General features: G+C 43.2%; 4 protein-coding genes across 7 annotated transcripts in view; 3 read left to right on the top strand and 1 right to left on the bottom strand.

Moving 5' to 3' along the window:
* Window positions 1-10,978: 10,978 nt before the first annotated feature.
* On the top strand, window positions 10,979-24,624 carry col1a2 (collagen, type I, alpha 2). The gene is made up of 48 exons (XM_080515996.1): window positions 10,979-11,128; window positions 11,569-11,652; window positions 12,266-12,322; window positions 12,505-12,549; window positions 12,663-12,716; window positions 12,864-12,917; window positions 13,010-13,063; window positions 13,191-13,244; window positions 13,757-13,810; window positions 13,929-13,973; window positions 14,119-14,217; window positions 14,463-14,516; window positions 14,727-14,825; window positions 15,009-15,053; window positions 15,237-15,335; window positions 15,488-15,541; window positions 15,630-15,737; window positions 15,830-15,883; window positions 15,976-16,074; window positions 16,229-16,282; window positions 16,398-16,496; window positions 16,618-16,671; window positions 16,780-16,833; window positions 16,968-17,021; window positions 17,362-17,415; window positions 17,503-17,547; window positions 17,748-17,846; window positions 18,065-18,172; window positions 18,291-18,344; window positions 18,460-18,513; window positions 19,882-19,935; window positions 20,030-20,083; window positions 20,178-20,285; window positions 20,473-20,526; window positions 20,906-20,959; window positions 21,043-21,204; window positions 21,316-21,423; window positions 21,524-21,631; window positions 21,783-21,836; window positions 21,920-22,027; window positions 22,128-22,181; window positions 22,299-22,406; window positions 22,556-22,609; window positions 22,893-23,000; window positions 23,139-23,382; window positions 23,495-23,679; window positions 23,783-24,028; window positions 24,184-24,624. The coding sequence occupies exons 3-48, from the start codon at window positions 12,320-12,322 to the stop codon at window positions 24,328-24,330; spliced, it is 3,813 nt and encodes a 1,270-aa protein (XP_080372122.1). The 5' UTR covers window positions 10,979-11,128; window positions 11,569-11,652; window positions 12,266-12,319; the 3' UTR covers window positions 24,331-24,624.
* A 3,516-nt stretch (window positions 24,625-28,140) lies between these two features.
* Window positions 28,141-39,580, top strand: casd1 (CAS1 domain containing 1). The gene is made up of 18 exons (XM_080515722.1): window positions 28,141-28,312; window positions 29,429-29,525; window positions 29,740-29,860; window positions 30,298-30,342; window positions 30,441-30,503; window positions 30,626-30,670; window positions 30,772-30,895; window positions 32,694-32,908; window positions 33,140-33,559; window positions 33,683-33,772; window positions 33,852-33,971; window positions 34,159-34,315; window positions 35,177-35,256; window positions 35,392-35,493; window positions 35,613-35,753; window positions 36,012-36,089; window positions 36,640-36,732; window positions 36,816-39,580. The coding sequence occupies exons 1-18, from the start codon at window positions 28,180-28,182 to the stop codon at window positions 37,083-37,085; spliced, it is 2,394 nt and encodes a 797-aa protein (XP_080371848.1). The 5' UTR covers window positions 28,141-28,179; the 3' UTR covers window positions 37,086-39,580.
* On the bottom strand, window positions 39,093-50,514 carry sgce (sarcoglycan, epsilon). 4 transcript variants are annotated; one of them, XM_080515727.1, is made up of 11 exons: window positions 50,363-50,514; window positions 45,327-45,449; window positions 44,916-45,073; window positions 44,436-44,508; window positions 43,073-43,271; window positions 42,321-42,483; window positions 42,010-42,224; window positions 41,516-41,542; window positions 40,930-41,118; window positions 40,553-40,596; window positions 39,093-39,517 (listed from the first exon to the last, which is right to left on the bottom strand). In XM_080515727.1, exons 1-11 carry the CDS (start codon window positions 50,406-50,408, stop codon window positions 39,501-39,503), a joined length of 1,254 nt encoding a protein of 417 aa, XP_080371853.1. In that variant the 5' UTR covers window positions 50,409-50,514; the 3' UTR covers window positions 39,093-39,500. The 4 variants fall into 4 exon arrangements, with proteins under 4 accessions (XP_080371853.1, XP_080371851.1, XP_080371850.1 ...); XM_080515724.1 differs by lacking the exon at window positions 39,093-39,517 and adding an exon at window positions 39,548-39,829; XM_080515725.1 differs by lacking the exons at window positions 39,093-39,517; window positions 41,516-41,542 and adding an exon at window positions 39,545-39,829.
* Window positions 50,515-55,076: 4,562 nt separating this feature from the next.
* ppp1r9a (protein phosphatase 1, regulatory subunit 9A) overlaps window positions 55,077-70,051 on the top strand; it is a gene marked incomplete at both ends in the record, with an annotated part of 42,763 nt that continues 27,788 nt past the window's right edge. The window contains 3 exons of the mRNA XM_080515532.1: window positions 55,077-56,465; window positions 68,132-68,264; window positions 68,885-69,005. Coding sequence (XP_080371658.1) covers window positions 55,077-56,465; window positions 68,132-68,264; window positions 68,885-69,005 — 1,643 coding nt within the window. The remainder of the gene's footprint in view (window positions 56,466-68,131; window positions 68,265-68,884; window positions 69,006-70,051) is intronic.

Below are 70,051 nucleotides of genomic sequence, written 5' to 3'. Positions count from 1 at the left end.
ATTAATTATTAAGGGGATAAAGTTGTGAAAAGCTGCTTTGTTTTTGGGATTCCCTCTTAAAGCTTCCTGTGCTTTTCACCAGACATGGTAGATTTGAGGTCCGGTATGAGGAGACTGACATATGTGGCTGAGGACCTTTTTTTTTTTTTCCCCAACTTTGACCTCACCGCCATAACTCTTGTTTGCCACCTATGCTTTTATCCCATCTCTTTTGTGTTTACATATCTCAAAACAAAGATTTAAAAAAAAAAAAAAAAGGCTGAAAAGAAAAGAAAAAGATTCAAGGAAACCAGGACCACTTTCAGAAAAGGCAGCAGAGTGTGAGGATGCAGCTCTTCAGGCTGAGCTGAAGTCATGGAAGCAGTATTATTGTGGCATGTGGGCTTTGCACTGGGGGGAAACTGCACTTTCCAGACTGGAAAAAAAAAAAAGGACTTGCAAAGATTCTTCCCTCTTGAAAGCTCAGCCAGTCGACAGCCATCACACCAAAATAAAACTCCACAAACCAGAGCAATTCGAAAGAGGCGGAGAAATATGGTTATGGGAGGAACTAAGAAAAGTCAACGGTCTCAGATTTCCATTGGTGTTCATACTGCAGTCATCTCAGTTTGTCTTCGGTTAGTACTCTAAATGTATGAAGAGATGCTTTTTCCTATTAGTATATAGGTGTTTTAGGATGTATAAAGTGTTATTCAGCGTTCAATAGTTTGTCTTGGTTCGTTTTTCAGCCTAGTTTTACACAGAGGATGGTCACGGATGGAGCGCATTGTCTCTCCTCTGTGGCGTGTCATCCGGGGCTCTGAGTGCATTTTCCCAGATGTGTAATGATATACGGCTGTGTTGAACTTGCTTCAAACCAGCCAGAGAGCGAGAGAGATAGAGAGAGAGAGAGAGAGAGAGAGAGAGAGAGAGAGAGAGAGAGAGAGAGAAAGAGACTCCAGACAGCTGAACTCACTTAAATGTGTTCCTCATGTGTGCTGTAATATGGAAACGATTTCAGCTCGCTCCCTTCTACTCACCAAACCAAACCAAGGGTTCAGCTTAACCCTTTAATCACCGGCACACGCTGGCCTCACAGACCAGGGCTCAGACTGCTTTCTGTAGCCACCATGCAAAATAAATCCCATTTCATTTGGACTTTTTGGGGAAAGCATTCATCAGCAAACAAAGGAAGTGAAAGACTCAACACAGCTTCTGTATCGATGCCAACAGTAAGCACCACTGACACAGAGCAACCGATGAATTCCAAATGTTGTAAATCTAGAAAACGTACAAATAAAAAGTATTGACTGCAGAGAGGTTTTAGTGCTATTTTGGAAAGCTGAAATGCTCTCAGAAGTCAGAAGTGGTGCATTCATTTATTGGAAGGCGCCACATGGAGCTGTGAGATATCGGTTCTTCTCCATTCGACTCGATACAAACACATTTTGTTATGTTACATGGTTTTGTTGCACCACCGAACATGCGAAGCATCAGTTCTTCTATTTCTTTGCGTGTGTTATTTGAAAATGTAAGGATTGAAATCATACCTTTCATCAATAAAGTAAAACAAAGTAATAGTTGAACATAAAGTACATAGAAAGAGGAAGCCCCAAAAAAGCATTGCAGTTGAATTGCATGTTTTATATAAATATAATTTTTATTTAATTTATAATTGGGATGGATGGATGGATGGATGGATGGATGGATGGATGGATGTGGACATCATCACCATAACCTGTCATGAATTCAACTTCATAACTCCACCCCTTCACATATTTGTGCAGCTTTTCAAAAGAGAGAAAGAGTGAGAGAGAGAGAGAGAGAGAGAGAGAGAGAGAGAGAGGGGACAAAATCTACATTCAGTTTACAATCACTTGCTTCAATTTTTGAGTTGGACCTGTGTGTTTTTTTTTCCTTTTCTCAAACCACGACGCAGCTCCATCTAGCAATTAGCTGCGTGCCGTGGACTCTGCTGACATTGTGTGGGGATATTTCTGTCACGTTTATTATGCCTTTGCTGACCAGACTGTGAGTCATGTGGACATGCAGGCAAACTAACCATGTGGTGATCCCAGCCAAGGGAGGTGCCCTGCTTTGATTTCCATCCTTCTTCCTTCTTGTTTTTTTTTTTTTTTGTGTGATTCTCACGTTTCCTCTTCTCGTCTCTTGAACTGACTGAAGTTTATTGAGGGAAATGAGTTTTGCTCGATTCAAGTCAATAAATACTTTTTTCCCCCTTAAGTTTATCATTATTGCAGAAGAATAATTCTAAACACTTATGTTTCCTGACACATATTTATACTCTCACCCCTACCCCTGCACCCCCACCCCCACCCCATCCCCGTGCCCCCGAACTGACTGTAGAGCAGCTCCTCAATAACCCCGCCTCTCCGCAGCTCAAGCCGAAATACTTCAGAAATATATTCCAGTGGAAACAGCCTGCAGACGTGATAACCAGAGACAGTAGAGCCTGAGAGGGAGGAAGAGTCCCAAAGATAAGAATGGTGGCAAGGGCAGAGGGAGACACTGAAGTAACATGAGGGGAGAGAGGGGAAAGCAGCGTTACATATGCAGAGACACGTCACACACTTAGGCAGCCTGTCATAGCATTTAAAACACTTAAAGTAAATGAGGACTTGAAAATCTGGGCTCGTCTTTTCCTGTTTTCTTCCTCTCCGGGTGCTACACCATCAGGCAGCAATGCCAGTGGCCTCAGCATGCTGATATTCGCCGAGGCCTGTCGAGTCAGCGAGGGAGCTAAATTCTTTGACCCAGCCTGCTTGTTTCATCGTACTTCAAGACTTGTGCAAGGGCCTGCAGCTTCTTCACAGCAGCATAGAGGAGCACGCAGCTCCAGATGAACTCGGCCTCTTTTTTCTTTTTTTTAACAGCTGAACTTGAATTCAAGCATTAAACCTGCTATTGCTTTGAAAAGCGCTCACCAGAGTTTGAAATCAGCCGAAAACAACCTGCGATTTTGTTAATGAGTTGGAAATGATGGCATCTTGTGCAACAAAGCATAGTGAAAGTGTTATTTCATTGGGGTTATGGGTATATCTAGCTAACTTAATCAGAAATGTGATTTATCAGAAATAAGTGTCACAAGAACAATGTTTGGATGTGACAATGTAAACAAAAGCTATTTGGATGCAAAATAAGAATTTAGAAAATATTGTTTCTCCCATTAAGTGACAGTTGTCCTGAAATGAATCATTGTAAACAGATACACAATAAGTAGTTAAAGGCGAGTTGCCACTTATTTCTGCAAGTCATAACATTGACTTAAGGCTGCACATAAACTAAATAACTTTGTGAGGATTTAAAATTACTTTTAAATGCATTGAAGCTCAACTTGTATTGACAACCAGCCTGAGCCTTTGATTCTGCAGAAACTGTCCAACTGCAAATTCAGAAAGACCATAGATGGATTTCATTTGTGATTTTTTTTATATTGTGCCACTAAATAGAAGTGAAAAGAATGAAAATGAACAAAATCTACTTTTTAGCAGAGTTGAGTTTGTGCTACTGAAAGTAGTGATGTTGTTGTACAAAGTACTATCAAATTAAGAAATAAATAGATTATATGTTCCCGCTTTAGAAGTAACGAAGGTGTTTTAATTTCTTTCTATCATGAAATGAAACCAGCAATTTGAGGAAAGTAACTTTCGTCTTACTTTTAAGTGCCGGCTTGTCAATGTGCATGTCGCTCTGTTGTTCTGCTGACACTGTCACATTTTTGATGGGCAGCTCAAGTTTGAAATTATTTTTTGGAAGATACTTCATAATCAGGGTGACTGTATCATAATGAAGAGTAGTTTCAACAAAAGAGCAAACTAAGATTTATTGTGAGACTGAGAATTGGCCATATTGGATAGTGGATACAGATTAATTTGAATGCTAATATTCATTGTTGGATATCGTTCTAATTACTGTCAGAGGGACAGAAACAAGCCAAGTATTATTCACAATAAACAGGAGTTTGGTGAACTATTAAATGATTCTATTTCAACAAAAAGAAATTGGTCTGAGGCTCAAATTCTGAAGATCACGGAGGCTTTTACAAATCCATATTTGGTTGTTGAGGGTTGGAAAAAAGACTTTTATTCTATTAGAAGCCAATAAAAAAGCTCAAAAAAATGATGTAGCTGATGAGTCTCTTTACAATTAAGTAACGACTTCAAAAGACACGGTTTTGTTTGTCCAATTTCCCAAAACTAACCTCAATCAGACAGTTGGTAAAAGTGTCATCGTGTTCAGTTTCTCCTCCAGAGTTCAGTTGCTGTGTGGAAAGTAAGTTGCGAGTCTTCAGCGCATAAAAAGAGAAGAACTGCCTGGAATATGGGCTGTAATTTAAAAACCTCAACCGCCCCTGCATGTCTGCTGGTGTGTGTGTGTGTGTGTGTGTGTGTGTGTGTGTGTGTGTGTGTGTGTGTGTGTGTGTGTGTGTGTGTGTGTGTGTGTGTGTGTGTGATGCATTTAATTAGTGCCTCCACCGCTTTGTGTCTCTCACAGAGGGCTGTACGTCTGAACTCTCCATTTCATCCTTCTCTTTTCCATCTCTCTCTACTTCAGTCAGGATTGTGTCACCCTGATATGTGATGTGTGTATTTACTGCTTCTATTTAATCACAAAAGCTGTCTTTTTATTTCTGCTTCCTCACTGAATTTCACCTACAGATCCCTGTGAGTGTGTGAGTGCCAGTGCCACATCGTCATGCTTTCATTTGTCTCAAGAAAAATATGTTTGGAAATGCAAATTAAGGCAGACGTCATCTCTTAAAATCATTTCAAAAAACACATCAGATTTGAACCTGAGGAAAAAGTTTGGGAAAACTTAAAGCTGTTTTCTCTCTGTGAGGTATAGGTCTCTGAGTATTGAAGACTGGATCCATCTTCATCCACTCCCAGACTTCTCGACTACTGACTTCTTGACTTGACAATTTTAATTTCCTGTTATCAAAATGCCCAAGTAACTGTTTAAGAAGTGAGAGAGTGGTGACATTAACTAGTAGGAGAGAGCTCATCACTCCACTGTCAGCTTCCATTCATCAACTTCCTGTGAAATCCACAATAGAATTAACGAGCAGGCTCCCTCATATCTTAAGTCCCGTATTACCCCAGTAGAACACCATTTTCACAATGCTGCTCACTGGAGGATCTTAGATTTTCTAAAAGTAGAATGAGAAGCTTTCAGGCTCCTGTCATGTGGAACCAATTGAGGCTGACGCTGTCTCTACTTTTTAAGGTTGGATTTAAAGGTTCAGGCCACCCTGGATCGTTTCCTCATAAAGCTGCTATAGGTTTGGACTACTGGGAGGCCGTTACTGCAGTGAGCTTCTTTCCTTTGTCACTCTGTACAGTGATGCTCCACAATTACATGTTACTTACATTCTGTCTACTGAACCAGAGGCTCATCACCGGAGCCTCCTGCTCCATCAAGTCCACAGCGAGTGGATTAGATTGATTTCTGATGATGTTTGGTTCTCTCTCTCTCTTTCTCTCTCTCTCTCTCTCTCTCTCTCTCTCTCTCTTTCTCTTTCTCTTTCTCTTTCTCTCTCTCTCTGTAAAAATGTAGCGTTTATTTCCACTGTTGCCTGTGCTTTATTCATCTGGAGTAGTTACGTTTCTGTCTGTTACAATAGACAGTTTCTGTCTGTTGCTGCAGTGGTGCTAAAATAGTTGCATATGAATTGAATTGAATTGAATGGATGGATGGATGGATGGATGGATGGATGGATAGATGGATGGATGAGTGGATGGAAATATAATCTAATCACCAGGGCTGACTTCAGAGCCCCTCCCAGTGATATGTCAGGTGACCAAGCGATGAAGATAAATCACTGAGGCAAAAGTGTTTTCTGTAAACTAAATAATTAGTTAGTGTAATCTTTATATTTCCCCTACAAGATCATTTGTGTTTAAAACATAATCAATAAGCCCTGAAGACTGGGAAATGTGCTCAACCTGATCAAAAGTTGACCTCTTGAATTGCCATCGTACAACTGCAGAAGCAGATTTTTTATTTTCTCACATGGACACTGGCACTTCTTGCCAGATGTTAAACCTACATAAGATAATTTTTTCTATTTCATCTTTTTAAAAACATATTTCCTTTCTATAATACTGATTTGTCTGCCTTCATGATTATATTAATGTATTTATTTATAGGCTATCAACGAGTGCCTTTAAAGTGTATATATTCTTTAAGAGGGAGAAAAGGGATGATGATGTGGAGCTTTGCCGCCATCTTTGATTCCCTCCCTCTGTCTGGTCGCTCAGGGCCTCGGCTCTGCAGCTTACATGAGAACGTAGCAGTGAGCAGGAGCTCTGCCATTGTTAAAATAACACATTTCATCTCTCTTGCTCCACCTCTTTTTTTTCTCTCTTTCCCTCTATCTCTCCAGTTTAACTCAGGGAAGAATGGAGGTTAAGCTTTCGGGAGTGAACATCACTTAGGTTTTTGTTTTTTTTCTTCCTCTTCACAGAGGAGGGGTTTCTACTTTGGACGGGGAGAGGAAAGAAGACCTGTTAATGTTTCAGTGGTAATTCTGAAAGGCCTGATCACGACTGAGAGGGAACTTTCTGACAGTTTCTCACAGAGAAAGAGCTATTCAATAAAACAATTTGATTCATGCAGCAGGTTCACATTGTATAAATAATATAAATGTCAATTATAGTGTGCTACCAAGCTCAAAGCAATTGATGCCCCAGCATGTTAGCACAAATCTTCCCTCTTGGCCTTTCAACTGATAGATTTGTTTTTCTCTGCATCAATAAATGTTCTATAGAAAACCAGCATGAAGTTTTATAAAGTAGAGGTTCATTTTGCTCACTGAAATTAATTGTGAGTTTGCAATATATGGAGGTATGGAGGCCATGCTCAGTGTTGTAGTAGTGGAAGAGATGACATGTCTGGTCATGTGGACAGGTAAGAGCTGCTGGGAGAGAGAGAAAGAGAAGGAGATACACTGAAACAGGATCTTTACGTCTTTTGTGTCTGAAGCTATTTGGACATTTCATGTGTGCTAGTGCATTTCACTCATGGACCTTTAGTAAATTCTTGAAACAGTTTTCATGTGTTGAAAAAGGTTTTGCAAATCTAACAGATCAGAAAGTTTCACCCATTAGTTACATTTCAGATGTAGAAAAAAAAAGAAAAAAAAGAACAGGTTTTATTTTATAAAAGTTGAAAATGTTGAGGCAATGCTCGGTAAATATAGTCTGCTTTTGTGTGTGTGTGTGTGTGTGTGGGGGGGGGGGGGATATGACACAAAATGTGCTTAAAGGTGTGACTAATATCGGTAACAACCACAAATAACGCAAAAGTGAAGGTTGGCGCAACGCGAAGAAGAAAAAAGTCACTGCTCAAACATTGTGCGTTTGAAACAAATCCAAGTTGTTCGAGAAGCCCGCTCCAAATAAACTGAGAAGTTACATTGAAAGCAATTTACAAAGTCAATCCTAGCTCACTTTCCTCACAGTTTCCCAAATCAATCCGTCGCAGAAGGGAAAATGTGAAGAAAGAAAAAAAACCCTATAGACGCGCTTTAAACCGGGACACATTTTACGCACGGAGCCAAACTGCGCGCAAGGATGAGCACCCGTTGCCCGTGTGTCAGCGCCGGTACAGACACTGCGGATCCACTGCAAGCCGTGAAAAGGGGAAAACACGTAGGCCTTCTTCTTCCCTTTTAAACCTCGACGCTGTCCACGTCCTCAAAAAGAATGGATCTAATTAAAACGTTGCACTCGTCATCATCGCCAGAGCTTTGCCAAACAGTCTCTGGTGCAGAGGAGGCAGGGAGATGCAGGACCACATGACTGACTCCGAGCTGCAGAGGGATGGGAGTCAGATTGGGTTTCTCTGCTCCCATTGGCCGGTGGGCTGACTTTTGACACGCAGACGAGGGACCCTCCTGCCGTATAAATAGGCCTGATAGAACTTTATTATTCTAGCATCACGGCAGCCGGTTTCTGCTAAGTTTGGAGTTACTCGTGTTACCACAACTGTATGCCCGCTTGAAGGTGGTATAAAAACAGGGGCACAGCAGCACAAGGAGTCTGCATGTCTGTTTAGACATGCTCAGCTTTGTGGATACCCGGATTCTGTTGCTGCTTGCAGTAACTTCATTCCTAGCAACATGTCAATGTAAGTTTGAACTATCTGCTCTTTTTTTTTCTCTCTGTGATGGATATTTTTTCGGGTCCCACTGCTTGAGGATCTTGCGCTTGGCTCTTTGATTGGGAATTACGTGAAGGTCATCCCGAAGACAGCTCTAAGCACTGCTGAATAAAACTCAACGGATCAGAGGATTCTTCACTTTTTCCGAGGATACAAAAATGAGTTCATTAGTTTCCGAGAGGGAGAAGTTGCTCTGCTGAAAAAAAAAGTTTTCTCACTTTGAAAAAGGCATTTAAGTTGTCGACGTAGTGTCTTTTTAAAACTTTTAATGCATGTGGAGTTATGAAAATAGGCCAAATGTGGATTTTCTTTGATAGATAGGATGAAAAGCTTTGTGGGGCGTTGTACACATTGTTCCATCCAGACGCTCAGGGAATGAAGCTTTATTATAGGAAACTGCAATGTCACCCCCTGGTGGCCAGTAGGGCAAACAATTACCTGGCATCGTTTTGATTTTTTCCTGACAAATTAATGTTCCTTTAAACTAAAGTATACGTTTTAATATGTACAGTTTAACATAGTCCACTATTTTTGTTAACTTTATCTTGTACTTTATCTGTAGCAAATTTAAAATCCAGTTAAATGTTATTTAAATCATAAAATAATTTGAAATAACAATACATGCATCAGAGCTGAAACCTCATAACGTTTTAATCATCAGCAAAAATAAAATAATCACGCAAAATTAAGTCTTACGCGACTTTGAATGTCCAGGTGCGCCACCATGTGGTCCGGCTTGGACATAACAGGGAAGGTTCACTGGGAGGACTCAGTCATGGTTCAAACCCACAGGGCAGCTTTATCTGTAACACAGAGTAGATAACAGATGTACACATCAATGAGAGATCAGTCTCATTAGATATACTGAAATCCATTTTTTTTTTTTTTTTTTAGACACGGCTCTCGCAAAATACAACTTTGTCTCAGTGACACGTGATAAATACCAATCACGAATAATGTTGCTCGTGCCTTGTCTGCTGTGGCAAGAAAAAATATTTCTGTCCCAAGGGCACAAAGTACCTGCTCAGGCCTGTTGGCAGCTGCCGGAGTCTTGATATCTGGAATGCTCGCGCATTCATTGATTCACATTCAATAGAGTTCACAGGTGTTTGCTTTCATTCTCAAACTGTGTAGACGTGGCCTTCAGATATAAACTTTGGGACCAGACGGAAGACAAAACCTTCAGCCACTCAACAAGTGAACAAAACCCTAATTGTTTTTGACATGACAGTGGATAATAGTTAACATTTTCTGTGATCTAACACTTGACTCAGATTAAGGTTGTACACAGCAGGACACTGAGACAGCTCAGCTCTGTATTTCACATGAACAAATCTTTGCAGCTTGTTTTGGATGTGAAAATGCAGCCTTAAGTCAAGTCTTTACCGTTCTGATTCCTGCAGATGGCAGCTGCCCAGCAACAACATATGTTTTAGCTTTTTTCTTTTCTGTCACAAAGGGAACAATACGACTTTTCCAAAAGAGGCTGAACCATTGAATGAGAATATAGATGAATGAAAATGACTAAAAGTGTTTTTTTTTAATGTTCTAATTGAGTATTCCTCTCTCTCCCCCGTCTCCCTCTTCTGCCTCTTCCTCCTCCTCACCTCTCCAATGCCACAGACACGGTTAGTACACACGCATGCTCTCATGAAAACACCAGTATGCTGAAGATTGCTTTACCTTTTCATTTTGCCTTGTATTCCTCCCGTGAAAGAGCGTGCTGGATGTTCTTGATCACTTGAGCAATCTCGACGATGTCAGAGTGGTTCACTCAGGAAATCTCTACCTCTGAACCAAGTTATTTCTCGCAGGTTTCTCCCTTCCTGTCCATGTGTAGGTGAGGGTCCTATTGGCTAAAGTTTGTGTCAATGAAAGCTAAAACCGCAGTGCTGAGGCACCCACGGGGCCTGGCACAAAGGATCCTTTCTGAGGACAGCGGAGAGGGGCCAGTAAGATATTTGCCCCCCTGACAGCTGGCTCAGGATCAGTTTGGAGCCTTCAACTGCTCCCTGATTTGAATTTCATTTAGCAACTGAACCTTATCTCAGACCAGTGGACCCAGGCTGATCTCTAACACTTTGATAGAAGCTCAAGTGATGAGTTTTACTCTGATTTTATCATTCTGTTCATCGTTGAGATTGATTTCAACTGAGCACCAGTCAACGTGGTATCTGTAGTTTCAGCATTAACATTTTGTGACGAGCTTTTATTACTGCAAAAAGACTGTTGAATCTGGTTTGAGAACCTTTAACAATGTTGCCTGTCAGCATCTTTTAGCAAATGCTGATAATTTACATCACACACATATCACTCAGCTCTGATCTCCTCTTCAGTGCTGCAGCTGCACAAGCATGTGTTATGCATCAACTTAGACAATATTTTTGCATGCAATTTATATTTTAAATTTTATTTTATGTGCAAGAAACTGATTTCTAATGCTTAATGCTTGAAATGCACACACAATAATGATATAAAACTGTGAAAAGACTGAATAAATAAATCTTACATTTATTTATCCTCTTTTCTATTCAGGGTAGAGCCAAGGTGAACACATAATTATCTTTATGTGTGGTTTAGCACCGAGGTTGTGGCCTATCGGATGTATGCATGCGGAATTTAGATTAGAAGAGCCTCTCAATGGTATTTGCTCTGATCATTGAAATGTGTTTTAACTTGCTTGTCCTCACATTGAAAGGCCAAGTGGGTTTCTTCACACATTTCATTGACAACAACAAATGTCAGACGATCTGAATGCAATTCAAAACTGGTTTCGAGTTGCTCTCAGTTGCATTTAGTGCAATCCGTTTAGATTAGCAGCAGCAGCCTGCTTTGTTGGACGGATGGTTTTGAAGCTGACGTGTTGCTAAACCAATAAACGGAGCCATCTGCTCTGTTTCGGTCTGACCGAGTGATTTTTGTGCCGCAGGGGCCCAGAGGAGACAAAGGACCTCGAGGTGACAGGGTAAGATGAAGTGAAACTCTACTGCCTTTATCAAACATGAAATAATGTAGCTGAAGTATTTTCTATCATAGATACTTGAGAAACTTATTTGGCCAAAAAAAAAAAAAAAAAAAAATTTGTTGATGTCATGTGACCTTCTAACCCCACTTAGCCACACCCCTTTGTTTACATGACCCACAGCCCTAGATTCTTGCTAAATTAATAATTTAAACCGATATGAAGGGCTATATTTAAGACTTTGATTTAGTCTGTTGCTACATATTCCTGCTATTGATACATTTTCTAATCTATCTTCTAAAGTTGTTTTTTTTAATGGGAGATTGAGAGATTTTCATGAGAGATTGAATAAAATGAGAATTTAGATCATGAGACATTCACGCTGCATCCTCAAATATCAGCAGCTCATCGATTAAAACTGTATTTATTTTCTTATGTTGCAGGGTCCCCAGGGCCCAAATGGAAAAGATGGCACACCCGGACTCCCTGGACCCGCTGGCCCCCCTGGTCCCCCTGGACTTGGAGGAGTAAGTTTGATGTTTAAACTCTTGGGGGGTGGAGGCAACGTGCTTTGATACAGGTTTATTGTGAACTTGGGCCAGAACATTGAGTAATGTCATCAGTTGCTGTGAAATTATTTGACTTATTATAAAAAAAACTGTGAAATACAAAACTGCAAAAAATTAGTCTTGAGTCGGCATGACTTTTGAAATCAAAATGCACACTGCATGTACAAGCAAATGACATCTTTGACCTCTGTTGGCCTCATGGCCTCATTTCATAATGATCACATGATCTTTCACCTTCTGCACTTTACCTATTTGACCCTAAGGCCTGAAACGACACGTGCACAAGCCTTTCAAAATGACAAGATGCAGTTTGTTTCTAATTAACCTTTAACGGGGAAATCAAGTCTGAGTTGCCTTCGTAAAAATGTTATTGGTAAAGCTTGCTCTGCTTGGCCATCGCACATTCAATTATTTTGCATTCTAAATCTACAACTGTCACCTTGACCAATACAAATCAGCTAATTTATGTGACTGCTTCATTTTGTTCATAGTCATAACAACTCATTTTGAAGTAGCTTTATAGGGATTAATGCAGGTAAATAATTGCTTCCTTGTTTTTCACTTTTCACAGAACTTTGCTGCTCAGTATGAAGGTGCAAAGGCTCCCGACCCTGGCCCTGGACCCATGGTGAGGCTTCCTGCGTCAATGTATTCAACACTGCAACCCACGTTTCAGGGCGACTCGACGGCTCCTGTGTAGAAAACAGATGTTATTGTAGAAAGAAATGATAATAAACGGCATGCCGGTGCATGATGGATTCCTATATCACCTTAAAACTGACATCTAAACTTATTTGTTCTTTATTCCAGGGCATGATGGGACCCAGAGGACCTCCCGGACCTTCTGGACCCCCTGTAAGTGCAAAGTCTCACTAGGATTTATCCTTCAAATGAATACCTCACAATGCGTCACATTTTATTCTGCATTTGCATCATAACTGATTGAATTACCTTTCCTCTTTCTAAAGGGATCTCAGGGACACACAGGACATGCTGGTGAGCCCGGAGAGCCTGGACAGACCGTAAGTGTTTCCTTCAAAATATGACACATTTCTTCATTGCGTGTGTTATCATCGCAGGTTTCACAACACTTGTTTGTAGACTTACTCAGGTGATGCCACCTTAATAGTCTTGAGTATGAAGTACCAATCTCTGCCGTTGTTTTCCAGGGCCCAGTTGGTGCCCGCGGACCCCCTGGACCTCCCGGCAAATCTGGAGAGGACGTACGTAAACATTTGTGTTTCCACAAGCATTTGGTGTAATGTAAGCAATAGCTTCAGACGCTGATGGTAAAATGTTTCTGGGTAACATACAGGGTAACAACGGTAGACCTGGCAAACCTGGCGACAGAGGTGTCGCCGGACCTCAGGTAAGAATCTCTTTTCCAAAACGTGGAAATCAACCTACACACTGTCAACGCAAACATACGTGCCTTGCAGTATGTGCCCTATGCAACAGCGTGCAAAGCTAATGGGTTCGTTGCCTGTGAATTGCAGGGTGCTCGTGGATTCCCCGGAACTCCCGGACTTCCAGGAATGAAGGGACACAGAGTGAGTGTCCATCTTTCATTGGCATCTAACTGAGCACTCCTGCTCCTCCCTGCACAGCAGGAAGTGGACCTATTAAACCTTCTAAATGAGCATCACTGGGAAGGACTGAGGGACTTGCTTCTCCAGCCAAACGTGATGATGGCTCCTAATTGAAGCTGTCAACTTTTAGTTTGTTTGTTTGTTAAAAAAAAAAAAAAAAAAAATGGCTGACCAGCCTGGAATGAGCTGGTTCTACTCCAGAGAGCTCTTCTCATGGTTGGTACTACAAGTGTCTTCCGTGTCCAGATCAGAAGGTTTTGAAGGTCCACTTTTGTCCACATATTATTACACTTGAAACCCACAATTATTGGTGATAATGTGGATCATTTTCTACTTGCATTGTGACACATTTTCTTTATCCCTTTATGGTATATGAAATACTGAACCACCGTTTTTTAAATTTTTTTTATATTATACTACTGCTGCTCTGAAAGTGATACCTCGTCCATCAACACTGGGCTTCTGTGTTTTAGGGTTACACTGGTCTGGATGGACGTAAGGGAGAGCCCGGTACCGCCGGCGCCAAGGTAAGGCATCAGCAAAAGCTTTTTCTTCGGATGTACGGTTAATTTTAGAAGATAATATTTGGAAACCTTTAACGTTTCAAGAAGTCTCATCAAACTAATTCCCCGACTCTACCTGTAGGGAGAGAATGGTGCTCCTGGATCTTCTGGAAGTCCTGGACTGGCTGTAAGTTCTGATTTAAGCTTCATTATTTATGTGTAAAAACCTTTGGGGAAAAAAATTAAAAGAAAAGAAACAACAACATTGCATTGATCAGAGTCACGGTGGATGAGTTTTACTTGAAGAAGTGTAACGAGTGTCAAACCTTCAGGGATCTCGTGGTCTGGCTGGTGAGAGAGGTCGCCCTGGCTCTGCTGGCCCTGCTGGTTCTCGTGGTGCTGATGGCAATGTTGGCCCCGCCGGCCCCGCTGTGAGTATTTCATCATTGGACTTACTTTACATTTATACTTTAGAAAAGAAAAAAAAATACGAAGTGAAGATGTCAGTTAAATATATTTTCTGACTGAACATTAAGTTATCTTCAGGGAGAAACCTGTTATGTCCAGTGCTATTGTAGAACCACTGGTCTCGCTCACACGTTTAGTTTCAAACTTTAGCCTTCAAGTAAACTTTGACAAGTTAATTGACATCGTGTCTCGTTCTGCTTTTATCCAGGGTCCCCTCGGTGCTGCTGGACCCCCTGGCTTCCCCGGTGGCCCCGGCCCCAAGGTGTGTGTGTGTGATGCCTCATCCTATTACACAACAAGTTCATGTTGAAACCATCCAAACAGCTTCTCACACATTGTAGGAAGCAGTCACATACACAACAGCTTCACAGGCTGGACTTCTGTTCATTTCTATGATTGTTCTGCTCCAGTATAAACATTAACAAATTGGACAATTGTTGACGTGGCTTTTTTATTTTTTCATCATTTAAAGGGAGAGATGGGACCTGCTGGAGCTAGTGGCCCATCTGGACCTCAGGGATCTCGAGGAGAGCCTGGACCCAATGGTGCTGTCGGCCCTGTTGGACCCCTTGTAAGTTTAACAAGATTGTCTTTTTTTAAAGTGATTTTGAAGTTTTTCCTCCTTGGATAAATCCACTCTGACATACTAATAGGAAAATATCATAACAGTTCTTTAGAAATATATTGCCATTCTGTTAAAAGATGATCAAATCAAGAGTAGTGACACACGTGATTTCTTGTACTTTCCCTTCAGGGTAACCCTGGTGCCAACGGTCTGAATGGAGCTAAGGGAGCAGCTGTAAGTATTCAACTTGTACCAGACATGAACATGTGTGTCAAAGGTCATCTAGGGTCACACTGACAGTAGTACTGGGTCAAACACAACATGGACAGTACTGCACAACACATATACAGGAAATACTGAAATACTTAAACAGAGTTTCCTGATTCTGCTGTGATGACGTTGATGACTTGTTTTTAGGGTACCCCCGGTGTTTCTGGAGCTCCTGGATTCCCTGGACCTAGAGGAGGACCTGGACCCCAGGGACCTCAGGGTGCTGCTGGACCAAGAGGCCTGGCTGTAAGTACACAAACAATACAAAATATATATATATATTTTTGTTTTAACAAAACCAAAACCTATGAAGCATGTAGGCATTGGCATATAGGGTATAGGATCGGTCCTGTAGTATTCAATGGTTCTTTTGATTCATGTTTTTGGTTGTATTCTAGGGAGATCCTGGTGTTCAGGGTGTTAAGGGAGACGGTGGACCCAAAGGAGAGCCTGTAAGTCCAACTTCTTCACCACTTCACCACAATACATTTGAAAACCCTCTACACGCACAGTTCTTGATCCTTCTGTCGCCATCTGCAGGGTAACTCTGGACCTCAGGGAGCCCCTGGACCTCAGGGCGAGGAGGGCAAGAGAGGACCCAATGGTGAGGTTGGAGCCACCGGATCTGCTGGTCTCCGTGGAGCAAGAGTGAGTATTAGACCATCGCCGTGTGACACCACTACTGCATTAGGAGCTCATAGTTCTTGAACAACCTGTTAATGCCTGTGCGACTTGTGTAGGGTGCTCCTGGCAGCCGTGGCATGCCTGGTACTGAGGGAAGAACTGGACCTATTGTAAGTACACAACATGCAAACCCCATCAAAAAAATGTTTGCTATGTCATGAACTATTAACCTCACAATACATCTCTACTGTCCTCCCTATAGGGTATGCCCGGTGCTCGTGGTGCTACTGGTGCAGGTGGACCCCGTGGACCTCCCGGAGATGCTGGTCGTGGTGGCGAGCCCGGAGCAGCTGGTGCCAGAGTGAGTCTTTGCCTCGGAACTCATGTTTAGCCTTGTCGGGCTCAAGCGTGGCATTCAGACCTCGAAGATGTACTTCCCAGTGTGATCTAACTTGTTGAAGGTGGCAGCTAACAGGACGGGTGTACTGATGACTGACCAATGTTTGATTTCACAGGGTCTGCCAGGCAGCCCCGGAAGTGGTGGACCCCCAGGAAAGGAAGGACCTGCTGTAAGTAAACCAGCATTTTACTGTAACGTACAACTTTCAGACCTTTTCTTTAAGGTCGTATTTGCTCCCATCATTACCTCAATGAAATCATAACTGACCCTGTTTATTTCTCCAGGGTCCCGCTGGACAAGATGGCCGTGGTGGACCTCCTGGCCCAACTGGACCTAGAGGCCAGCCTGGAAACATCGGATTCCCCGGACCCAAAGGACCTGGTGTAAGTATTTTTCCAAGAGAAGGGAATCAAAAATCATAGCAATGCCAAAGGAGAGCTGTATCCTTTATTGATTGTTTTACTAGTTAATTCCAATGTGTGCTGCACCTGTCTTTCACCTCAGGGCGAGGCTGGCAAGCCTGGAGATAAGGGAGCCTCTGGCCCCACTGGACTGAGAGTACGTCAACACACACTTTATTTGAAAACAGAGAATGTCACCATCTGCAATTATACAACCGAGAAACTACTGTCAGCTCACGGCAGCATGTTTTGACCCTTCCTTTAGGGAGCCCCTGGACCCGATGGCAACAATGGAGCAACTGGTCCCGGTGGATTGTCTGTGAGTGTCCTTATTTGCCATACTTGAGAAAACTCTGATGAGATTATATATCAGTTCAGTACGTTTGTCATCCAATAGTGATGACTCAGCTATTTCTAACACCAATAACCTTTTCTGTCTCTGTCGTGCTGTAGGGTGGTCCTGGTGAGAAGGGAGAGCAAGGACCTTCAGGAGCTCCTGGTTTCCAGGTTTGAACCCATTATTATTGTCGTTATTATTATTACTATTATTGTATGATTCAGAAAATAAATATGTTACTTCAGTCTTACCCTTGTGGTTTCTTGCCACCATAAAAATGTGGGGGAAATCATACACATCTCAACAAAGCATGGTTTGTGGAAAGAATGACCTTGCACTAAACTTGCTCTAAAAATTGGAAAGTAAAGCTGACGCACACACGCACACACACACACACACACACACACACACACACACACAGACACACACACTGCGATCAATTCCCACTCATGAATTCCCACTTGTCCATACTTCCTTGCTGCAACTAAATTTGCGATCTAACTTTTCCAGGGCCTGCCTGGACCCGCTGGAGCTGCTGGAGAGGCTGGCAAGCCCGGAGACAGAGTAAGCACACAGATGCACACGATATAGACATGTTGATAACAGCATTCGTGTTGTAGATCTCTGACACGGCTTGTCTTCTCTCTGTAGGGAATCCCAGGAGACCATGGAGCATCTGGACCTGCTGGTGCCAAGGTGAGCACACCCGTCCAGACCACCGGCAGCACTGCTGACAGAGTCATTGATAATTCAGATAGCAACAGCTTACTAAAAAAAAATAAATAAACAAAATGAATAGAAATTGTTGTCGGGGGGGGGGGGGACACAAAAGCTCAGAAGAACATCTCCCTGTTTTTGTGTAACGATTGACAACATATCTATGTGTTTCCCTCCAGGGAGAGCGTGGTAACTCCGGTGCTGCTGGATCTTCTGGACCTCAGGGACCAATTGGAACCCGTGGACCTGCTGGAGCCCCTGGTACTGATGGTGGCAAGGTAAAACAACACAACACATTTCAATTTTGACGCACATGAGCTGTGGTCTTATTTCTTCGGCATGTGCAGATTGTATGCATTTGCTGTTGTTAAGTGTAGTTCTGATAAGTGGGGAAATGGTTCCTTTAATACAATGCAAATACGTTTGTTTTTTCTTTAAAAAAAACTAAATACCTGTATTATACAGCAATGTAACAGTTTCTCCTGTCTGTTTGCAGGGAGAGCCTGGTGTTGTTGGAGCTGCTGGTGGTCCCGGACCTCAGGGACCTGGTGGTATGCCTGGTGAGCGTGGAGCTGCTGGTACTCCTGGATCCAAGGGAGAGAAGGTACTTTTTTTAATCATTGTTATTATTAATAATAATAAATAAAAATCAACCACTTCCAGTTAATTTTCCAATGAGAATGTATTGGTTCTGCTTACACCATCCTCCCTCTGTCCCGCAGGGAGAGAACGGACACAGAGGCCCCGACGGTAACGCCGGCAGAGGTGGAGCTCGCGTAAGTTCCCACTCTACTTTTATGCGCTTCATGTGAAATTTATGCCCATTGATTTCCTTTGTCACACAGTTTAGATCACAGTTCTCTTCTCAGTGTCTTCTCTATCTCTTTCTAGGGTATGGCTGGATCTCCTGGACCCCCCGGACCCACTGGAGCCAATGGTGATAAGGTAAGTCATTGCAATATTTATTCTTTTAAAAACAAATAACTGACAGAAATCACTGCCAATTAGAATTTGTATTTTTCTTAATGTCAGGTAATACTAAAATCACACGTATACTGGAATTTAATGTGTCCAGTTTAGAAATGGCGGCCACCAGTCAAGATGGCGGACAGTATCAAAAAATGACCTCCAGTCACACGAGTCGCTCGCCGAGTCGCCTGTCATTGTAGAAGTGTGAAAACATCGCTAATCAATAATTCCCGATCAGTTTCCTGATAGGCGTTCTACTTTTTAGTGATGGCAATCAAAACAACATACCCCCCATACCCCTCAGAGTCACCTCTGAACCTCAATCTCAACACTGCCCCCCACTGGCCAATTTTGAGAACTGCAGAAATTATTCACTTAATTCAAGTAATACTTGAGGTTTAGGTTAGGATTTTACATTTATTTGGAGGTTTTTTGTAATCTTATTATTTTTTGTGTATTTTTGTTTTTCTTTTTGTAACTTTATTATTATTATTTTTAATCTGCAAGAGTGTTGAATAATAACTCAACAAAATGCATTTAGAGAACACATAAACTGCCATCCATCACTCCAATGAATCTGCTTCCAAGTTAAATTCTCTCATCAGCATAATGGAGCAGGGGTCCAGCAGCAGTAACTGCAGCTGGATAACATTACAGTGGTTGACAAGTCATATCTGACATCATGAAGTTAATAAGGGAATGAATTAGACACGAAGAGCACACATTTTTTCGATACAACACAACTGGGGAATTCTGTGTCACCTGGAGCAAATGAAAGAGGTTTTCTCTGAAATTTCCATTAGTTTACTTCAGTTTTGAAAGCATAAACTTTGTTTTCAGTTTATTTCAGTAACAAAATGCTTTTTCAATTGTAGTTTTGTTTTCAGGTTTTCTTTTTGCTTGTTTTTGTTATCGATAATAATCAACCTAACAGACATGGAATATCAATATCTACTTGCAGTTCAAATTAAATGCTTCTTTTTTCCATTCTTTATAAACTGGTGTCACTTTTGTTGAATGTTTTTTTACTGCAGCAATAGAGGCAGGAAACCAACAAAACCAAATAGAAATAAGAAAAAGGCTATTTAGATGTGTGCCATTCTTTACAGTGAATCAGGATTTTAAACTTTTGGTTTTTAGTTTTTACTGTCGGCCAAAATGGTTCCCTAGTTTGAATCCCACTTGCAACATGAAGGGCATCCGGCATTTAACCTCGTCGAGTCTTTGGTGCAAGTTGCAAAAAATGTACATACACTTTTTGATTCAGGCTGAGTTGGCCAAGAACAGTTGTTCTATGAATGGATCGAACCGAGTAAAGAAACCTTTTATTTTTCTCTCCTCCAGGGAGAGAGCGGTGGCTTTGGACCTTCTGGCCCAGCTGGACCTCGTGGAGGCTCTGTAAGTACATGGGCTTGACTTCAGAGAAATTATCAATACACACAAATCCTTTATGTTGCACTAAGAGTCTCACGCCGCTTCTTGTTGTGTGCAGGGTGAGCGTGGAGAGGTTGGCCCTGCTGGAGCCCCCGGATTTGCTGGACCCCCTGTAAGTACACAGCGAGTAACATAGAAATACTCAATACATTGTGCACACACATACATAAAGAGGTTAATCCATCGTGTCCTACATCTACCTACAGGGTTCTGATGGTCAGCCTGGAGCAAGAGGAGAGCGCGGACCTTCCGGAGGAAAGGGAGAAGTTGGACCCTCTGGCCCTGCTGGACCCGCTGGACAGTCTGGACCTTCTGTTAGTACCAGTCATAGCATACACACACATACATGACCAAAAATGGAATTTCATATGGTCCACAGATCAGCAAAAAGTCAATCAGACCTGATTATACTATGGTATAAGGGTCATGTTTATGTATCATGATGAGATATGAGAACACTGACATAGAACTGTGTCCAATTGTCTTTTTTTTAATGTCTAGGGTCCCTCTGGTGCTGCTGGACCTGCTGGTGCTCGTGGAGACAATGGTCCATCTGTGAGTACTGAAACACATATATACACACACGTAGTCACTGTCACACAACCCAAACCAACAGCTTTTCACATGAAGCAGGAGTTACGGATGCTGGGAGTGCATGAAGACTGAATAGATAGCATTGAAAATATACTGAAGATATAACAACAACAAAAAATAGGATACAGTTCATTTGATTAACTTTTAAAAGAACTGTAATAGAAAGTGTGGCAATACCTCATGTTACCTATTAGTTTAAAGCACAAAGAAATACTATTTTTTACTGTGTTCTGTTAATTTAATCATGTCGTTTAGTAGATGAAATCTTGTGATATTAACTCTTGAAACCCCTCACTTAACATATACCAATGATGACCTCTGTATAATTGTTTCCACTCAGGGTCTGACTGGTTTCCCTGGTGCCGCTGGTAGAGTTGGCCCTGGTGGTCCTGCTGTGAGCATTGATTTTATATCCACCATCGTTATAAACTCAAACACACAGCACGTTATCCCGCTCATCGTCTCTTCACCTCTCAGGGTATTGGTGGACCTCCTGGTCCTTCCGGATCCGCTGGCAAAGACGGACCTCGTGGTGCCCGTGGTGAGTCTGGTCCCGCTGGACCTTCTGGAGAACAGGGAATGGTTGGCCCACCTGGTCCATCTGGAGAGAAGGGACCTTCTGGAGAGTCTGGTCCTCCTGTAAGTTGTAACCAAACTAGAGGAATATCAACCTGTTAGTTCTATGTAGACGTAAAGGCATCAACATCTCGACACTGACTGGCTGGTGAATAATTTTGTCTTGATGTGTAGGGTCAACCTGGAGTTCCTGGAACTTCTGGTCCTCTTGGACTTCAAGGATTCGTTGGTCTTCCTGGTGCCAGAGGTGATCGTGGTTCTCCTGGTGGTGCTGGTACAGTGGTGAGTGGCCGTTATTATTGACTGCGTCATCACAAATCAAGTCCATGTTGAATTAGCGTGTGACAGACTTGATACTAATTTTCTGTGTATCATATCACAGGGAGAGGGTGGTAGAATTGGACCTCCTGGTCCCTCTGGAGCTCGTGGACCCGCTGGCAACATTGGTCTGCCTGGTATGACTGGACCTCAGGGAGAGGCTGGACGTGAGGTAAACGTTTAAATTTTGTATCAATGGTAATAACAGTCATAGCATTTTTTTGTTCATATATATGAAGAGGGGAGTACTAAATGTCCCCTCTCAAACGGATGGTTGCTTCTTCAATCAGTAAAACCTGATTATTTTTCTTCGCCACCCACAGGGTAGCCCTGGTAATGATGGACCTCCTGGTCGTCCTGGAGCCCCTGGATTCAAGGTAGGGTTCAATTGTCGAGGTCCACACAGCTACAAATGCTCTGTGCTTTGGCCTGTGAGTTCATATAATGTGTATGTTTCTAGGGAGACCGTGGTGAGCCTGGATCTCCTGGTTCCATGGGACTTGCTGGTGCCCCTGGACCTGCTGGACCCACCGGAGGTGCTGGCAGACCAGGAAACCGTGGAGAGAGTGTAAGTCTTATCATGAATGCACTACCATTTTCAAGAATCACCATACATGTCATTGTCACATTTCACGCATCCTTTTAACCTGGTCTTTCCTCATATTTAGGGCCCAGGAGGTGCTTCCGGACCTGCTGGCCCCGCTGGAGCTAGAGGCGCTGCTGTATGTACCATTAGCAACTAGTCATGGAAGAAACACGCAAAATTGTGCTCCCGAAAAAGGTCTCACGCTCTGGAAACCTGATGCTCATGCCGTTGTCCTTGTGTGTGTTTGTTTTAGGGACCTGCTGGAACTCGTGGTGAGAAGGGAGGTGCCGGAGACAAGGGAGAGAGAGGCATGAAGGGACTGCGTGGACATCCTGGTCTGCAGGGAATGCCTGGACCTTCTGTGAGTGACCGCTCAAATCACATAGTGTCCAAACAATAAACAAATATACAGTGATATGGACAGGTTCAGCAACATGGATGAAAAATTGGAAATTGCAACATTTTGTAAACACATGTACAGAAGAAAAACAAAGTCTTTCTGTCATTCAGGGACCATCTGGAGACAGTGGACCTGCTGGATCAACCGGACCTGCTGGACCCCGAGTGAGTGCCTACACATACAAAATATAGATGTTTTTTGTTTTGTTTTTTGCAGCCATTGTGAGTCATATTGAAAACATTAGCATAACTGGAAAACCCATTTCATAACAGGATAGTGCATTCATGTACTAACAGAAAAGAAGGGATATTCCATTGTAACAAGTTGAAGGAGGCTCATAATTATACAGCATATATTCAACATCAGCACCAAATTCAAGATGTACACATTTAAAGCTGTGTGTAATGCAGAACATTTGATCTTCTAACGTAATGTTCTCCTCTTCAGGGACCTTCTGGACCCCACGGGCCCCCTGGTAAGGATGGTAGAGCTGGCGGCCATGGTACGCTGGGCTCTCCTGGTGCTCGTGGACCCCCTGGATTCTCTGGACCTGCTGTAAGCTCACCTTCACACTAACAATTTCTCCAGCTATTTGGCCACTACATTTAAGTTTAATCTGATGTGGATCAAAGCATTCCCTGCAAAGGTTTCACTGTTATGCAAAGGTCAATTTTATTGTCTTTTTCACCTTAGGGTCCTTCTGGACCCCCTGGACCCCCTGGTCCTCCTGGCCCCTCTGGTGGCGGATACGATGTCTCCGGATATGATGAGTACAGAGCTGACCAGCCTTCTCTGAGAGCCAAGGACTACGAGGTTGATGCCACCATCAAGTCACTCAACACTCAGATCGACAACCTGCTGACTCCTGAGGGATCCAGAAAGAATCCTGCCCGCACCTGCCGCGACATCCAGCTCGGCCACTCTGACTGGAGCAGCGGTAAGCTTGACGTCATCTGGTATTGCCATGATGCAAATGCAGTCCAACAAGTCCAAACCCAGGAAGGAAAAACAATGCACCTTCTCATGAACTATGTCTTTCTCCCATCCAGGATTCTACTGGATTGACCCCAACCAGGGCTGCATCAACGACGCCATCAAGGTCTTCTGTGACTTCACCACCCGCGAGACCTGCATCCATGCCCACCCCGAGAGCATCGCCCGCAAGAACTGGTTCAGAAGCACCGAGGGCAAGAAGCACGTGTGGTTCGGAGAGACCATCAATGGCGGTACTGAGGTGAGAGACACAACAAAGCAAAAGCTAAAAACTACCAAAAAAAAAAAAAGGATCAGAAGGACAGCCCAAGTAACATCGTCTTCATGTCCCTTGTTTGTTGCAGTTTACCTACAACGACGACGAGACCGTCAGCCACCAGAGCATGGCCACTCAGCTGGCCTTCATGCGCCTGCTGTCCAACCAGGCTAGCCAGAACATCACCTACCACTGCAAGAACAGCGTTGCCTACATGGACGGTGAGAGCGGCAGCCTGAAGAGCGCCGTGGTGCTGCAGGGCTCCAACGATGTTGAGCTCAGAGCTGAGGGCAACAGCCGCTTCACCTTCTCCGTGCTGGAGGACGGCTGCACTGTGAGTCACTTTCTGCTACCTAAGTTGCATCGCACTCATAAATGAGACATAATTCACAGTTGAAGATGCAGTTAAAGCTTTGACGTTTTTTGTTGCTCAGCCTAATTGTGTTATTCTGATCTCTAATCCTTCTTGTTGGTTCTTCATTCCTGCAGACACACACTGGTGAATGGAGCAAGACAGTCATTGAGTACAGAACGAATAAACCATCTCGCCTGCCCATCCTCGACATTGCACCTTTGGACATTGGTGGAGCTGATCAGGAGTTTGGTTTGGACATTGGCCCAGTCTGTTTCAAATAAATAGACTCATGATAAATTAACACCGAAAAGAGAGAAAGAACGAAAAAAAAACAAAAAAATCTCTGCCCTTCTTTCTGTGTTTTTTTTTTATACTGAAATGCTGATTTCTCCCTGCACATCCACTTGCTTAAGATGGGCAACTATCGGAGAGGACTGAACGGACTGAAAGGAGCGTTTGTGCAATGCAAATTAATACAGAAACCCAAAGGGACGCGGGAAAACACCTTGTTGTGGGACAACATGTCATCATTTTGTAAAAAATAAAAGAAGTGTAATAAAAACGCTGAAAGTATGCATCACTTTGTGGTCTTTGTATATCTTCCAAAGAGGAGGTTTAAAACCACAATTTCCATGAAAAAAGGTTTAAACTACCTCATGCCTGTACTTAAAGAAAATACTATTGACGAAACCTGGGTCCACAACCAAGATGTTCAGACTTCTAATGCTTCAATCTATGTCCCGTATCGGAAGGTGCTCATTTACTTGAAGCAGAGATCTATGGTGCTAATGCAGCTGTGGAGCAAACCACTCTTTTACTGTATTACTTTGTATTGAACTTTGAGGAGTCATGCATTCATTCCCTGATAACTCCCCATTTTAAGCAGGTGGAATGTCTCTCAATCTGATGTCTGTTTTTTTTTTTTTTTTGGTTTGTTTTTTCTAGTTGTTTTTTTTCAATTTCATTTTTGTTTTTTTTGTTTTTTTTGTTTAGGCTTTTTCACTCTTTTAATCCCATCCCTAGTGTTCATTCTGACAGCACAAACTTCACCCACTTCTGAATGGTTTTTAGGCGGCCTCTCTCTTTCAAAAAAAAAGAAAAGAAAATGACACCACAAAGTCTATTGTACCTATTTTGTATATGTGAGATGTTTAAATAAATTGTGAAAAGTTCTGAAATAAAGCATGTCCAATGTTCCAAAACACATACTGCAGTGACTTAAGTGCTTTTATGTTTCAGTTGACACCAATCAAGGTGTGTCACTGTATTTTGGTTTAAGTTTGGCTAATAATTTCAACACCATCATTGACATGAAACACAGACATATCAAAATTTACCTCCCCCCTTTATCTTGCTCCTCAACGGTACATCCAGTTTCAATGTACAGTATTTTTTGTTTTCCACTGTCAATGCCAATGTGTGATTACTAACGTGCATTGTGTTTTGTAAATATGCATCCTATCATGTTGCTTTGTTTCCTGCATAATACAGCTTTTGCATCCAAATAAATTTCTGTGATTTGGATCAAGGGTTGAATTGCGGTGCTGAGTGAATATAGCCATTCAGTGAGAGAACAGAGCAGTTTTAGTAACATTATTTCTCAGCTCACTTTAAAAAAGAAAGAAAGAAAATAGATAATACTCAGTTTGAATACACTGTGGTAAAGTGTGACCATGGAGTTGGGGTATGAAGAGTCCCTGTAAACAATAATCTGATGGCGCCTTCACATGTAGAAACAGTTTTGTTGAGGAAAGTTGATCTTGAAACTTGTCATGCCGCTTGCAGTCCAATTCACCACCACTTGGTAGCAGTGTTGTATGTTCTTCTAATGCAAGAGATCTCAGGCTTTAAAAATACATGTCTGCCAGTTCTTTCAAGTTTATTAGGCGTTACAGTCATAAGCAGCATATATGGGTTTACTATGTATGTTATGTTTAATACTGCAGTTTGCACTTAGCCTTAATTAGTGCACAGATCAGGTTATAAAAACATACTATACTTTTCAAGACAGCTAAAATCACAATTAGTGATTTTGAAGCAGCAATAACACATGGCAAGTGTATTTATTTAGAGTTAACAAACTATATTTACTGTCATACCGTATTGAGATACGGTACATTTATCCTACACCAGGGGTGTCAAACTCAGATCCTCGAGGGCCGAAGCTCTGCACGTTTTCCACGTCTCCCTCCACTGAATGTCCTGATGCTTCATCACCAAGTTCAGCACAAAGCCAGATAAAGAGCTGTTCATTGCAATCAGCCCTCGAGGACCGGTGTTCGACATGTGTGTCCTCAGGGCCGCCCCTGGCCAAGTGGGGGCCCTAAGCAGGATTTTATTTTGGGGCCCCCCTTCCTTTACATTACATTATAATAATAATTATTATTATTATTACTATTATTGTATTGACGTTTGGAAGCCATCTCTCTCTCTCTCTACTCTCTACCTGTAAACAACTGCCTGCCGGCCCATCTGACCGCTGATTGGTCAGATGGTGATGCTTCGCGCTTTCGTCTCTTTTTTTTTTCTCTCTCTCCTGCCTCATGCTGACTTGGTGGCGGTGCCCTACGCGCCTCTCGGCAAAATGCACGCGCATCGTTTGCGCATTTGCAGATTATGATGATACTTTATTGATCCCGAGGGAAATTCAATTCACTTGCGCAAAATGGGGCCCCCCATGGATCGCGGGGCCCTACGCACAGCGCGTGTTCTGCGTCTAGGGAGGGGCGGGCCTGTGTGTCCTACACTATAACTTTGGCTGACCATATATTAACAGATTGTATTATACTTCCTTACATTTTTTTTAAAGAAATTTTATTGACCTTTTGGAAGTATTTCGTCTATTTTCATTTGAATTTGAAATACATATACTAGAAACAGTGTGCTGCAATGCAGTGCAATTTCCACTGAGCAGTTGGACAATCTCAAACCCAAAGAAATAAAACTAGATTAAACAGTCAGGGCATGTTTGATCATGTGTAAAACTAGGCTATTTTTATTTATTTCTATTTGTGCATAATGAATGAATCTCACTCTTTCGCTGTAATAAAGTTGCTGGTCTGCATGCAGTTCTTGTCTTCACCATTTAAGGGTGGGGGCGCTAGTCTTAAACGTCGCTTTAAATCAGACAACCGCTCAATTTCAAACCTCGTAAAGTTCTTATTTCCCAAGAAAAATAAGCAACCGGAAGCTGATTGGTTGATTGATTGATTGATTGATAAAAAGGGTGGGCCTCCTAATATATCACAGGAAAATTGCTAAAATAGTGTAGCATCTCTGCCTTTGTGTTCTTGTTGCAATGTTCAGGTTTATTGATTATGTTTGTTAATTCCAATTGTTTGGAGTCACCTGAACCTGGCTGAAACTGGAGAAGGGGGCGGGTCAAGTGAGTTTGCGGTCCGTAAACTGCCTGTATGTGTGTGTGTACACCAGTTTTGGGTCAGTTTGGGAGACAAGTTGGCTTGTATAATGAAAAATAAAAGCCGTGGTATCGTTCGCACGCTGCCTGAGGTGTTTCCCTGATGAGCTGGTCTGGCTTGTTCCTTTTCTGAACCTGTTGACAAATCAGACCCTCTGAGCTTTGCCTGCCAGAAATGAAGCTGTCAAGTTATTTGTCGAAGTAACAATGGCAAAAACAACACACAGGATAAATGCGTCTTCCCTGAGGGAATGACAGCAGGTTCTGGTAGGCTCCACCTTCTTTAACGATCTAACTGTTATGCTATGTTTGTTTCACAGAGATCTTTGCACTTTACTTCCGTCTCTTGTATCTGTCTAACCAGTTTCGCACATTTTTAATTTTAGGTGTAAACTTTGTTTTACTCTGGACTTTCATGAAATCCTGCGTCTATTCGCTAATCTAAACAAACACAATTAAAAAAAAAAGAGGCTCCTAAAAGTTGTGAACTAATTTTTAACCCATCGCAAAGGAGGTTTGCGCCTGCTTGTTGGCAGCGATGGTGAGTCAGCAGGGGGAGGCGGTGGGCCGGCCGGAGCAGCCGCAGCAGCCAAAGCAGACGGAGTGGGGGGAGGGCGCGTCGCAGCCGGACCAGCCGGGGTTCGCAGATGGCGCAGAGAGCCGAGCGCCGCCGACAGACTGCACAGCTGCTTGTTGTCATGGAGGAGCAAAGATGGCGGTCCTGGCCTATAGCCTGGGCAAACGCGAAATAAATCAACATTTCACAGTGAGAAACGCCAAACTGATATCGCTGGTGCTCGTTGTTTTCCTCCTGGTGTTCCACGCGGCTTCGAGGTATTATGGAGGTGAGTGCTCTTCCGTTCGTTGAACTTCGCGAGGACGCAGCCTCCAAACACTTGACACACGCCTGTGCTAACGACGGCTAGCTCGCAGTTTGGATCTGCGGGGATTTTCTTGTTTGTGTGTTCACAGTGCTGGTTTTTTTCTCACATTGCAAGTTTTATTTACAGAGGGGGTGTCCAGGTTGGAAACCCTGGTGCAGATTAAGACTGGAGCATGTCGGGACGGTCGACTTTGTCCGTGCGGCTAGCTGCAGGAAGCTAACTGTTGGCTGTGTTTACATGCTGTCAGAGCAGCACGCCGTCGCCGCGGTCACACTCCTCACGCACTTTGCGTTGTTTATAGTGTACAGCGGCATTGTTTACTTCTATGAATTTGATGATGTTAGTCACCGAGTTACTAATTTCTCTCCTTATTGACCGCTGCAGTTATTTAGCATGCCACAGCGGTGAGTAACTGGACTCGGTCGTGTTTCTTAACTGGTCCACCAGGTCCTGTTGTCTTCATTTAATCTCCTTTGAATCACAATATGCATAGATTCAATGTCCCCATTACTTAAACCCCACCACCTCCAGTGGCTGTCTGCTCTCTGCCAAATGTGCATTTCCTCATTGGGAAGACTTCGTGGCACAATGGACTGGACCACTTACAGTCGTAAACACTTGGACATGTATTGTTATGACGACACTGAAACCTATCTACAGGAGATATACTTTATATCTGCCAGTTGTGCTGCAATGAGTGGACTTTGCCCATGGCATGAAAACTGGGACCTTTGTGTGCACGCTGAGCAGCTGCTTTGGCCGAGGATGACACTACATGCACAGCCTTCACACACGCCTGTTTCTATGGGTAGTTTCTGTTGCAGATGGCTCCATTCAATTTGTGCACAAATGAATAGCTGGGGAGATTTCTGCTCAGACTAAGTTGCTGATGGCTTAATTTTGTACTGTGGCCCCAAGCGGAGGCACGCATTGAATGGTTCTTTTGACAGTGCTGAATGAAAAGCCAGAGTACTATTGAGACGGCAGGTTTCCCTCATGGGCTGAAAACAAGAACTGAGCGAACGCACGATAAGGGTTTGTTTTGTTTGGCCTTACTGGGGATTTCTCTGTCTCCAGGCGGAGACTCATGTGAATGGCTGCTGTCTCGAGGACGCTTCTTGGGGGAGAACGTATGGCAGCCTTATGGCTGCATGATGCACAAATACAAAAGCGAGTGAGTGACCCGAACCACAGAGATTCGTCATGCAGCATGAATTCCAGTCTGTAGCAGAGATGTATATACATGTGTGAGAGTGGCTGAGATTAAGAAGAAACTCCAAACCTTAGATTCTTTACATAATGATTATTTTAAAACAAGATCCCTGTTTGTAAAATACTATGATTCTTAATCATCTACCTCCTGTCCTCACCACTTGTTTCCTTTACAGTGAAGCCAAAACCTGCCTCGCTGAAAAGCGAGTGACCTTTGTTGGTGATTCACGAATCCGGCAGCTTTTTTACGCCTTCATTCAAATTATTGACCCTGGGCAAAGCCCGGATGGAAATCAGGTAATTTTCAAAAAGAGCTCTGTTCAATTAATTTTTTTAAATTAATAGCACACATAAAGGTTTTCTGTCTCAGTCTTAAACATTTAGGTTGGATTGTTATTTTACTTTAAGAGTGTGTTCTCAGGTGATTATAGAAAATGTACAATTTCACCTTAACTTGTTTGTAATTTGGGCAAATAACAAGTCCCTCTTTTCCCCCCCAGACACCTTTGAAATTTAATTGTGTTCATTTATATGAAGGCATAATGTTGACGATACTGAAACATGTTGAAACAAAAATAAAAGACTAAATGGTTGCTCTGAAGGACATGGAAAACTGAGAAATTGGGAGACAACAAAAGAATGCAGCAGTGTCTATTTTGGTTTTAATGTCAAGTGGGAATAAATAGTAACACTGACTAACTGAATTTCTTTTTGTCTGCATGCTATGTCTGAAGCAAAAGGACATTTACTTTAAAGAAAAGAGTCACACAGTTAATGTGGTGAGCTATTTCTGGATTACTTCTTGTCTTGGGTCATCATTTACTGAAAACATACTTTGATCGAAGTGTAAAGCAGTAAACAATCTTATTTTCCTCAGGACTTTTTGTGGCATCCAGAAGCCAACAATTCAATGAAGGAGCGCCTGATATCACTGTCCCAGGTGAATAAATATACCAGATTCTGTTAATAATGAGGGCGCTGCACTGGTAATTACAGTCACGTCCTGTTTGTTGAGGTTTGTTTAACGTTCTCTTCAGTGACCGTTGTTTTAATGCCCTACAGGAAGCTTCCACCGAACCTGATGTTGTCGTCCTTGGATCTGCCACAGTAAGTTCTATGTTTCTGTTTACAGTAGACAAATGCATGCTGGTGGCTGAAATATGTCATTCTTAATCTTTGTTTTCATTCAATTAATCTGCTTACCACAGTGGTCGATCAAGTTGAACAGTGGCAGCAACAAAGCCCTCCAGCAGTACAAAGTCAACCTGTCAAGCATCGCTGTGTATCTGGAGAAGCTTGCGGAGTACGGAGAGGTCTACTGGGCCCTGCAAGGTGAACTCAAGCTTCCCAAACCAGCCTCGATTTGTATGATCTGCTATCTCGCTGCAGCAATTCATATGTCATGCAGTGACATCACTGAAGTTAACCACACAAGGATTTACACAGGACATTGTGTCTGCTTATCGACAGGATTATCTTTTTAATATACAGTTGCAAGAAAAAGTATGTGAGCCCTTTGGGATTACTTGTATTTCTACCTAACATAACATGTAACCATTCATATTGCGGTGTGGAAAAAGCATGTGAACCCCCTCGGCTAATGACTTGTCCAAGAGCTAATTGGAGCCAGGAATCCAACAACCTGGAGTTCAATCAATGTGGCGAGATTAGAGGTGTTGGTTACAGCTGCCCTGCCCTACAAAAAAATGCACAGATGTTCTGAGCGGGCTGTGCCCAAGAAGCATTGCCTCATGTGATCTATGCCTCGCACAAAAGAGCTCACAGAAGATCTACGATAAAGAATTGTTAACTTGCATGAAAGGATGCAGACAGACTGTCTACAAATGGAGAAAGCTCAGCAGTGTTGCTACTTTGCCTCGGCGTGGTCATCTTGTAAAAATGACTGTGAGAGCACAGTGCAGAATGCTCAGTGAGGTGAAGAAGAATCCTACTGTGTTGGCTAAAGACTTCCAGAAAACTCTGGCACATGCTGACATTATTGTTGACAAATCTACAATATGTAAAACATGAAACAAGAATGGAGTTCATGGGAGGACACCATGGAGGAAGCCACTGCTGTCCAAAAGAAAACATTGCTGCACTTTTGAAGTTTGCAAAAGAGCACCTGGATGTTCCACAGCACTACTGGCAAACTATTCTGTGGATAGATGGAAACTAAAATTTAGTTGTTTGGAAGGAACACACAACGCTATGTGTAGAGAAGAAGAGGCACAGCACACCAACATCAAAACCTCATCCCAATGGTGAAATATGGTGGAGGTGGAGTCATGGTTTGGGGCTGCTTTGCTGCCTCGGGGCCTGGACGGATTGCTGTCATCGATGGATAAATGAATTCCCAAGTTTATCAAGACATTTTGCAGGAAAACGTAAGACCATCTGTCTGCCAGCTGAAGCTCAACAGAGGATGGGTAAGGTAACAGGACAACCACCCCAAGCATAAAAGTAAATCAACAACAGAAGAAAATCCACCTTCTGGACTGGCCCAGCCAAAGTCCTGACCTCAACCCGATGGAGATGCTGTGGCAGGACCTCAAGAGAGCGATTCACGCCAGACAGCCCAGGAATATTGCTGCACTGAAACACTTTTGTAAAGAGGAATGTCCAAAATTCCTCCTGACGGTCTGATCTGCAACTGCAGATCAGATCACTGCAGATTTGGTTGAGGTTATTGCTGCCAAAAGAGGGTCAACCAGTTATTAAATCCAATGGTTCATATACTTTTTCCACCCTGCGCTGTGAATGTTTACATGTTGTGTTCAATAAAAAGATTTTGTGGCATTTGTTTAAGCAGACTGTCTAATGTTGTGACTTCGATGAAGATCAGAACACATTTTATGACCAATTTATGCTGAAATCCAAGTAATCCCAAAGGGTTCACATACTTTTTCTTGCAACTAACTCAACATTCAATCAAGACAACAAAGAAACATATTGCTGGTTTTGCGTTGGAGAGTGTTATTGACACTGCTATAAATTCCAAATGTCCCATTAAAACTCAACAATAAAATGTCGGCACGGTCACACGTCCAGTAAAGACCGTTTTTTTTAATTTTTTTTCCCCATACGTGCCCATTTCTGTTGTTTAAACTCCATCATGACTATTGTGCAGACCCTGTAAATGAGGACGCGTTAAGTGAGGCCAGGAAGGCGATCACCAACCAGCAGCTGCAGCTGTACAATGAGGCGGCAGCGGACGTGCTCAATGGCAGCAAGCGTAATGGCCGATCTGGGGTCAAGGTCCTGGCCGCATGCCGGCAGGCCGCGCTGGAGACAATCCGCCAGTCAGAAGATGGTTTGCACCTGCCTCAGGGCACTCGGGATGTGGTGAGGACTTCTACTGGTCTCGATATGTGACAACCCCCCCTTTTTACTGGCTCAAATTTGGAAAGAGACACTGTTTGCAGACCAAATCCTTTCATTTGGATTTCCTGGAATGAAGTTGTAGAAAATTGCATTGAACTGAAATCTTTTCAGATGATTCCGAGTTCCATTCAGTTTTTAGATGCAACCTCGCATCCTTGTCACTGTGCTCATTCTTGCTTATCTTGTGGTCAGGGAGCGATGATCCTCATGAACTCTGTGTGTAACAAGCTACTGAGGCCCATCGATGGCTCCTGCTGTCAGACGTTGCCGCCTCCCAACGTCCTCCAGAAGCTGGCGGCGTGCTTCTTCCTGAGCGCGGCTGTAATCTTCCTGGCCCTCCACGTCTTGGGCAACAACCGTCACCGCCGCCATGTGCCCCCCGACGTGGAGAACCTGGAGGAGAAGAAGCCAGCGAGCGCCGCTGTCCCCCTCGGCCTGAAGGCCTCCTTTCAGGCCCTCTGCAGGATGGGCATCATCATGGGCTATTTTTACCTTTGTGACCGAGCAGATGTGTTCATGAAGGAGCAGAAGTTCTACACGCATTCCACCTTCTTTATCCCGCTCATCTATATGTTTGTTCTGGGAGTATTTTACAACGAGAATACAAAAGAGGTAAGGAATTACAGTTCATTAAAACGGACTTATCTGAAGAGGAAATTAAATCAGACTTGTGCATTAATTGCAAAACATTTTTTTTAATATATTTTTCACCTGTTATTTTTTCTCTCTTTATAGACCAAACTACTCAACCGAGAGCAAACGGATGAGTGGAAAGGCTGGATGCAGCTGGTCATTCTCATCTATCACATGTCTGGAGCCAGTGCAGTGAGTCCTGGACACGTCTCCTCATCAGGGCCGTGTGCAGTGACATTTTAAATCCTAATGACTGTTCCGTGTCTTTCAGTTCATTCCAGTGTACATGCATGTGCGCGTGCTGGTGGCAGCGTACTTGTTTCAGACCGGCTATGGACACTTTTCCTTTTTCTGGCTCAAAGGAGATTTTGGACTTTATAGAGTTTGTCAGGTAACTGTGCAGTCAGTTATACCGTTAATCTTTTAGTAATCATTGGCTAGAAACATTTACCAATCCCACAATTACTATTATTGCTATTTCATTGTTTCTCACCACATCTCGACAACCAATAATTAAGGAGGCTTTCTCAGTGGCAGGAGAGATGAGAGTATTAGCTGTATTTGGTCTTCTTTCACAGGTGCTTTTTCGTCTCAACTTCCTGGTGCTGGTGCTTTGCGTGGTGATGGACCGACCATACCAGTTCTATTACTTTGTCCCTTTGGTTACCTTCTGGTTTGTCATCATCTACGCCACAATGGCTATTTGGCCTCAGATCCTCCAGAAGAAGGCAAACAGTAGGTGTTACATTTCTGCTTTTGACTTTGATTATTCAAATAAAACACCAACTGCAACACTCGTTTAACTTATTTGCATTATAATAAGACATGGCGGATCTTTCATTCAGCACCAATCACACACAGTGGTTCACAGGGAAATGAAGGAAATGCATTGAAAAAGTGATGAAGGCATACAAATAAGTCAAATCTATTGTTTAATGGTGAAGCTGAGCAAATACGTGTTTTTAGTCCTGATTTAAAAGCAGCAAGTGTGTCAGCAGTCCTTGGGTGTTCAGGAAGTTTGGTCCACAAGTGAAGAGCACATGTGGTAAAAGCTGCTTCACCTTGCTTCTGCCAACTTGAGAACATTTAGTAAACCTCTCCCTGAGGCGTCTGAATGTTTTATATTCTACAAGTAGGTCGGAGGTGTTTTTAGGTCCAAGACAATGCGAAGCTTCCAGCGCAGAGATGTAATCAAACAGGTCTGTCCCGCTCCACCCTCTTAAGAAATACCAGATGACGCACCGTCCCGTAAACTGAGGATAATTAATCAAGCTAATGTTTGGTATTTGAGCGATGCCGGTGTTTGCGTTGTGTCGCCTTTAACCAGTATCAGGCATGTCAGATGTATTTGGCAACTTGTAAGGGGACAAACGCACAGAAAGATTGCCAGAGCCCACATGGGGCAGCCCCTATGCTGCGCCCCCCCCCCCCTCCCGGGCCCAGTTGGTTAGAAGTCCACACCAATCTCGGCGAACCAAAGTGCAGAGAAATTTAATTGTTCTGGAAAAAGCTCAGATTTGATTGTCCAGTATGGAAATACCCCTCAAAAACAACTTGGTTAAGATTTTCAATGTCTTTTTTTTTTGTTCTCACCAGACAGCGGCATGTGGCACCTGGGGATCCTGGCAAAATTACTGGTCCTCCTGCTGTTCATCTGCGTCTTTGCCCTGTCACAGGTGGGTGAATGACATGTCAATTCCATCACTGGTATTTCCGAACATAGGATTGTTTGAAAATGACATCATTGTCATATTGATTGTTTGATTAAATTTTTCATATGGCGTGCACAACTTTTCCTACTGTGCCTGCAGGTTGTTTTCGACAGCATCTTCTCTGTGTGGCCCGTCTCCAAGCTCTTCGAGCTGAACGGAAGCATCCACGAGTGGTGGTTCAGGTGGAAGCTGGACCGATTTGTAAGTCAAATGTGTTTTGCTCTAGATGCACTCAAGTTTGGTCTTCAAGTTTAAAAAAAAAAACAAAAAGTGCAGAGCACGTTTGTCCTGAACTGGTTTGACCACCCTGTCTGCTACAGGCGGTGATTCACGGCATGGTATTTGCCTTCGTCTATCTGGTGCTGCAGAAGTGTCAGGTGCTGCATGAGGGCAAAGGAGACGCTCTCTTCTCTGCCAAGATTTCCAACGTGCTCCTCTTCTTCTCTGTGGTGTCTTTCATAGTAAGATTCTGTCCGATTTCTCCCAAATTTGCGCCTGCGGGATCATTACCATTCATTTGTACTTCACACAACATGTGCATCTTCAATATTTACTCAAGCAAGTGTGTCAAACAGGAGTGGCGTCAGCTTCCAGCCCATAGCCTGAGCAAACATTGTCTCAAGAGTCCTTGTTGGGTGTCCACGGAACCATAGTGTTGTTTCAAGGGCCAGTTAAAGACAAAACATGCAACCAACTCCTCTTTATCCACGTCATTCCAGACTTACTCGATATGGGCCAGCAGCTGCAAAACCAAAACCGAGTGCAATGAGACACATCCATACATCTCTGTGGTCCAGGTAATGTTTTGTTAGGTGTGTGTGTGTGTGTGTGTGTGTGTGTGTGTGTGTGTGTGTGTGTGTGTGTGTGTGTGTGTGTGTGTGTGTGTGTGTGTGTGTGTGTGTGTGTGTGTGTGTGTGTGTGTGTGTGTGTGTGTGTGTGTGTGTGTGTGTGTGTGTGTGTGTGTGTGTGTGTGAGAGAGAGAGATGGGTTTTGTTGAGTTTAATCAAACAGGAATGATGTTCCAGCATGAGCCAGCTCTGGCTAACAATTGATCCTACTACTTAATCATAGTTAGTAATCCTTTGATTAAATTTAAGGACAGTATTATCCAGCTTCCTTAAAAGAATGAGTGTTATAACAAGGGAGTTGCCTCAGACAAACCAGTGCACAATGGGACGTTGTTTTTAGTATAGACAGTAAAGCTGAAAGCTTTTGTTGTCATTCCAATAGAATGATAGAACATATTTAAAAAAAACTGTCTCCTAATGTCAGAAGATTAGTTTGATTAGAATCTTGTTGTCTCCTTGTTTGAGATGTTTTTTTTGGCTTTTCTTATTTTGTTTTCAGATTTTGGCCTTCATTCTCATCAGGAACATTCCTGGCTACGCCCGCTCTGTATACAGCTCATTCTTTGCGTGGTTTGGAAAGATTTCCTTGGAGGTAAGTGCAATCTGTAGACATTGGTGTCAAGGGGGCATTTGACAAATATTTTCCATTGAACGTTGCGTGTTTGTCACCCCCAGCTGTTCATATGTCAGTACCACATCTGGCTGGCCGCAGACACGAAGGGTATTTTGGTCCTGATCCCAGGGAACCCGTCACTCAACATCATGGTCAGCACCTTCATCTTTGTTTGCGTCGCTCATGAGGTTTCCCTCATCACGAACGACCTGGCCCAGGTGGTCATCCCCAAAGACAGCATGTCCCTGCTGAAGAGGCTGGGCGCCATGGGGCTGATCAGTCTGGTTGCACTGCTCTTAACAAAGGAAAGCCAGGCCAGACCCGGAGCCTGAGGGACACGTCGTGACGGGAAAGGGGGAGGGGTGAAACAAAACTCAAGAGAGACGCAATCCAGGAGCAAGACACCGTGTCTGTTTGCTGGCCACGCCGGACCAGAGTTTGTACTCTTGACCGCTGTGAAAGTCACACACTGAAGGAAAAGAAAAAAGAAAAAAAAATGCCCAGAAAAGGAGGACCATTCTTCCTTTTAGGTCAAAGTGAAAACTGTAAGAGGGGGAAACCTGTAACGTTTACATCAACTGGTCTCTGGAGTTGAAGATGTGGAGTCCCGCTTGTCAACAAACAGGAGGCCGTCATCTCCAAATGTCCTGCTTGCTGTGTGAATTCTTGCAGCTTTTGCTTCCATTTAGTCGAAACACACTAATATAACGTCTTCTTGGTGTCATGGCTTCACTCCGGGAGGGCTGACTGGGCACACTCTCCGTCCACATGGCAGCAGCTGAAGGTGGCTTCACTCAGGCACCGTAGACGACATATTCAGATATCTACTCAACAGTAATGTTTTAAAAACTGCTGCATTTTATTATCAACACAACAGTACAATATTTCTGTCAACTCGGAAGTAGTTTAGATATCTAAATATGCAACGTTTGGACCAACAACTGGCTTGAGTGATCGATGAGTGTCGAGGCTAAAGTTTAAAAAATAAAAATAAAAATGGAGTGCAATTCAGAAATGTTAAAAAAAAAAAAATCATTTGACATATTTTTGCTAATGTTTTTGTCGATAATTTTAGAAATGTTTGCCTTGTTGAAAGGCTCTGTGGTCACCTGCTGTAGCTCCGATACTTGGTGATATGTACAGTATTTAATGATTTAAATTAAGCTTCTATTTTATACTTTTTTTGGGGGGGAGGTGCTTTTATTTTATTTTTTTTGTACTTTGCGCCCATGACTGCTGTTTGCGAAGGAAGTACGACAAAGATGATTTTATACTCTTGAAATGTGAGATGATGAAATGTCTGAGGTTTGTACACCAACCTGTCCTGTTCGCAGCAGCTCACTTGTCAATCTGTTTGCGAGAGATTTGTTTTCCGTGGCAGAGTTCCAGCAGTGAATTCTCCCCATTTCTGTTGCAGATGCACCAAGTTGCACACTCTTCTTTATGTAGGACTAGCAGCCTGATCCACAGACTTTTAAGACTCCTTTTCTTCGACGACAGCTTTCACCAGTGCTTAGATGTACCGGGTTCACATCTGCGATGTCGCCGGGGTCCTACTCAGAAACCACTCGGTGAACGCACTGATGATATTGTACATCTTGTCAGTAGAACACACAAGCGGCGTCTCGTCGCTTGTTCCTCACGGCTTATATAAAAGAGAGCACTTTTGTTATTAGGATTTTTTCTTTATGTCCAAGTACAATATCTAAGGGGTTTAAAACACTAGCAGTGCAAATATTGAATGCACTTCAGCACATTTTGTGGTGGGTCGTCTTTTTTTGTAATTTTTTTTTTTTATTTAGCAAATACTAAAACATTGTGACGCATACAGCTGTGAGACTCGAGCTGCATTAAATCTGAATTTTGAATTGCACATTTCAGCTCCAGGTGTGTTGAAGGTTGTGATGTCCATCATTCTGTTAATTTGTGCAGCTTTTGTTAAGGGCGGGGGTCCACTTTTCTGTTCCTCGCCACACTTTGTGTACAGACACTGCAGCTTCCGGCTGGTGTGACTTCCGGTTGTGTTCTCAGACTGGAAGAGAGCCAATTAAATTCAGAATCCGAAGCAGAATCTCGGTGTGCAGATGAGGACATGTTGCCATTGGTGTTGCTGTGTGAAGTTTACCGATCTGTTTCCACATCTATTACTGAACAACAAGTGATCTGATGAATTTTGGTAATCGTTTCAGGCCTTAATTGATCTTTTTGGTCGTGTAAAAGCAACAACTATTTATACTCCCTGTGCAGGACATCTTTGAAATATGTTACATGTAATTTTTTTGTGATGTCTTAAAGAAATGTATCCATATTATTTATAAATGCCTTTATTCTGTTCATCAATAATACCTTCATGAACCGGGCTGTTTCATTTTCTTTTATGCGAAGAAAAACACTGGAGGCTTGTTTCATTAACAATCCAAGTATTTCATGTTATGTGACATAACACATGACAACAAACGCATTTTCTATGTTAAAAGTCCCTTTCCTTCAAATAAGTTCTGTGTGCAAAGCAAATGGATACAAACATTTATACAAATATTCCAAAATACTTTAAGGTATCTTTATAATCATTTAAGTTCTTCTGTACTCAATCTTTTACTCTTTCCAGGTGTAAGTGCATAAAAATAATCCAACTTTTCAAACATGCAGTTTGGCACAAATGTTAAGAATAACAGTGATGTAGAAACATGTCAGCTCTGGCTGATACTTCTGGTCATAAATTAAGTGCTTCGGCCACCTTTCTCTCCTCAGGAATACCATTTACCTAGAGGGGGGGGGGGGGGGGCAAAAAAGAATATTTGAGATTTGCTTTTAATAAAGCTGATAATTACATAGAATAACTCTCCATAGCAAAAAAAAAAAAAAAACACCTACCTCCAGCCTTCGAAATGTTGACATGACATAATTATCTCCTTTGTTAGCCATGAACAGAGAGAGCAGCAGGTTAGTGCTTCATGCAGCTGAACAGGGTGCTCACAAGAGGGCGCTCACATGCAGGAGCTGGAAAAGCACATCTGGATGCCTGAATGTTTCAGGGTTGGCAATAGTACTCCCAGTCTGAAGGTTTCTTGAATATCTTTATGGTGGTTGAGGGAGGAGCATGCATGTTGTTCATCATTAGCAATGATGCAGATCATGACTCGGTTTACATCAGAGTTTTAAATCACACTGATTTTCAACAATGATTGAAGTTGTGGGTAGTGGCCAAGCTCGACTTCATAGAATACTATGAATTCCATTTAAAAGTTTGTTTTTGCGCACACTGTGCTGCTATTAATGTATGGCTAAAAATACTGTCATCTAAAGTTACTTTATTCCACTTATAGATTTTTTTAATTGATATCAGTGTCAATAGATTTATACTAGAAATACACTTTAAGTAGAATGTGGGTAAAATGTCAAACATTTATATTAATAGTACACATGCAGTTAAGTACAGACACTATGGTGAGGTTTTATTCACATGTCCAGTATGTGCAATGAGGTACGTGCGATACACAACAACCAGCCATAGCATTATGACCACCTGCCACACCGAGCAGCTTGGCTTTCATCTTGTTCAAATCCTTACACATTTCCTTGCTTCCAATACATCACCTTTGAGGACAAAATGTCAATTTGCTGCCTAATATAGCCCACCCTCACATAGGTGCCAGGATAAAGAGGTAACCTGTGTTTTTTTTGGTTTTAAGTCAACTGTCAGTGGTCATAATTTAATGGCTGACTGGTGTATTTATTAGCCAGTAGCTGGAATGCAGATTAAATCAAACAGATTGTGATAAAGCGAAGGGAAACGAACCTGATGGCCGTTGCTGTGGTATTGTAATCTGGTTTTGCAGGTTCCTAGAATCAGAAAACACGGTAAACAGATGTTCGGGTATAATGGCATCATGTGAACGCTTGCTGTTCATATATTAACGCATTCTTCTGTTTCAAGCTCATTAGGAGAAATCATGCGGCGGCCTCAACCTCTTAAGCTGCGGACTTGCTTTCCACAGCATTAGCTGTAAATATGGCGCGGCGAGACTAAATCTAAACGGCATAGCTTTGATTTTAATTGACCGCGGTGCCTGTACGCTTCGTCTAACGAGCAGAAGATAAATGAACGGCTGCCGCATGTGCAATCTGAGCATGTCTATCCAGGTGTTTCCCCTCCCAGCAGGTTCCTTTACTCACGCCTGGGTCTGCATGAGGGGCATGCTGGTGGTCTCATAGTTGTCAGGGTGGATCGGCGGCACCACCTCGCCGCTGACGGGGTTGAAGACGGGCAGCGTCGAAAGAGGCCAGGAGATCTCTCGGTTCTTCGACATGCTGCGCAGCTCCTTGGTGGACTTCTGGATGGAGCTGTGGTGGACGAGCTGGATGCTGTGGAGGGGAGAACGTGGTGAGTTCGCATTGCAGCGACGCGCTCGGCGTTCCTCTCACCAAAAGCTGAGCTCTGCACTCGGTTCGTGCATGCACGTCAAGAAATATAACATCCACCCTCATCTACTGCCGTCATTTCTTTACTTTGTTTGATTTGGGATGCAGGATAGGTAGTTAATTCCTCAATCGATATGGTTCTTCTTATTGGGAGAACTCCCTACAGCTGGTTCGTTTGAATTTTCAGCAGCCCACCTAATGAATGGATGTCCAACACACATATGAAGACATGAATGGAAATGAATCAGCCAATCAATGACAAAACTGCAAACCAAAGAGAGGGCGGGAACAGAACTAAGAGCCAAACTAAAGGAGAACACAGGAGAGGGAAAACACTTACTCTGGTGTTTGCATGTTTCTTTTTTCCCTAGAAACAAAACAAAATGGATGAATTAAATACTAATATTAATAGTTAAAGCAACATCTACACACAAATGACTGGAGGGAGACAGAGCGGAGATGGTTGTGAACACCGAGGGAAAAGGAGGGGGCACGTCTCTCCCAGCCTGCCAAAGATGAAAGAGTGTATGACTGAATGAATGATGGTCCATGTTGTGGCTGCGAGTGGAAACACTGAGACATGACAACAATAACAAAAAAACCTGGGACAGAGAACGACGAGGAACTGAATGCAAATGGACTAAACGACTGGATGGCGATGACGAGCTGCAGCCACAGTCCAGATTTCCCCTCTTTCCCCGACACTGCTGACAGCTTGGCCCTTCACTGACACTTCTGTCTATTCTTTGGTTTTCTACACCTTCGCAGTTTCCCGTAAATATTTTTCACGGTGCAGTATTCGCCGAGAATAGATATAAGACCAAGCAAACTTACACCCCCTCCCGTCTGCAGCACATAGTGTAGCCGAGGATGAACATGAGGACGACTGCCACAGCGGCGGGAACAGCCAGGGTGACGAGGAAGTCGTTAAAGTAGTCCCGGCTCTTCAGAGACTCAGGCGGGGGGTTGTACTCCCCGAACTCGGGCAGAATCCCCGTACCTGGGTCGGGACGGGTCACGTAAACCGGGGCTACTTTGTTGACGTCAACCTGAAGAAAGCATCATTTCAGGGCGAGTCAAAGATCCAGCAGATCGAAGACCAATGTTTATTTTATCCATTTTTTTTCTCCAAAGCCCTTCCTTACCAGAGAGATTTTACACCAGTCGATGTGAAACTGAGCGCGGAATTTCTTGTCACAGCTGATGACGGGTTCCATCTCCTGACTGCAGCGCAGCTGGTTGTGTGGACTCTCCACCTCCCGCAGGCAGGACGAGAAGGGAACATCAGCTCCCACCATCACGTAAACACTACAGAGGAGAGGAGGATGGAAACGCAGAGGGGAAGAGAAGAAAAGAGAAGAGGGAGCCACGTTGTACATGTTTCTGCTGAGGCTTGTTAGAGTCAACACATTTCTCCTCCACTGAAGTTTTCCCTCCCGACGCTTTTTTTTCCCATCTCTCAAACCGTCAGCATGAATCTTTGATGCACAACTTATGGCGCTCCATGTAGGCTATTCCCTCCTGAGCGCCGCCAACCGACGGTGTCTGTCAGCGCTGACGACAGAGTGTGTTCATCTAAATCAGAGTGAAAGGAGGATCCCCCAAGGCCCCAATTAGATGAAATGTCAGCATGGTCTGAGTGGGCTGTGAAATAGCTGCAATTTGTGTGATTTGCTGAGGTTAAAAAAAAAAAAAAAAAAGGTTCTCCGGTATTCGACCGAAGAACCATGACCAGAATGTGGTACAGGCAAGACGCACCAATGGCCAGATAAAGTTGAAGATATACACGTGATGGAGAAACTCACTTTTATTTTCCAATAACTTGTATGTGAATGTTAAGTAAAAAAAGTGGATGGGGGTGAAGAAAAAAAAACAAGAATAATGCCATGAGTCTCACCCTTCCTTCAGGTTGTTGATGGGCAGGGGCACGCGGCCGCCGCGGTCCAGCGCAGAGGTAATGTTGATGGCGTTGAGCCGCTCGGGCTGCCACACGTTCTTCACCGCCCCCAGGAAGTCGCCCAGCACCTCGCTGGCCAGCATCTCTTCCACGTTCATATTTTTGATGTAAAACTCTGCCTGGTAGGGCAGCGGGAACTCTGTAAATACAGGCCAGCCACTTTTATTATCGCCGCAGAGCTGACGGGGATTTCAGCGGTCTGTCCTGCAGAGGCGGCTGTCCTGACTTTATCCTCCTTCTGGGGCCAGATGGCAGGTGACATCACAGCATCAGGCCGAGTGATGCTACATTGATGCTGCGAACAGCTGCCGCCCGCTCCTCCGTCTCACTTCACATTGCCGTGTATGTACCATGACTGGTCAACAAGGCCGTCAACAAACACACAGATGTGGAGGATAATTGTAGAGAGGAAGGAAAACAGACGCTTCATGGCTCGACACACACAGACAAAAAAAATAAATAGTATTGCTGAAAGTTAAATAGAATTGCTTCACGCCAAAATAAGCTACTTTCAAATGATCTTTTCTCAATTCGTATGCGTAAGTTACAATACTCTCTCTTCACTTCAATGAATTAGACATTTGTTTTGCAAGTATGAAGCTTTACAACAATGATTATCAACAGAAGAAAACAGTGTGAATGAAATGCAGCTCCTGAGCTTGTTTGTTGGTTTTCTAGACTGACAGAAGGAATAAAGCAGCATTACAGGATGTGGCTGAGCTCCTTGATTGTTATCATCAAGTGAACGCCGTAAACTAGGGAATGGGACCTTCCCATCTGGTAACCGTCTCACCGACGCAGCATCTGTCTCTAGTTCAGCCTCTGGGCTTGATCACTCTGATTAATAATTGATTAACTGGGTCTATGTAAATTGTATAGATGACCGTTTCATAAAGAAGGTTGCATTCACTTACTGATTGACAAAAAAAAAAGAAGATGACTGTTTTCTTTGTTTGGATTTTTTTCACATTTTCGTGTAATAAATCCTCACAAAACTGGACAAACACCATCTGCTGCTGAGGCTCTTGTGATGAAAGCTCTGGGAGACGTGTTGTGGTGAAATTGCTTCATCAACTGGCGACTCAAAGATCGACAATAAACCTTCAATAATGCAACATGTTTGTTCTGCTGATGGTTCTTCAAGCCGACTGATTAGTTTCTGCTTCATAAAGTAATCAAGGGTGACATCTTCTCCAGGGAGGGCTGCTGCACAGCCCAAGTAGCCCTCGGGGATTTAATCATTGGAAGTTGCACAGTCTGATCTCCGTTTTTCACTCTAAGCTCTGGAACTGGCGCCTCTTACCTTCTGTGGCCATGATGTTTATGACCAAGTTGTGCCGCGCTGTCTCGAAAGTGCGTCGGTTATAGGCAGTAATCTGCAACACACAGGGGTGAAAGTTTAAGCCCAGATCAGTGCAGCTTATAGAGCAGCAGTTCTCTGGACAAGGCTGAGCTCGACACACCGGACGGGTTCTGGACCCAGCTGAGGCGTCATATAGGAGCACATGTGCCCGGTGGGAGAAGCTAAGCCGTTTGGGAAAGGAATTTCTACAGTAGCTTATGGGGGGGGGACAAAGAAAGCATAAGAAAACCCGGTGGAGTTTAAGTCTGAGGATTTAGACTGTGGTATGGTACTATACCGCTTTTCAAACGCATACAAAATCAGCTGGGTTCAGTAACTCAGTTAAATGATTGCAAAAATACTGAACTGCACGTGTTCATTTCACAGTCACGCCGTTACGAGCTTCAGCACCTCCAGTGTGCAAGTGGTCCCACTACGCACCTCGATGATGGTGGCCTTGCCAACGTGCTCTGCGGTGGGGGAACCGTACAGCACGCCGTCGCCGTGCGACGTCCTCTGGATGTAGCGCAGCCAGCCCGGCCTGTCAGGGTAGCCCATCAGGTTGGTGTTGAAAGTGATTGGATCGTTGCTGGCATCACCTGGAGACAGCGGTTTTAATGAGAGATGGCCCGATGATTTGTTACGGCCCGGCACTAAGCCCATAATGTGCATTTAGACCCATTAAGTGAAGAGCGCGAGTGTTGCCAGGAGCAGCTGAACACTTCCTTCCAGTGAAATATGACGCAGAGACAATGTTCTACAGTGGTTGTGCCAATGACGTGTAGTGCAGTGCTATAGGTTTCAGCGCTGTACGCCGAAGAGGAGAACAAGTGGAGGTGGTTAGGGTTGTACCTGACTTTGGGTAAGGGGGGAACTCCCCTCTAAAGTGCTCTCTTTCCAGAACGTGGACAAACAGCACTCCTGCGGACGGGTAGACGTTAAGGTCCGCGTGCGACCTCGACAAGATGGTGACCACTGAAACACAAAATTTTGAAGACAATAGGTTTCTGAGAAAACCTCATTTTCGATTCTGTTGAGTTATTCATCATTACTGACCTGACAGAAATAATTACTGGAAAAGTCTAGAAGGCATTAAGCTAATTCACACTTTGGATTAATAGCGTTTCAAGCAAAGATTTTTTTTTTTTTTGCCTGTCTACTTTTTAGAGAAGGTATAAGCAGCACACAGAGATAAGATACAGAACCAACCAAACGCTAAGGGTAAAAACTCACATGATTAAGCTGCAATCTCGAAAATGGGGAAAAAAAAACAAGCCCCTAAACAAAACCACTGAAAGGTAGTCTGGATAAAAGCAGCAGTTTTGAGAGTCATTCAAATAGCACCAACTTCATTTTATTCCCTACCCGCACTCAAACTCCATTAGGCTCTTTGTTTAGCCCCACTCCATTTCAAGCACAAACATTTAGTCTTTATTTGTAAAGGGCATCACTTGGAAAATGGCAGTCCCTTAACAAAAGTGTGTCGAGTAAGGCTGCAGGTGGTGTGCCCATCTCTGTTATCCTCCTTCACCATTACCCTCCCCTTGTCCTGCTTCGGCTTTCACTCGTCTTCTATCAGACGTTGCACCACTTCTGCCCTGCATTTCTCTGCTCCCACTCGTTTCTCCCCCTTCTCTCTCCCGCAGTGGGTGGCAACTCCATTTTTAATCACCATGGGAGACTGAGAGTGAGAGTACATGGGAGAAGGCAAAGAGGAGGGAGGGAGGTGGGGATGTTTGCCATGAGAGGAACAGGAAGCCAGTTTGAACTGTCGTTGCCTGCAGACACACAACTCCAGACGCGTTAAGCAGCTAGGAGACGGCCTGGGAATGCACTGTGTGTATATACATATTCCTTCCTGCAGGCAAACCGGGGCTAAATTTGACTAATTCCACCTCCTTTTTAATCTACTTATTAGCACAAAATCAGAACATCCTCCACTGTCACTGGTATGATCCCGTTAACCGTTGCTGGTGACTGCGAGACCTCCGTTTGAACAGAAGCTGATTTTCAAGTAGAGTCTCCTAAAGAGAGTAATCGAGCAGGATTTACATTTTAAATCCACGATAAACGGAAGTCAGTATGGCAGTTCGGCTCTTATCTATTACCAGGCAGAACAAAGGGGTTCAAGAAGATTAGGTGACACAGTAAGCTGCTGGATATCGAGAAATGCAACATCCACCCGGCCAAATAGCCTGACTGCAATCTAAAGTGAACAGCTGAGCCGCTCGAACGGCAGCGTCATAAAACAGTCCCACATGTATGGTAAACCGGGGTCGGTAACAGAGATGCTGAACGGGCACATATGTCCAGTGTCCCTTCTGGCCCCAGTCACAGCCAGATACAATCAATAGTATTTAGTGGCCACAAAATGCAGTGTTTCTTGAACAGCCTGGGGTTCTATCCACCACATCACCTTTCAAGGAACCACCTGGGCGTTACTAATCCACCCAGTGGCTCATCTTGCTGCACCCGTAGCATTTGGATCTGGGCTATTCAGAGAGAGAGAGAGAGAGAGAGAGAGAGAGAGAGAGGGGTGAAAAAAGTAAAACCTCATTGAGTTTCAGCAGAGCAGCTTCTCTCTGATGACTCAAATTGATCCACCAAAAACCCCGCTCTGAATTCACAACCTCGGATTCTATTATCTGACCCATTGAGCCTCATCAATTCCTCACCACACAGAGGACCACTTTGAGACTCTGCAGGTCAAGGTCAAACACCGGCTATTCTGTGGTACTCGCAGAACAATTGAATCGGTCGTAAACATTTGCGAAAGGCTGCGAGACGAGACGGGCAGGACGTTCGCGTACGCCCTGGTGACCGCCTCATAGTCTGAAGTTTGAAAAAAAAAAAAACATACTCTGGGAGGTGAACTGTGTTTTAACGCATCCACAATAACGCTCAGATTTAACAACAATATTCGCCCTCATCTTTTCCTGTGGGCTTCCTGCCGTTGTTTCACGTGGTTGACTCGGCTTTCAGCTCCAGTTTAGAGCTCAGCAGGTGTAAATAAAGATCACTGTCTTAACATCGCCAAAGACCCGCTAATAGCATCAGATCTGCTTATTTGTGGCGGGACGACTTTGTCCTGGGCCTTCTCGAGCTGATGGCCTGCAGCTCTCCCACTGTACACAATACATCACCAATTAAAGGTTAATACTAAACTGTCCACTGCGCACTTTTCCCGATGGCATTAAAAATACAGACACAGAGAAGTTCTGTACGACGGCTCCTGCAGTAGACCTCTAACTACTTGCCTCAGACACACATAAAACAAATGCAAATAACTTGTAAAGTTTTAACATTCAAACACTAACTTTTTCAAATGGTCGCTCATAAATAAAAGGAATCACTAACAAGCCTTGCGGCGATGGTGGAAATGGATAACTAGATTTTATGCTTTTCTGCGCCGACCTTGGACTGGACTGAAGCATGAGGAGTGATGACTTAGTTTTAAAATGCCGCTGGCAACATATAGGAGGAAAAAAAAAATGTCCTAATGGCTTCAGCTAACTGAAGCCTCTAACTAGCTGGAGCAGAGACAAGAGGAGGGTGTCCATTAGTTCTGTTGAGTCAGCTTCAGAGGCGCATGTAGTCTGGGTCAGGAGGACTGCATGTGCTCCTTTGGAGTTTTGCGGGGAAGCGTAGACAAGGATCGCTACTGTTTGGACCGAAGCTCCGGACATCTACCCTGTGATGAGCTTCAGCCTTGTTGTTTTCCACAGAAGCATGGAAGCGAAAGTGCCTTGCTGCTACAACATACAGACGGCGATGAATCACCTCTCAGAACGGAACAAAAACAACCAGTTTAATCCTCCCAACTCTGTATCAAGGTGAGTAAATGACTTACTCCTCTAAACTGATGCTACGAAGAGAAATGTCCACCATTTTTCAGCCAAAGATGTGAAGTAATAGCAGCGTGTTAAGAAAAGTAAACACACACAGCCATTGTTAATGCGCTTAGAGTGAAAAATAACTGCAGAAAGCGAGGCATTTAAATGAGACCGAAATTCAGGAAGCCCCAAACAAAAGTGGGCCACGTCTGAGGGACAGTAGACGGCTCAAAACAATAATGCCAGTATTAATGGGAAACCAGCTGAGCGTGTCACTGTGTTATGACAGGGGGGAGGGGACAACGGGTCCACACATGAAGTGCACCACTGCACACACACACTCACCATCTTTGTACAAGGCTGTTCTCTGCTTCAAGGCCATGGATTGCTCCATGCGGACATTTCTCGCATGCAAAACACGGCCTTTCGTATCATAGCCATGCACAATGTGAAAAACTGGATCGACAAATGAAAGGGAGGGATAAAGCAAGTCGTGCTGTTCAACAGACATGAGAACATAATGCCGTATAATCCCACTAATGAAATGTCAACAGATATTAGGACAATGGAAAACATTTAAAAAACGGCATATGCACGTGATTGGAACAAAAAACACTGTACAATGACAACAGGAGGAAGCATGAATTTTCTCATTTATCTGGAGTGCCCTTATGCTTTTGTTCAAAAATAAGTTGCAAGGAAACCAACGACCGCTTCTATTTGTTTTGGTATTACCATAGAGATAATAAGAAGCCCTGTGCCTGATGGGCAGGGGGCCGTGCACATTTCACAGAGTCAGAAATGCTTTCTGACCCCGGAGAAATGTGCTTAACTCTCTTATAATCTGGCTCGCCAATGAAACACTGCTGTACATTCGCATACATGACTGGAGGAAACTCGTTTTAGATGTTTACCAAGCAGAAGAAAAAATATATTTGCTTGTCAAGAAGCATTTGTCATTCATGATACTTGGCACGAGTAGCGTGGTTAGCCAGTTCAAGAGTCCTCCTAAGCCCAGTTGGACTATAGGTTTTCTGTTTGGAGTTTGTATGTTCTCCCTTTGCATCCTTGCTTTTCTCTGAGTACAGTCAAATAATTATGAGCTTGAGGTTGACTGGGAACTGTAAATTTGGTCATAGGAGTGATTGTTATTGTGTCTGACAGACGAATCAGCTGGGATCTGCTACAAATCCCCTGTTATGGAGACAAGTACAAAATGAGTTAGGGAACTATAAACATTTGAACATCTCTGCCAACTATGGGCATGTATTCCTGGTTTCTTACAGTTTCTGAAGTAAACAAATGTTTAATAAACAAGATAACAATCTCTCAGCTAACAGTGAAAGTCATCAGTTAATCCAACACACATCTTACACTGTGAGAAGAGAGAAAAATCATGTCAGCATAGTGAGAACATGCAAACTCCATGTACAAACTGGGCTTTACAACTAAAATACTAAGCATAAGCCCACATTGCCGCCCAAACAAAACAAGTCGTGATGTAATAATACGATAATTGACACAGAAAAGTACAAAAACCTCACTTCAATATGAAGTGTTTTGGGTTTTCCATGCAGTTACCACTTCCAGTTTATGTTTCATACATTGAGGTCTTCAAAGAAATATATACCTTGTACGTAATAAAGTGGTTTCAGTGATGCAATGTAGCTGTAACAGATATATTGGTGTTAATGCCCAGATTGAACATACTGCAGCGATGTTTTAAAATACTGATCTACCTGCACAGGTCTGAGATGAACTCGAGCATCACTGAACAGCTGAGCAACATAAACACACAGGACGGTGGACATTAACGCGAAAACAAGTGACAAACATATCGACTCCAGTTGGGCATAAAGAGTGAGAAACGGCAGTAAAAGCCTTCGTATTACGGTGCGGCTGTCACTTGGTAGCCATTTTTTTCTCCCCCCTACATCTCCTCCTCTTCAGCCTCTCTGTGGAAAAACTGAGCATCCGGCTAACGGCGAGCTAACTAGCATGTTCGGGAAGCGCGTGAACGTTTTCCCGATATTTCCGAAGTGGATCGATACGTACCAGCGCCCAGCCACACCGCGGCAGCTGCAGGGGACATGGTGAGCATGGTTGGTCCTGGATCTCACATGAAAACGCCGGGTTTTGTTTTGTTTTGGGGGTTGGTTTTTTTTCTTCCTCCTCAACCTAAACGCCAGTGTGTTTGACAGCCATAAGCATCCTGCAGCATTCCTCCCTCCGCCTCCTTCCTTCAACTGGAAGCAGCTCGGCTTCCCATTGGCCCGACATCTGGGTGGAAAAACATGGTTGTCTCGTAAAAAAAAAAACACAAAAAAAACATGCTGTGAATCCGTAAAGGAGCACCACGCCTTTACCAAAATGTTACTGAGTGATGTTATTCCAGGAGCTGACTTGACCTGAGAGGATCTCTGATGCATCCATCCATGGTGTTTCTTTCACATTTCTGCAGCTCCTGTTGCCTGCTGTTTTCATTCTTCTTGAAATGTTGCAAAACACAATAAGGCGAAGGGGACAGAGGCACTGTCACCTGGCCCAGATTTGACCTCCAGTGCACCGCTGTAAGAGGGCAGATGCATGTTTGGAAAAGTCTTGCCCCAATCTGTCCAGACCCCCTGCAGAGACAGTCCAAGCTGACAGATGGCCATGTTTTGGCTCCCAGTCAGGTCTGCTTAAATGACTTCAGGACCCTTAATTCACCCCTCTTGCTCCCTCGAAGTCATCTGCCACTAAGGGGGCTCTTTGATCTTACAGAAATGCCCCCTAATTCTTGCTAACATACTGATGGTGGGTCCCGAGTGCTTGCCGTTTGATAAATTCGTACTTGAAGTCGGGCTCTTGGCTTTCTGTGGTGATCCACACGATGCCATCCATCCTCTGCGCTCTGCAGTGCGTAGCTGTTTTCTTCTTCCACCCTCCCTTTTATCCCCTCAAGATTATTTTTAGGTTGCTTAGCAACATCTTCATACAGCCCGTTTGGAACAAGTGTGAATGTATCACAACAATAGCTATAGGTCTGTGCATGATGCTTAGCAATGGAGTGTTGGCACGAGCGTCCGGGGTGGAAAATGTGTATAATTTGGTTCTCATTTGGACTTATTTCAGTCCAATAGCTTTGGGCTTAGCCTGCAGAAAGTTTCAGTTCAAATAGTGAATTGAGGCAAAATACTGAATACTCCGAATATTCACTGTGCTTTGGAGTCTCATATGTAGGGTCATAGTTTAATTTTTAAAAATGTGCTTTTAAATAGAAATCAATGAATATGTAAAACATTACTGCTATACATTAAATAATTTTCATTCTACATGGTTCAACAGCATATAGTTTCGATGATTATGTGCTCAGAATATTTATGTGTGGGTGGCAGATAAAATGAGGCTGATACTTCATTCAGATGTATCAAGAAGGCTTTGATCGACAACATTTCTCAACAAATTATTCATTTTGAATAAACTACTATAGCCAGCATGGCATGTCTTATATAAACGCCTTGACTTCTTTGTGGGGGGGGGGAAATGTAACATTCTGTAACACATCCAAATCAATGATATAACTGTGCTGTTTGTGAAAATAATCTCCCATCTGAATATTGACAAAGCATCCCTTTTTCAGCTCTTTATCACATGAATTAAACCCCGAGCGTTATGATGTCTGTTGAGCTTAAGTGATCAGGCCAAATGTTTAAAATAGTTTCTGATAGCCTGCAGGCATGAAAATGCTTAAGTCTGGTGTTCAGATGGAAAAATCACTGCATTAAAAAAAAGAAGAGAAAAGTCTTTGGTCTTGCTGGAGGTACGAGACAACAGTTATCGTTCCAGGTGATAAATTGACTTTAGATTACATGTTATTTCTATCCACTTAGCAGGGGTGGAGGTAACAAATATGACTTTAGTTTTAGTATCTCTGTGTGTATTTTTAGTCATTTTACTCAGACTCATAAGTCACGACTGGGACTGCATCATGTTATGGTTTACACTTTCTTATGGGACACGGTTCAAGTCCACGTAGTTCTCTGTGGTGTTTATTTGTGCATTCTCCTTCTATGCTTTCTTAGTATTCCAGTTTCCTCTCACAGTGGCTGATCGGTGACTCTAAACTGTGTGAATGTGGGTATGAGCGATGAACTGTGTTTGTCCTGCGATGGACTGTGGTTGACCTGCCCACAGTGCATCCTGCATTTGCTCATAGTCAGCTCCATGGACGCCCCCCCCCTGGGATGGATAAAATTATATATATGTAGAAGATTGAACTGCTATTATACTAGCATTTGGGATTGGTATTCACCTTCATCTGCATTTGGTGATCAATACGTTTATTCTTTTTGGGGGTTTTTTTACAGAGGAAAATCCCTTCATTTTATATGTGTTTGCCACCCATCCTCCATCTTCTGTTCCCCTCTATTCTTCTAAGGATTGGATGGATGGATGGATGGATGGATGGATGGATGGATGGATGGATGGATGGACAGACGGACCAGGTGATCAAATGCTTGCAATAAACAAATTATTGAGAACACTGCTGGGCAATTTCACTTCAGTATTTTACCAACCACACGATTATTAGTAAATAAGCAAAAGAAAATGCAGTGTAACATCAGTTGAACAACATTGTTTTTTTAGTCATCTTTTCACCTCTGCCACCCAGGATAGATGGACATAGCGTTCTTTCTCATTTGACAGAGTTTTAATTATTTTATAAGTTGAATCAAACACCCCCACCCAAACGAAATGAAGTTAGCGTGTGTGTGCGTGTGTGTGTGTGTGTGGTGTGTGTGTGTGTGTGTGTGTGTGTGTGTGTGTGTGTGTGTGTGTGTGTGCTGGTATTTAAACCAGACTGCAGCTCGCTGACTAGAGACCCCCTCCGCGCAGCAGATTATCGGACCGAACCATTGCTGCGGTTCAGGTTTTAACACCTGTCACATGAGGCTTCGCCTTCGCAAATCGCCGGCGATCGTTGCTGCTGAGCGGCCCGAGTCGAGTTGCCCCGCGGACGCGCTTCGGACGGCTCGGTCCTGCAGACGCCGCTGCGGCGCAGCTCCCGGTGAGATGAGCCGCCAGACCGCGCCGCCACCCCCATTGTGCGCCTCGCAGCATCACCCGCTGCCTGCAATGGCGTTGGAGCGGCTCTAGTCGGTCCACAGCGTTTTCTATAGTGGAGAATCCGTCCCGGACTATTCACCAGGAGCGGAGATGAATTGCTATTTTTGACAGCTTTTTTATTTATTTCTTCTTTTTTTTTTTCTTTTTTTCTTTTTTTTTTTGAAATCACCTCAAGTTTGCTCCCATCCCTTTTGGATTGCAGTTTATTTATGTTTTATCGCGTCCAAGCGAATGCCGGAGCCATGAATGTAAGTCCTGACTCTTTTGTTTTTGTAACAGTGGAGCAACATCGCTGTGCTCGGTGTTTAACAGTTAACTTAGTCCCCCTGCAATCACCGGGGAGGAGGGGGGCAATCGGTCCTCTGTTGCCCGGTCCCCTTGCAGAAATGTGCCGGAGTGGGAATGTAAATAAATACGCGTTTAAACGGCATCAGGAGGGAGAAACCTGAGCTGTCATGTTCAGTGCGGTGTGGCTGATGTGCGCCTGTTTGTCTGATCCCACTGACACAGTGTTCAAGCCGCATGTTTATCCTCGCACATTTCGCCTTTTTACTGTTTTTTGTACAAATTGTTTTCAATGCAATAGCCTCCAAAGCATCACAGCACGCTCTCGATCTCGAATAGTGATTACAGGAAGAAAACAAATTCCGCCTAGGTGGTAACAAGGAGCAGCAAGAGTCCAGCATGGTGAATAATGAATACTGGAGCAGGACATTTAGGTTTGAGTCAGGGATGCTGTTGCTGCTGCATCCACAGCTCCCATCCAGGCTGAGGGCTCCAGCACAACTTAAGTTAATGGATTTTCTATGTCCCAGATGAATGTCTTTTTTTCTTTAATCTCATCTTCATTGTGTCATAATTTATCTGTCTTTGTATGCCTTTCTTAACAGCATTAAATATTAATACTGTTGTGAATGGAATATTTACCCACTATAGCTTTCCATCTCACTTTAGCATCATATTTTAATAAGAAACTGGATATTTCTTTAACCATATTTTTCTCTATATAATCAGCAAACATATTCAAACCGATTTAGCACTCTCTCTTTACAGTGAAGGTTGTTACTGCCATGCAGGCCCATATTTAAAGGTTGACATTTAGTTAGAACCACTATAATGTCAGTGATGGTTTACAGAACCGGGGGATGTGTTAGTGTTCAAGGGTCACAGCTTACTATAGAAAGAACAGGGAGAGGGGGCAGGAAATGGAAAGGAGAAGATGAAAAGAAGTAGGAAACAGACATATATTCTACTGCAGAGCACCATTTTAAACAAAAAAGCACAACTCTTTACGGTGTCTACTGTTTGTTTCCCTTCGAATGCAATTGAATACACAGTATATTGATAATGCTCATGCTGTTATAATCCAATATGGCTCTCTTTGGGAGAGAATCTTTAGGTCACAACAAAGCTTTTATGATCCATGAGGACCCACCGTCCTGCAAAAGTCTTAAATGTTTCCTGTATTGTTGTTTTCCTCCTTATAAACTGCTCTTTCTGGCATTTCCTTTTTCCCCCCTCTGCAGGTGTGAATGGCTTTGAAGGAAGTATAAGATCAGCGGGGTCAAACTGAGCAGTGGATCTCACTCGACTCCTCACTCCTATGTGCTAATGAGGCCAGGGCAATGCTGACATCTCCTCTGAATCCAAAGACATCATCATGCTGAAGACGGAGGCCTCGGGGGAGAGGACCAGCCTCCGGAGTGCCTCCCCCCACCGTAATGCCTACCGGGCAGAGTTTCAGGCGCTTAAGAAGGCCTTTGACCAGCCTCGGATTGATGGAGACTCAAAGCCCAAAGACTTCGAGCGGGTAAAGCAACCGAGGGGACGCCAGTATGGCTCCCATGTCAGTCGCATTAAGGACATGTTCATGCAAATGGGCACAGACGGTGCAACAGCCAAGACCAAGGTTCATGATGACTTATCACCACAGAAGCTGGTAAAGCCCACCAACTTCATCAACAAGGCCGATGGGTCAGTGATAAAACTGCAGCATTCTTCATCGGCCGATAGGATCGGAGGCGCTGGAGCCAAATTCTCTGAAACCAGGAAGCTCTTTGAACAGCAGTCACGTGATCAGTCCCAATCACCGGTCTTCCCCTCCGGACGTGACAAACGGGGTTCCCATGAGCACCTCGACGACTGGCGAGGGGCAAGGTCCAACCGAGGCAGTACAGACTCCTTAGACTCACTGTGCTCCAGAACAGAAGCATCTTCGCCCACCGTCAGCCAGCTCAGCGCTGTCTTTGAAAACGCCGACCACAACAACCAGAGTGTTAGCTACAGAGGAGTCAGCAGACGAGCCCTCTACTCGCCCGATGGATTCCAGCGCCCTGGAGGGGATGTCAGTGAGGATGATTCGCGACAATCTCCAGTTCGCGGAAGCTACCGGAATAGGATAGGTGGCAAGTTACCCACATCTTTGTCTTCTGAGGACCTGCTGACCCCTAGTCCTGGGGGGGAGACAGCAGAAGTCAAAAGCGAGGCTCAGAAGGAGGAAAAATCCCAAGACAAGGATAGAAATTCTTTGGAGGAAGATGGATGCCATATGTCTGGTGCCACCACCAATGGAAATCAGGTTAACGGTTCATGTGAGGAAGAGGAAAAACTCCCAGACACGAGAAAACATGCAGAGAATCGAGGGGACTCCCAAACGTCAAAACCTCCTAATGGTGCTGTGATTAACAACAAAGCTACTGAAAATGCTGCTAATGATGCACTGCCACCAGCTGTACCAACAAGAGGAATCCAAGAGGACGGGGATGCTTCAAAAGAAGACAAGAGCCCCAAATCTCCCAAGGACCAGATGGACCAACCTGACGAGGAATACCCTGGGAATGAGCGGGTGATTTTTAACGCAGACGGTGACGCCTGTTACCAGGGTTGGGGCGAAAGCTGCACGGACCCCGAAGATGACCTCTATGGCGACGATGAGGATATTGTCTACGACCCAGGCTGTGATCTGATTGAGATTCCCGGTCTGCCAGAAGAGAACAAAGAGGAAATCCCTCCAAAGAGGAAGATCCGCTTCAGCACTGCTCCCATTACGGTAAGCTGGATTCTGTACTAAAGTGTTGTGGGAAGCCTAAATTGTATAAACACACCAAACACAATCCAAGATAAAAGCCCTCATGCAGCTCTTATAAAAAAAAAAAATAGGTTAAAACAACAGACGGCTAATATTGAGCCGAGAGCTTTCTTTTTATGGGCTTTTATTTTCAGTTACCATTGAACTGGTCATCTAGTCAAATCTGTTGTCTGAATTTGTGTTTGGAAGAGGTTATTTGATCCTAAAATAACGTGATCCCTGTAATCTTTATCTATCTTTTCAGTTTGTCCTACTGAATGAAAGACAAAGGATGGAGTGATCAGTTATTGTAGGTGTTGCTCTGAAGCTAAAGGTTGTAGCAGCTTGGTGATGCAGAGCTTGAGGGTCAGAGCATCGCCCTCTGGGAATTTGACATGTTTATGAGCACAACATCTGTGCATGTGTTAGTCATGCTGGTTCTGCACCCACATAATCTTCACAATAGACACTGTGTTTCCTTTTTTTTTTTTTTTTCTCTCCAAGTGGTTTTCATTCCTGGTCTGTTTTAAATCAAGGAGCCAATTGTGATGTTGATATTTCACACTTTACTATCAATAAAAGTATTTAGAAGTCTATTAAACATATTGACGTGTTACATTTGAAGGTTAGACTAAGAGAGTGTGAGAATAGAAAGGTACGATTAACTGAGGTTGCAGTTCATTAGAAAATAGTTTTCCCTTGCTTATAACCAAATTCCAAAGAATTCAATTCTTCTGGCTTCAAGTGAGCACTGCTGTGGTATTTTTCAGTTAATAGACTTACCTTTACCACAGTACTCGTTGCCTTTCTTGTTGGGGTATTTTGATATTGTTCTCAATGCTGTGTTGAAAACAATGCGCCCACTGTTGTTTGTGGACTGGAAAGATGGATTTTGTAGATTATGTGAAATATTTTTCAGTCTTTATCCCCAAGTATTTAAGAATCGGTGAGCTTAACGTTTGTTGTAGCGGACAACATGTTTCACGTTGCCTTCATGTTTTAATTCAATAGTGGAATCTTTGTTTTACTTGTGAGGTTTTCAACCAGTTACACACTCACGTTTGTACTTGTGTTGTAAATACAGTCATGATTAAGAGATTCAAGTTTGTGCTTGTGGCACTCAGATCGTTCATACATAAAGTTTGTAAATCAGTCCCATTAGCACGTGATGGTGAAGCAGAACAATTAACCCAGTTATTCTGTGGAGGAAATATCATGTTGGTTCCCTAAATACACAACTCGCTCTTTATTCATCTTCAGTACCTAACCTGTACAGTATACATGAAAATATACAAACTCATTCTTGCATTTCAAATGTTGGCACCTTTTTTTTGTCGCCTTTGTTTTCAACTCTTTGGGGTTTTTTTTAATCTTGTGTGTAACTACCCTGCTTTCGTACAATGGGAGGAGTGATATTGTTGTATTTGTCATTCAAATTGTTATGTTGTGCAAATACTTTTCATGAGCCTTTAAACGCATTGTCCAACATATTCAACACAGTAATGTTTTTTCTGACACATTACGTTGGCATTACTTGTTGCTTTCATTTTCACGACAAAGCTTGATGTCTCATATATGTCAACCGGCCCCCAAAATACAATGAAGCCTCTCTTGTTGTCTGTCATTTCAAGTTTTCAATTTGCTTTGAAGCGAACTGACGCTCATTCATTGTATGGAATATTCAAGAGAAACTCCGCCCTCCCGCCCCTACAGAGATGCACAATTAGACATGCACCCCTCCCACTTCTCCATCATACAGCCCCCCCCACCCCCCCAGTCCTTTCAAACAGACAAACAGGGTTCTCTTTTGTCCCTTAATATACTGAAAGAAACAAAGCTATTTTCTCAGCCCTGCACGAGTCCAGCTTGACCCCTGTGGGAGGACACTGCAGAAAATGTTTTGAAAAAGAAAAAGCTGCCATCTTTTCATACTCAACGTTCCCTGCTCTTTGTGTAATGTTTCTTAGTCGGATAAATCAAAGCGGAAAGCGGATAAAGCATTTTAACATCCCAGCTTTAGAAGCTTAATTAATTTATTAATCTTCATGCACAGGGAAAAGATGGCAGCCCATTTTTGGCAACAAGTTGTAAACATGTACTCTGACTTTTTTATTTTTTTTGAAGGGGCCACTTGTTTTGGCAACATGAGAGCCACACACTTGTGTCGAGAATGAACAGATTCTTTGAAATTAGTGGAAAGATATTCACGTCCTCTTTGGGACAAACAGGTCAAAATCTGTCAGACTGGTTTATTACTAAATATTTTCCAGATTTGTACCAGTCAGAAGATAAACAAACATAGTTCTTGCCATGACGCAGTAGATGAGAATTGCCAATATCACCAGAGAGTCAGTTCACGGTTCGTCCAGCGTTGCCGAGCTGCTTCCATGCCCGTAAACTCTGGCTGTCGCACTGACCCAGTGAGAAACGAGCGCTTTGAGCGACTCGAGGCAAAGGCAGCATGGCTTCCAGAAGACTGTGACTTACAGAAGAGAATCAGGTCTTGTGTTCAGTCAAGCAGCTGTTTATTCCTTTTCATTGGTAGGATACCTCCAGTTCGACATACAGATATATGTACTATAGAAGATTCGGGTATTGTGTGCAGCTGACAGAATACATTGTGTGATCTCCGAATGTACAGCACACTCCTTAAGCTGCACTGTTTCCTTGTTTAGCTCTCAGGTTTTACATTTTCCAGCCTGGATTACACTTAGATCCCCAAAGCTTTTTACAATCTCTCACTTGTTGCCGATTTCTCCTCCTTTTTTCCCCCTATTGGACCCCGGGTAGTCATCTTCTACCTTTCACGCTTGCAACATTTCTTTAGTGTTTCTTGTTTTTTTGTGCTTGGAGACTGCCAACATTTTGATCAGTCAAGGCACTGCAATATCTTAATAGAATTAAGCAGATTTGATGAGTTGAGTATCGGTTAAATGCTTTGTGGAGTGGCTTTCTAATCAGCCGCTCCACTCTGCATGTGGTGTTTCACTGAATCAACGAGACGAGCATTTTTTTCTCCCATTAGATTCTGGTGCAGCTCTGTTAGGGGAATGCTGAGTTGCCTTCCTCTGCGCTCGGAGTCATAATCAATATGATGGATGTGTGTCACTCCACTCATCTGTTGCTAAAATGTTGTAGTTGCAAGGCTGGAACATTTTTTGGACGTCTTTGACTTGATGTTAGCTTGTTTTGCAGCACAGATTGTTCTCATTCGTTTTCTGTATCTTTCTTGATTATTATTGTGCTCGTTGCAATTCAGTCGTTGATGTACACAATCTGGAACATATGCACAGGTTGATGCATGGTCACCAATTCAATGCTTCCAAATTATATGCTTGTACTTGCAAATTGGATTTTTCGGCATACATTTGGTTGCAAAGAACGACCTACACGCATTACTACTTTCGCCATCTGGGGTTTTTTTCCCCCTATCCCGATCATTGCAGTATATAAAACAAATTCTCTGATTAATCTGGTGCCTCACTGGAGCATGAAAGAACATAGAGACAAAGTTGCTGATGCTGAAAAATTGCGAAAATGCCAACCTATATCTTGCCAATGCCGGGTATTAGGGGTGGTTATTTCTTCTGAGGATTAGAGGGGTTATTTATCTGCCCCAAATACAGTACAAGGCAATGGAAGCTCCCAGCTTTTTGTCGGGATGTGACATCTGGACTTGTCTTTCCCTAAGTACATGAAAGTTTTGCCAACAGTGTTGTTGATGAACAGTAAACATGTATTATTACTTATCGAGAGGGTCTCCTACTACACAGGCTCAAATTAGATGGCCTGTTGCCAGGAACTTTGCTTTTTGACTGTTTCCTGATAGACCGGAATTACTCGACTCTAGAGGAGCCTGCCTTTCTACGTGATGATATATTTGTAGCGACATTGCTTCACTTTTGGATCCTGCGCTGACATGGGTTTTGGGAATATCATTCAGAAATGGCAGTCATGTCGGCAAAAGCGTTGCTGCCACTTGGTCTCCAGAGTCTTGCATTGCAGTGGATGCCTTAACAGCTGAAGATCAATTGTACAGACAGATACTGTGAGTTCTCTCTTTCCCAATCAATAAGAGAGTATACAAACACAAGTCATAACAGATGGCCATGCTGACAACTACATAAAACAAATTCTCCAAAGGATATTTTCCCTATTTTTCCCCAAATAGAGTTTAATAGAATAGTGTTATTGCCAGTGTACCTGTACAACTGAAATAATCAGGATACACATATAATGATCATATATCTTTGCACATGATGTTTAGTATATGTATTGCACTCGAGTAAAAAGTTACAATTACAGAGCTTTCTAGATCCATGTGCCTCTCAGCGGCTGCACCCATCAGCACCCACTTCCTTCTGCTTATATCAACTTTAGTGTTTTCCCCCCTCAAGTCAATTAGATGAGTCTCGCTGTCAGCTTCCTCATTATGCAAACTGTGGTTGGTTACGATGGGAGAGCGCAGTGTTCAGCTGGAGTAGAGGCTGAACCCTGTGTGACAGCAGCTGTGTAACAGCTGACATTTTGTTAGATTGCCAAAAGCCGTGGTTGAGGCCGAGGTTAGTTAAACTGACATTCAAGTGTTTTTGGGAAAACTTTTTTTTAGGGGGCTTGATGAAAAATATTTGCTTATATGTGGAAGCATGACTGTATTTTGTATCGTGAACCCTCCGTGATTGATGCCAGAAAGTCCGAATAAACGATCCAGCAGTGGTTTTTATGTGTTCAGCTCAATCTGCTCCATAAAATATTATGCTGTTGTCATGCTGTCGGTGGAAAAGCAAATCATCATCACTTTGAAGATTTTTCTCTCTCTCTCTCCCCTCCTTGTTTCTGACACGTACAACTGTTCTTGACTCTGATGCTGAGTATTTGTGTGTATTTGTGCATGTGTGCAGCTTTAGTCACTCCATTATTAATACAGCTGTGTTTTTGTTTGCTTGTTTCGGTGCCACCTGATCTACCCCGGGGGATGCATTTTTAATGATGTAGGAAAGGCGATATGTTCCTTGGAGGTTTTGAGGCTGGTCAGTGCGTATATAGCAGACCACCTCAAGAACCATAATCCAACCACCCTCACTCAATTTTGGTCCCGTGCAAATGTTATTATCACTGCTCTGCCAGTTTTTATTGCAGTAAAAAAAAAAACACATCAGTGATGCAATGTTAATGTTTGCTGAGGTTGTACATGGGAACGTTCAGCCTGCTGCACCATTACAATGTCATTGTTTATAGTGAGTCATGTACAGCACAATCACCCATTAGTATAAGTTTTGTCCCATCTCGGGCCATTTTAAGGAACTGTGCCACATTCACAATGGTGCAGATCACACAGAGTGGTTATTATGCTTTGTAAAAATATGGTCCCACACTTTGCCAAGTCGTTACCACAGTCTAATGAATTGCATAGCATAGAAAGTGGGCATGTGCTGTAACAAGCAACATGTTGTTATGTTACGTTGAATCCCTGCCTCCCACTCACTTTGTATGGTAATATTTTGTGCCCTCTTATTTCAATTTGTGCCCCTTTTCTTCCCCGATCTCTTGTTGTGTAGTTTGTTGTTGGTAGGTGTTGCGGTCGTCACTGATGCAGTGCCCTGCAGAGTAGAAAGAAATGAAGTCTGAAAGGCTTCAGATAAATCAGATTTCTGAATATAACCCTGAAAAAAATTCAAAAACACAATTCATAGGAAACATTTATTGTGGGTTTTTTTTATTGAAGATACCCACCAGTATGACAAGCATGTGTATCTGTCCTGCTGTTCTGTATGCGGAAGCTGTCTGATGACTAAAAAAGAAGTGCTGACTTGTCGTGCTGTGGCACTGGCTGTCAGCGCCACTTCCTCGGAGAAGAAGTGATGTATGACAAGAGAATGAAAAGATTGGCCGTATATTGACTAAATTTCAATATATTCTCACCTCCGTTTATACAGACAGTGTTGTATTTCTCTAGTTTGGTCCTCTATATCTTCCATTTCCAACTTTTTATACCTGTCAAGCTCATGCTGTTCGTATATTTCCCCCATCAACACGTGTCTCGTCCCCTCGGGGTCTGGACACTTTCCTCAGAACCTATCAGATCTCAAACCTGGTGTATGTGTGTCTGCCTGCGTCTGTGCATCTATGTGTCAGTCAGTAGTTAATCCACTGCTGGGTTAGTGGGAACATTTCTCCTGGGTTTTCCAGCCTTCTATTGTCTTGAGCAGCATCCAGTGTCTGAAAGCCACAGGACGAGTGACAGATTTGGCACCAATACAGCAAAGGCCCAGTCTAATACCATCAGAGTTTGTTCTGTCGGGACTGGACGCCATGCCGTGATATCTTAGGGAGGGACTCGGACAGCCCTGCAGCAGATTACCCCTGGCCTCACCTGCTCTTCAGCTCTTCTTTTTTTTTTTCATTTACCTTCCTATATTTCTCCCTTATTGCCTGTTTCACTCTTCAGTAGCCTCACTGTGTGCTGCACCAGAACATGAATCGTATGAGTCATTCTATTTCTCTTCCTGTTGATTTGCCCCTGCTCCATTTTCTCCGTATCTTAAAGATTCCTGCGTGTTCTCAATGTCTTTTCTCTCCCGCACCAATAATCTCCGGAGTTCATCCTCATTCATGACCCTTTCTTCTGCTTCTGCTCTACCATGTTAATCTCCTGTCATCGGGAAAGCCACTTAGAAAGCACCTACCGGTGCAGCCTTAGGTGGAGGAATAAGATCCATCTATGACTTGACTCTTGATTTCGCTCACATCACTGGTTAAGAACATTTATTCAGTTCTTGTCCAAAGGCCATGAGCGACCAAGCAAGGTTGGTCGGTCAATACTCTAACATGGGATCGAACCGCTAACCTTGTCAGTGATGGATGACCTGCCTTGCACCCTGTCATCAAAGTACGCGTGCCTGCATGCACAGACAAGCCTGCAGAAAACTTTACATTACATGCATGTAAACTCTTTGATTAATACAAATTATTATTGTGTTGAATGAATGACCTGAAACAAACCCAAACGGCTCTGGCTTTAGGGTGTCTGCAGCAGAATCCACAGATCTCAGTGAAGTTGTTTGAGTTGAAGCAGATTTCCTCGTACATCTTGCGAGACCTTGAAATAAGATAACCAAGCTGTCTATCCAAGCAGAACCACTGTCCAGTGTGCTCCGAACTGCCTGCAGTATGGTGGTTGTACTGAAAAAGTACAAATGTGGGCATCTCGGGTCAGCCCAGTGTCGGTCGTATTGATCAGTGTGTTTTATAGATGAAGAATGAGTGTGAGAAGAGGGTGAAAATAGATATCGTTTGACTGAGTGATGAATGACACAAGAATCTGCATGAGGGATAGTCACTGTGGGAGTTTCCCATTTGTCTCTCAGACATCAGAGATCTGACATTTTTATGACTTTGAGGGGAGATTGTAAGGAACTGACTCAGCTGGAACAACAGCTACAAGATCTTAAGTTTTTTTTTTTTTACTGGATCAAATGTACAGTATGTAAAAATAAAAAAAAAGATTAATTCCAAGGTTGGATAGTTTGAGAAAAGATAAGTGGCAACAATTACAAAGTAAGGACGGTAACAGAGTCTGTGAAACTATTTGAAAAGGCAGTTTTCAATTGGAAAATGTGGCATTTTAATCTGAATATGCTTATCTTAAATCCAAAGTAGCCCTTTAAGCTGAAAGAAAAAAAACCGGGCTGCATTGAAGGAGAATATATTTACATGTAAATGATTGTGTTCTGTTAAATCCTCCCAAAAGACTGTTCCAGTTCAGTTCGAGAGCGGCAGCATATGGGCAGACAGACCATTGTTAGGTATACTTCTATTTTGAGTGACTGTCATTGTGAAGCCTCTTTGATTTAAAAAAAAAAAAACGGACTGTAATTGAGCACAAAGATGTGCTTCAACCAGATATGATTGTCATCACGATGTGATGAGGATACAAAAGGTAAAAGATGATAATGAATTGCTTTAAGAGATTAGTCCGTGGAGCCCCTAAGTGTTTCCTGTGATTTCTTTTGGAAAGATGTTATGGTATCAAAAGAAGTTAAATAAAATTAAAACAAAGATTGTGAAGTGATCACAATTAATGACCTTAAATGTTTGTTTGTTTTTATTTTACATTTCACATTCTTAAGTCCAGTTTAAACAGATAATGGACTTTTGCTCTGTTGATGTTGTGCAGTCCAAGGTAAACTAATTGCAAAGTAGTTGTTTTGGTAAAGTAATATAACGATTTTTGCCTCCGAAACTCGCAAATTAACAGACAAATGCATCAACACAACAATTTGTAAAGAAATAGAAGTCCATCTCAGTCTATTAGACGTACTGTTAGCCGCCGTGATTGGAGATAGTAATTCAAACTCTAATTACTTACTAAGACAGTTTTTCAGACGGTTCAAAGTGTGTGACACATCTGTATTTGTTACATTTCCAACCAGTGATGTGCTGCTCTCCTCCCTGCGCCCTCTGCTGCTCAAGTTGCTGGGTCCGCGTGAAACCGGCTCGAGAAGCCAGTGTTGACCTTCTTCCTCTCTTCCTGTAGCGGTGGGAAGTGACATCTGCGTGGGTACAGGCGCCTTGGAGGCATAAAACGACATTTTTTCATCTGTAAATAACGGCAGGAACAACTGTGCCTGGTGACATCTTGAAACACAAATCATGCTAATGCACCATATCCCCTCAGTATAAATACATCACGTTAGCATTTCAATGTGCTGCTGTGAATGTGTTAATGGTGACAGCCTTTATTAATTATGTCATTGTGTGTGGGGATGAATTCAATGCTAAAATAAGCTTTACATGCACCACAGTTGCAGAAAATCTATGAAGACATAAACTATCATCATGAGAAAAACATGAGAAGGCGTTCAACCTCAAATGACCAATAGCTGTGAAACAAATCAAATATATATGAGAGTTGCAGGAGGTTTGGTGGCACGGTTTTGTTCAAGCTCAGTGCAGGATGCACAGTTCCACACATTGCTTTGCTTTAGTGGATCGGCTAATTGATAGGCATCGTTTGTTGTGATGAAACTGTCCGGTTTTATTTCGTATCTTGACTCTGTGGCAGCCAACTGTTCAGATTGCTTTGTGTCACCTGTGCTAAGTCTTGTTGGGGGTTTTCTCTGTAAAAGTGCCCTCGAGTGACTTTGTTGTATTTGGTGTTCTATAAATAAAGTTGAATTGAATTGAATTGAAACAGTATCCCTGCACTTGAGGTACACAGAGGACAGTGCTTTCAGCCTGGTGCTTTCTGGCTTTACACAGTTGATGTTTTTCACCTCGCTGTAGTGTCGAAGCAGCAGCATCTGAACACACGGTCAAGGTTAAACACAGCCTCCCACTAGGCTGAAAGACACTGTCCCTTTTTCCCCATGCTTTTTTTAGCTCCTTGTCTCTTGTCTGATTATTCTCATCAAAAAGCGACTTCTTTACCAGAACAAAATGCAATTATTGTCAAAGAACCAAAAATACATTGTACGTCCTGTGTGAGACACAAAGTGGGAACATTTTGCTCAGTTTGAAGTAGCCGTGACTGAAAAAGGTTGTGGAATCAGTTATTGGGCTGTGCTTGCTGACCTTTACATTTCAGCAGGCTTTTTTTTTTTTTTTTAGCTCTTTTATGCCTCCCTAAAGAATATTTGAGCTGTGCTGTTACTTTGGGAGTGTCCTTGTTTACCTCATTGACTGAACATGGCCATTTCTTCCTGGTGAATTAGTGGATGACTGAACAGGATGGAGATGTGTACCTGTAGTATTTATAAGGAGCACCAAGGTTTTCTCCATGTTGTGAGCTAAAGCTTTCCATTTATTGTTTGTCTCTCTGTTTTCCCTTCATGTTTCTTCTGCCTGCCTATGTTTATTTCCCCCCCGAGCATGCCGTTTCATTTATCTTGTCACTCCCTCTTTCAGCCGCCATCGCTGTCTCGTCCAGTCTTTGACTTTTCAGCTCATCTCTCTCCCAGTTTGAATGAATTCCCTCGTCCGGCCTTTCCTTATCTTCCCTCCATCACGGCACCTTCCCCATCTCGCCTTTGCTCGCCCTCCCTCGCAGATCCATCCTCATCTGTCCTCATCTTCCTTCATGACCTCCTGTCTCTCTCTCTGTTTCTCCCTGGAGTGACTGGCCACATGCTAATGTGTTTGTAGATAGTGCACGAGGGCTTAGAGAGGCCATTAGTACTGACTTCCAATGGTGGAGTGTGTGTTTGCGTGTGTGTAACTGTATCCGGATAGACCTATTTACAGCATACACGCGTGTCTGCATGTGTTCTATTGGCCATTGTGTGTTTTATGTATTAGTACCTACCTTGCTATAGTTGTCTAAAATGTAATGTGCATATATGCAAATGTGCGTGAGTATCTTTTTCTATGTGTGTCTGTCTGTGCGCATTCTAGCATTAATAATGCAGGGCAGTTGATCACACTGAATGATTGATGACGGAGGTCATGGGAGCTCACAGAGGATCACACTCAGAAGAGAATGTAAAAAAAACCCCAACAACACCAAAACGGGCAGCATCACGCAATGTCATTGTGCCGAAGCTGTGTGTACCTCCGTCAGTGTCTCTTCAATATGGTGCTCAGTGGTTTGCACTGTTTTTTTTGTTCATGCTATATAAAAGTACAAAGCATGCTGTTTTGGAAATATTTTATTGTTTTCAACATGCAAGCCCTCAATGTTTTTGTTGTTCACTTTTACAAATGAGACTCTGACTTTAAGGCGTTAATCAATATGCATGACGCAATATGATGCTTTATTGATCTCATCTGCCAACGTGTGATCACAGATGAGTGGCGTGCAGAGGCGTGACAGATCCTGGTGATTGACGTCATTAAGCTCAATGCGTTATGCCCTTTTCAGGAAATCCTCGCTGGTGGGGAGCAAAATGTCAGCGGCAGATTTTAATAATGGCAGCTGCAGTCGGCGTGGGCGTGCAGGCGTCTGTCCAACCAGGAGACACGGAGGCAGCCAGGATGACACTTTTGCTGTCACTCAGGCTTTCTCACCATGCACTGCATGTTCATCTGTCTGCGTAAACACTTTGCATACCGGCACATCTCCTGCTTCAGCAGGCGGACTGCAGAGGCCTCACCCTAGAGATGTGACAATAGCCCCCCACGCGCTGGAGGGAGCATCCTCCTCTTTCTCCTTGGTGCAGAGAGCAGTGGAGCGCCGGGCCCGGATGAGATGTGACGTGACAGCTGACTGTTGCCTGCAGAGAGAGCTTCTTCACACAGCTCAGAGGAGAGAGGCTTTCCTGGCCTCCTTCACTCCATTAGGTTTCCCTACATTTTAGGTTATTGGTTGAACTGTCGTTGGAGTTCTGGCGTCAGTATTGTAGGTGGGGATTTTAGTGTGCTGCTCGATAAAGGTCTTCATTCAGTTTCATAATCATCTGTATTCACTCCTACTTAAATAATGGCATTACATATTCATGTTTACATGAACTGTGAATGTTGCCACGTGTGCCTTTTAAAGTTCATTTAAATAATCTCCAAACATTTGCCTATCAGGCTGTTTCATACATAAAGGTGTCCCGTTTGCAATGCTTCCATAAAGATCTATAGTCACCGAAGTCATAAGATTATAATAATGAAATGTGTGGATATTAGGTGATAACTATTATTACCTCTCGCTTGTTTTCTTTCAGGTGTTCAACACCTACTCCAATGAGGACTATGACCGGCGTAATGAGGAGGTGGATCCTGTGGCTTCCTCTGCTGAGTATGAATTGGAGAAAAGGGTGGAGAAACTGGAACTCTTCCCCGTGGAGCTGGAGAAAGGCGAGTCTAAAAAGACCTTAATGATTTTGTTGATCCTCTCCGGCTCTCATCACACAGAATCACAACTCAAAGCTCAGATCTCTGGCTACTAACAAAGGCACAGAGTTATTTTTAGACTCCTGAAAACATATCTTCTGTGCTTTTCTCTGTCGCTGAATTGCAGTTGACTAGAAATCCCCTTAGATTACACTAAAAAGCATGAAAGTGCACAGCTTGTCTTAATTCCCCAGCACGAGCTACAAAGGGGTGATATGGCATCTTTTCCGCTTGTCTTGTCCTATTGAGATTTCACTGCTTTGAGTCCCTTTACATTGTAGAATTCCTCCATCCCTTCCCTATTATGTAACAGCTTCTGAATAATTGATGCAGGGCTGGAAAGGATGAGGGGATTTTCCTATCTGGGATATCTCCTATTTATATGATTGCCAGCTCACGTTTCATAGGTCTCTTCTTTCTTTCTCTCCCCCTGTTTAATCTATCTTTATTACTTTTTTCTCATATTTCTTTCTTCTGTGTGTTCTCGATTTCAATTTAAATTTCTTTACAAAGCCTTAAAATATAATCTCCCACCACTTGCTTCCAAATGCGTAAATTAATTGCAAGTTTATGTGCATTTCCAGATGAGGATGGCCTGGGGATCAGTATTATTGGGATGGGTGTCGGTGCGGATGCAGGCCTGGAGAAACTGGGCATCTTTGTCAAGACTGTCATTGAGGGTGGCGCCGCTGAGAGAGACAGCCGGTAAGAGCAGCTTTTGTTTTTGCTCCCGAGCGCACAACGTCACTCCGCTGGCTGCAAATTCCAAAAAAAGGCAGGAAAGATCGGTGTGCTGGAGAAAAGATGGCGGCAACAGTTAATCAGCGCTGGTGTTTGAGCCACAAAGTCACCACACACTCGCGCTTGCACACAGTCACACACTGTCCCTGTCAGATTTAGCAGCGGGGGTTCAGACTGAATCCACCAAGAGTGTCTATGTGTGTGTGTGTGTGTGTATGTGAAATGTATGACAAAAACATTTCATGTTGTCGTAGAGCTTTTGTATTTTGTGCTTTAGTTTTTTGCAGACGAAGTGTTTGTCTGCAGACTTGGTGGTTCACATAGTGTTTCTATCCTCGTCCCTGGATGATGCATTTGCGTGTCTTTGTGCATTATGAAGTGTGATCGCTGCAGAGTACGCGCTCAGCCAAGAAGAGAGGAGACGATAGAGTCTCAGCAGGAAAGTTGTGGTTTCCTGCCTGCGATCTGAAAAATATCTGAGTGTATGTGTATGGCGCAGGTTTCTCCATAACCAAATTAAAAGCTAATAGGTAACTCCTCTCAGTGAAAGAGCCAGCACTCTCAAGCTTTTCATGCAAACTTTAATGCACTGGGACTTATTTGCGGTAGGTGTGTTTTCATTTGGGATTAATCTTCTCTTTTATGTCGCAGCCACTGCTGCCATATGACAGTGAGATTAGATAAAATGCAGAGAGAGACGAAGGCGGGGAGCAGCGGCGAATGGGAATCGGCGTGTTCAGAAAAGCTCATCAGTTCTAAGATGACAAGTTTCAGTGACTCCGAAAAGTCTCAGTGAGGGGGCGAAGTTGGTGTGAAACGTCGAAAACATCCGACAAAGGCTGTGCTGAAGCTCAAGTTCAATATATGTGTTTGTGCCTGTCAGCCTTTTCCGGCAAACCGCAAAAACTGTTTTGAATGTTACTGGAGCCCAGTTCACTGCACTTTCTCATTGTCGATGCTGTTATGTTAATAATTAATGAGATAGTGGCTGAAAAGACAAGACTTACTTA

The sequence above is a fragment of the Blennius ocellaris genome, assembly GCF_963422515.1.
Source record: "Blennius ocellaris genome assembly, chromosome: 20".
In the NCBI taxonomy this organism is placed as follows: domain Eukaryota; kingdom Metazoa; phylum Chordata; class Actinopteri; order Blenniiformes; family Blenniidae; genus Blennius; species Blennius ocellaris.
The sequence above is the reverse complement of the archived record's forward strand: the minus strand, read 5'-3'. Positions and strand labels throughout refer to the sequence as shown.

What these genes read in the sequence shown, in the direction of transcription:
- col1a2 (XM_080515996.1), top strand. An exon ending in CCGGACCTTCTGGACCCCCT is followed by an intron (nt 12,550 to 12,662) that starts GTAAGTGCAAAG and finishes CTCTTTCTAAAG; the next exon opens with GGATCTCAGGGACACACAGG. An exon ending in CTGGAAGTCCTGGACTGGCT is followed by an intron (nt 13,974 to 14,118) that starts GTAAGTTCTGAT and finishes TCAAACCTTCAG; the next exon opens with GGATCTCGTGGTCTGGCTGG.
- casd1 (XM_080515722.1), top strand. Translation starts at nt 28,180, where the DNA reads ATGGCGGTCCTGGCCTATAGCCTGGGCAAACGCGAAATAAATCAACAT. An exon ending in AGAGTCACACAGTTAATGTG is followed by an intron (nt 30,343 to 30,440) that starts GTGAGCTATTTC and finishes TATTTTCCTCAG; the next exon opens with GACTTTTTGTGGCATCCAGA. An exon ending in GCGTCTTTGCCCTGTCACAG is followed by an intron (nt 35,257 to 35,391) that starts GTGGGTGAATGA and finishes CTGTGCCTGCAG; the next exon opens with GTTGTTTTCGACAGCATCTT.
- sgce (XM_080515724.1), bottom strand. Translation starts at nt 50,408, where the DNA reads ATGCTCACCATGTCCCCTGCAGCTGCCGCGGTGTGGCTGGGCGCTG. An exon ending in CGCGGTGTGGCTGGGCGCTG is followed by an intron (nt 45,450 to 50,362) that starts GTACGTATCGAT and finishes TTTGTGTTTCAG; the next exon opens with TGGTCACCATCTTGTCGAGG. An exon ending in GCAAGGCCACCATCATCGAG is followed by an intron (nt 44,509 to 44,915) that starts GTGCGTAGTGGG and finishes TGTGTGTTGCAG; the next exon opens with ATTACTGCCTATAACCGACG.